Genomic DNA, 72089 nt, shown 5'->3' with positions numbered 1-72089 from the left:
TGGCTTCAATAGTAAAGAGACAACTTATTTACTATTTGTATTTGAGCAAGCTTATTTACCCTACTTGTAAAACTCCTTGATGAAGTCTACTATTGTCAGACGAAATGCGTGGGAGATAACTACAAGTTTTCACTTTCTCAGTTCGTGCAGTGAGTTCAACAGAAAAATTAAGCTCACCCTGTCATAATCAATGATTTGATTCCGTAAGTACCAATTTAGGTACATCATTGGGCTTTGATCACAATAATGAAAAAAATGTGCGTTTCCCCACGCTTGCCACATTTATTCTTTGGAAAATTATTTTACTGGAGGGCGATGTCACTTAGCTTGGTGCGTCTTGACTCTAGCCGACGAAAATTATCGAGGTGAACCCCATGAAATTCTTGTCAAATGTTTTATAAACTTTGTCTACCCTTGATTTGCACGCAATAAAAGGCAAATTCCGAACGATATTTCAAAAAAATTTATTCAATGGTCAATTTATGACCTGTTTTATAATATTTCATTTTTCCCATTAAATCTAAGAGAGGGTCAATTTTTTGTGGCAGCCAAAGATGGACATCTCTGAAAAGTCTCTGAAACTCTTAAAGAATTTACACTGCCGGTAATATTTTCCTCCTTCTCGCAACAGCGCAACAGACATTGTCAATCCTTTGTAGTGTAGGTGTATCAGTTGTATTACGTCTTCATAGTGATGCCGTATAAGAAATCGAGTGTCTAAAAAGCTCTCAATTCTCGCGCTGGCCAGGGACGGCAGCAGCTCACAACTCTAAACTCGTGGATGTACAGCGTAAAAAAAAAAATAAATAAAAAATATAAAAGACGTCAATGTGTCCCAAACATGCGTTTCGTCCGAGGAGAACCTTTTTCTAGCGCGTATTGGCTTATTTGGAGATTAGGAAAGCCGCGATTTCACGATATGCCTCAAATATCATGCACAACTTGGTATGAGATTCATGCCAGTATCCTCGTCATAAAAATCGGACACGTACAGTTGAGAGAGAGGTGAATCTGAAGATGGCAGAAGAAATCAAAGCTGGTGGCGAGTCTTCCTTGTGGCAAGGTGACTGTTAACCTAATAGAACGCGTACTGTAACCGCTATCTTAGAGTCAGCAATGAATAAGGAAGAAGGGCAAGAAGAGCGCTTATCTGAAAATCAGTTTTCCTAACTAATGATTTGTGACTGAAATGAACTTTATATCATATGATTGCTAGGGATACGCAGGTACTGTAGAGACGCTCACATAAATAGAGGTGGGCGACCCTCCCTCTGACTTTAGAATTGCGACAAGTTTATAGCGCAGACCAACTGGCACAGTTTGGAGCACCTCAGAGTCTCACTAGGCTCATCGCATAAGAAACCTTCAGCAAACTAATCGTAGAAGTGGGTGGTTATCAGCAACGTGCACGGATCCCTGAACGCGGGCCATCGCGAGAACTATATCCAATCCGTCACGGACGGAACAAGAAAGCGAGATGTTCTTGCTAAGAGGAAGGATGTATCAAGAAATTTTAGTCATTGGCTGCCATCCAAAAGCACCCTAACAAAGGCAAACACAGTGAAGCTGACAAAAAAATCCGCCTATGATAAGATCAAGAGAAAATGGACGAAGACCGGCTTGCCATTTTAAAGGGGGTGGTTACGTTCAAGGTCGAACCTCAGGTAAACTTCTGACGAAACATCCCTAACTAGCTAAATGGACTTTGCATGGGCTCTTTGGAAAACACAAAAACCAGCCACCTTTTCTCAGAAAGCAAAGAATTATTTCATTGACATGAGCTGGACAGGGGAGGAAACTAGTATGGCAACCGCCTCTAACAAGGCAAAAGATAAGGAGTGACCTTGAAAATTTAGACGAAGACTGCAGGAGAGGGTACAGCTGCTATTAAGCTAAAAAAAAAATAATAAAGATCTTTGCATCTCACTTTTCAAAGTTGTCAAATATTTGGATGAATCCAAAAGTCTAAAAACTCAGTCGTTTATTTGCCTCTGTTGACTGACAAGCCGTCGATCGAATTGACTGATACTTGTGGTGGACATTAACTAAGGGTCAAGAAAAACCGGGGGGTAGTCTATATCCCCCTGGAAAAAAAACAAAACAGAAACCAGTTTGTCTTTTTTAGTTTTGGAGTAGATCCTTTAACCTGGCAAAGTTTCGTTGAAATCGGCGAGATTGAATGTAGCACGACTGCCCGGTGCTACATGCCATTTTTCTCGGATTTCTTTGACAATTTTTACCAACAGAATTCCAACCTACAGTTGATTTGAAAATGTATCTAAAACATACTGTTTTACAGTGACAGTGGTAGAAATCTACAAAAGCGACCGAGCAAAACACCAAGGTTCATGCACAATTAAGCGAGTATTTTCATGCGACAACTACATGTTTCGAATATTTTAGGTATGCGAAGATTTTATTTAGCTCACGCTCACGTATTTACAACAACATTTATAGTTACATGTAATTTACTCTAATTTTATGCCAGTGGGATAGATTGTTAATTAAAGAACAATATATGCGACGGGCCAATTTCAGCTAAAAACACGTCGACAGAGCTGGTATCTTTGTAAGCAGCGATTTGTTTATTTAGCACTCCAGAAAAGTCAACTCAAAAACTTTACCTAAAACGGTGGTTTGTTCACTTAACAATAAAGGAAGGTTAATTTTTAAGTTAAAATCGATATATTTATTCTTCTACAAAGCATGTAGAATTCTGATTATGTTACATTTTTTGACAATGAAATTTTTTACTGCACACTTCTCTGGAATTTTCCCCTTACACTGACCACTATTTTATTACTCTATTGATCATGACATAAATTCTTAGTTGATGATCAGAAGATATTTATTATTTTATTACTAGCTCTGCATGTGGGTAAGATGAAGTGAAATCTGTGTTTGAATTGATTCACTTCACAAGCAAAACCAGTCTATCTTTCCTGTTTTGAATTGGCAACTGAATTTACATGACTGTATTGACTTCCCTCAATAAGATAAACTCTTGGTTTGTTAAGCTGGCTTTCTTGTTCATAATGTAGACATTCTTTTTCCCATTTCATAGACATAGAATTTCACCTTGCCCGTGACACACTGGCACACCCACACAATGTGGCTTATATCAAGCCATCTTGACTTGTGATGACAAGTGAAAAGGGTTTGTGATGGAATCATACCTGAATAGGAAAAAACTTTTCCTGGAAAGCTCAAAAACTTTACCTAAAACGGTGGTTTGTTCACTTAACAATAAAGGAAGGTTAATTTTTAAGTTAAAATCGATATATTTAAATGAATCAAAACTGAAGTAGAGACCAAACACGTCGAGTTTTCTGGATTTTTTAGAGCAGGGTTTATCGAATATGCTTTGAAAAATTCATATCCTAGATTACTCCATTGAGGAAGCTGATCTTCAGGTTGAATAGTCCCGTGTTTCCTCCTTTAACTCGTTTTGCTCGACTTAGTGAAGCCTATTACAGTTGGCTTCACCTTCGGACGGTATTTTGAAGTACAGGCACGATTGCAAACTTTATTCAATAAATTAATGTTATGTAAAAGTCTGGCTCATGCCTAGCACGCTTCGACCTGTTAATTCGCAGGTAGTTACTAACAACTGAATGGTTTGAATAACACCGAACCTTTTTTAATGTTTTGATCGATCAAAACGGATGCAAGTAGGAATATTTATCTAATTGTTCGCAGAGCCGTAAGGATGTTTCAGGCGAGCGCTTCTTTGTTTTTTTTTCTCTTTATCATCCGGAATTTAATGAGAAAAAAACGTGCTAACATACTCTCGTTCAAGACTACGTTAGCCAGGAGAGTTAACTCTTTGTTAGCTCTTTTAGAACGCTTTTAACATAATAAGATTTCAGACTAACAATTTTCCATCTCCTTTGCAGTAGATGTTTTTGTAATCGCTTTATCCTTCTTTTCTTTTTAGAAACAAGGAAGAATAACCTCTATTTAGTTATTAAGTCCTGATGATCAAAAACCATCAGTGGAGTATAACAGTTCGAGTGTGAAGTATAAGGGAGTGACCCATGCATCGCACTGCTAACAATGAACCCAAACGATTGGGCCGTTTTTTCGTGATATTTATTTTCTTTACGGGAGCCCGCTAAAATCACTTTAATTGTTATTCCTAAGTATTGCTCTTCGCATCCTATACTGTGCCTAAAAAAACACACATAAAAATCTAGAAGTGGGGAGAAACACGAGACTATGTCTCGTGTTTCTTCCTAGAATTCCTTCTTGTTCTAGCTGCTTCCTGCGTGCTTTACAACGGAATAAAGCACAGTCAATGCTTTTCTATTTGTTTCATATGAAAGATTGTCCGCTATTGCTAACTCTATATTTTTTCGAACATCTTACAACTCTAGCAATTTACAAACCAGCAGGAGAACTAGTACTTTCAAAGAACAATGATTGATCTCCATAAAAGGTCAACTGTGTGTTAACTTGTGAAGGTACTTGTTTTAACTTGTACTTGTACGTCGAGACTGACAGAGTGATATTGGAAATCAAATTATAATTAGTTTTGTGGACAGCAGGTTCTGAATGAGTTTCTTCTTTCTGAGATAATGCATGAAGAGAGAATCAGTTAAATCACACGTTAAGTACGAAAAAGTCAACGATTTCATAGAAAACTTCAGTTCATGCAAATTCTTGAATGTTTATCAAAAGGCTTTTGAACACATGACGTGTCACTTGACAACGTTTCGTTGGCCTATTTCCACTCTTATTTAATATTACATTTGACAATTGGCTAAAATTATGTCTAATAAACCACGTGTTTTGTTCGTTAGACATAAGAGTATCCTTAAATTTCGCCCATATTTTTTAGCAACTCTCTAAAGCCAAGTTATTTTTTGTGACTGATATTGGCAATTCTTGTAAAGAACCAAAAATAAAGCTTTTTAAATTCAAATTAATGTTTCTATAACAATATCAAGAAATTTAGGTGTCAACGTTTTGTATTTTTTTGCAATTTCTAGAAACTATTCAAATTAGCAACTTTCCAGCAGTTTAGGATCCCAATCGGGACAGGCCTAGTGTTAAGGATATCGAACAAAAGAACAGTTTTTTTTTTTGATTAGATCAATTATGAATTACTTTGTATGCCTAGTTACGATCGTAGTTACAATGTTTATCTTTTCCCTATTGGTTTGGAATCGGAACTTTTAGCATCACCACGCGCATATAAAAGCTAAGTTAGCGCTTTTAAGCCAGAGTTTCGCAAGATTTCGCCTTGAACAGCAGTACCTTCGTTCTTTCGTTCCAAACCTTTGGCACAAGCGGGACCGATATGTAAGTGATTTTTTTAGTTTTATTTCAATATGTTTAAGTTTAGTTTTTAACCTTTGGCGATAGCGCACATATGTACTGTGTTGTACAATAGTACAACTAATTATCTTGAAATCAAAGGAGTATTTGAAATAAGTAGACGCTCACACAGCAACGCCCACATTTTAGTCTTTGGGCTGTTAATCAGCCGCAAATGGTCATCGTGTAGCCGATCTTTGAATCTCGAGTAGTTTTAATTTAGCCTTTTATGATTTGTTTATGTTAATTCACGTTAATTGTTGTTATTTTAATCGCGTTATCGACATAGGCACGTAAAGCGTTTCTTTCATGCCTTTCGCACCAATTCAAGTAGATTCATGCATTCGTTATAATATTATTGTAATTTCAGTTTACGATCGTGATCGTGATCGTAATCGTGATCTAAATAAACACTGTTAATCGTCATCTTGGTTTTCGTGGTTTCATTACGACCGGTAAAATAGTCCCCACATCAGCGACACTTAGAAAACACGCCTAGCGACACCCCTCGAAGTTTCGTCTTTCATCGCAAGCGTCACACCTAGTCTCGATGGGGTGATCGCTTTTACGGGCAATTAACGGTTAAAAATGTTATCATTTTACGGCTAATGGTTAATTTCTCTCTGTCATTTTGATTATTTTGGTTGTGTTACGATTAACTGCTCTCCCCACTAAGCTCTATGATATTTTTAAGACCCCCCCGCCCTTCATTGGCCTTCAATTTTCTATAGTCCCCTCTACACTTTGTTGGAGACGACTGACCCCTCTGTTCCCAGCTAAATCCTTGAAACTCCCCCCCCCCAAAAAAAAACCCAACAGTATCCCTACCCCTCTGACGACTAGCCCCTAAAGGGCATAGAAAGAATAAAATTTAAGTATATTCAGGTGATACTGGATTACGGCCAGAAGACATAACGAACCACTGACTCAGCTTGGCCATTATAGCTCGTTGGAAACATTTTTTTATCAATTTTTTTCCATTAATCAGGTTGATTTGTTTGTTTAGGTAGGAGTATGTAAACAATGTTGGAAAATTTTATTTCCTGGACTTTTTAGGTATAATTTGATCGGGGGAGAGGGGTGGGAAACTCGTCAAAATTCATGTAAATTGCGTCACGGGTTTGTTAGCCATCTTTGTATTAAGATAAGGCTATGTAAGGGACGGACTATTATTTTTCTAGAGGAGGGGTATGAGAAATATTGAAAAAATTGTTTGCAGGGTCTGAAAAGACAAAATTAATTGTTTACAAACGTGATAAGGTGAAACAAATGTTTGCAGAGAAGTCAGGTAAGATATTAAAAGATATTTTTACCAAAACTGAAATTAAAAAATAAAGTAACAAATCGAAGCATTAGTATTAAAATTAACAAAATTTGGCCACTTAAAAGGTGGTCACTGTATTACGCAAATAACAAATCTGAAAGTAGCTGAATATTTCTTGAAAAAACTGGGAATTAATTGTGGCAATTAAATCTCAACGTTACTTGTCAACATGTTGTCCTTCTACAAAACTTAGTATATCAGGTATTTTTTTCAAAACTATATGAAACAGATAATATTCTTTAATCCTGGCTATATTTATCATTGGTACTTAATAATTATTTCATAGTTTAATAAGCGAATTGTAATATTGCGCACAAATAAAAAAGAATACTAAAACCACGAAGATGATGTTGGAAAAAGAATGTTTGCGGAGTTGTATATGTTTGTAAAAATGTTTCCAGGAGAAAATTTGTCATAGCCCTCTTCCAGAAAAATAATGATCCGTCACTAAATACGGGAAAAGGCCTCTACTGCTAAAAGTTTCGATGAAACACGTGCCCTGACTAATTGAAACAGTGTACTTTATAGTAGTACGGATACACGGAGAGAAAGCTCATTAGTGTGTCTGATTTCAGTTCCAATATTTCTTCGGGTTTATCCAAAATTGAAATGTTGAATCGTATGTCTTAGAAAAAAAAAACAAAAAACAACGAGCTGCCTGTCTGCAATAAAGAAAACTCGCCACGTTTAGATTGAAACAACGACAAGAAATAAACTGACATCAATAGCGTAGTTTTTAGATTTCCCATCTGGCAAGATATTCGAGCTTCATCGGTATTTGTCACAAACGCATCTTGAAAAACCGTAAGGGTAGTCTGAAACAGGTGGCTTATAACAAAAGCATTGTTATTAGCTATCAGCTATTGAACCGTCAGTTGAGGAGGAAACAGCTAATTGAAAAATTGTTGTGAACTCAGTATTCTGTGCGTGTTTTATTAAACGAAACAAATTATTATTGTTGTAAATAGGTTGCAGTTATTATTTGAGATGAACGCGTATACGATGTGAATCGAACGTGTATGCTGCAAGCCTTCTTTAGGTGATAAGGTCAACTGGATACGCCTGCAGCTGTGTTCTTTGATCGTTGGAACTATGCGATCAGATGCGATCGATCGAGACGTTGCGATCCAAAGTGAGACCATCGTAGAAAAAACTATTTGAATTCTATAAAAATTCATAACTTTTTCCATTTTCTGCAAAACTTTGATCCACTTAGTCTCACATAGAGGATTCTCTAGTGTTAATCAAAAATTTAACATTTAATATGCATTGAAGACAATACCTGTTGTGTTTCTTTTACTTTACTAAAAATTCTTACTGCGACTTAATTTTGGCGGAGAGAACCGAAGTCAATAATTTGCATGACAGGGTTATTTCAGTAGTGTAATCAACTGAGTTGATAAGGTAAATTGTACATTGGAGCGATTGGAATCACTCTGACGAAGGGTTGACGAAGCTCTTGACAAAAGGGCAAACACATTTAAACTCTTTCCGGTGGCCAATTTACGTTATCAATTCAGTTGATAAACTAAATTTCCCTGTTATACTCTTCCACCGACGCAGCACCACAGTTTCTTTAGAAATTTGCCTCCACTATTAATTTGCATGACAGTCAACTTCCCACGTCATATACCAGAGGTAGACGGCTGGTCGTGCCTAAAAACAACACTAGGTGACTGGGCTTAGATATCTTTCTGAAAAGAGAATTCTCTCAAGCCTTGTAGTTTTATTCCAGTTATACGGATATTTTGGACTTGTCTATCGCTGCTAAAAATTAGCCAGAAGTTTGCGTTTGATTCAGCTGACAGACACTCGACTCACACAAAGGAAAAAATGATAATGACCGGAAGTTGCCAGTTACGAGGAACACTCTTACGTGCGTACCAGAGTTCTTTCTAAAAGATTAATTTTATTTGATATGTATCACAAGCACACTACGAGAAGTCGAGCCTACACAGGACGAAATCACATGTTTCCGTATTTCTGAAACGTGGCGGAAACATGCAACTCCATGTTTCCGTTATGTTTAACATGCACAAAAAGTGGTCCGGTTCCGTTGTATACGCAGCAACGGAAACGCGAGAAAACGTCACGAAACCGGTAACGGAAACACAGGTTATCCGTCGTGTTTCCAGAACGGTTTAATATCATTTCTGCCACGTTTCCGTTTACGGATTCTTACGATTTCGTCCTGTGCTATGTCTTCATCTTGGATGGTTTTAAATTAGTTTCTCCTTTGTTATGCAGCTGACCGCACAGGATTTCTTCAGGAAGCCAAGTCAAATTATTTCGAGGGATATACTTCAAGAAGTCAGTTTAGCAATGTATTACTGAGCTACAGACTTCAAGCCTGATTTAAGTCACGGCTCTGTCATAAAAAAAGTGAAGCTCTGATGCCCGATTTTTCTTTCAAAACATGATTCGCTAATGTCAGAACCTCCTTTTGTTAAATTATTCATACGCTTTTGAGAGAAGTTTTGATTGTAAGGTTATCAGTCGTTTCTTACCTTCGGTGGTTTCGTATCCAGCAAGGACGTTTAGTACCCAATTAGTTGAAACGTCTCGTATCCAAAGAATTAATTCTTTTCGTACCCATCTCAGTTTTTTTGTACCCAGCTCGGTCGTTTCGAGCTGTAAAACTCTCATCAAACAACTAGTTTAAGTTCGCCTTTTCCCCTATTTATACAATATCTTTCTTATCTTATTATCATTATTATCATAATTATTATCATTATTATTATTATTATCATTATTATTATTATTATTATTATTATTTTAATCTCTTCCATCACAATCTTTGCTGGTGTTCTTTTTGTGAATCAGCCGGGCGCAAACCATGCACCCAGGGCATCAGTACTCAAGTCAATTATTCTGCACCTTTCTGAGGATTTGCGCAGATCCCAGCATGCATATCTTTTGAATGTCTGTCACAGTAGCTGCTGCTGATACTTTCTTTATGTTTTCTTCCATCCACTTCAACAGCAGGTTTTGAATGAGTTTCCTCTTTGTGAAATAGCGCATGAAAAGAGAATCAGTTAAATCAAATGTTGAGTAAGAAAAAGTCCACGATTTCATAGGAAACTTCAATTTATGGGAATTTCTTGAATGTTTATCAAAAGGCTTTTGAAGACATGACGTGTCCCTTGACAACGTTTCATTGGCGTATTTCCATCCTTATCAAATATTTCATTTGATCTTTAGACATAAGAGTATCCTGAAATTTCGCTCATATTTGCAGCAACTCTCTAAAGCTAAGTTTCAAGCAATTTTTTGTGACTGATGCTAGCTATTCTTGTTAAGAACGAAAAATAAAGCTTTTTAAATTCAAATTAATGTTTTATATAACAATATCAAGAAATTTGGGTAGCAACGTTTTGTATTTTTCGCAATTTTTAGCGACTATTCAAATTAGCAACTTTCTAGCATTTTAGGAGCCCAATCGGGACAGGCCTAGTCTCAATGGGGTGATGGCTTTAACTGCTAATTAATCGTTAAAATTTTCATCATTTTACGGCAAACGGTTAATTTCTTTCTGTCATTTTGACTTTTTTGATTGTGTCACGATAAACTGATCTCCCCACTAAGGCTCTGTGATATTCTTATGACCACCCCCCCCACTCTTTATTGGCAGTCAATCTTTTATAGTCCCCTCGATACGCTTTGTTGGAGACGACTGACCCCCCCTCCTGATTACGATCAGAAGACGTAATGAGCCACTATCTCAGATTGGCCGTTATCGGTCGTTGAAAACATTTTTTTCATCATTCTTTTTTTTTTTTTGGTCATTCTTCAGTTCGACTGATTTGTTTAGGTAAGAGTATGTAAACACTGTTGGAACGTTGTATTTCCTTGACTTTTCAGGCAGAATTTAATCGGGGAAGGGGTGGGAGACTCTTCAAAATTTATGTGAATTGCATCACGGGTTTGTAAGCCGTCTTTGTATTCATATGATGCTATGTAAATACGGAAAAAGACCTCTATTGCTAAAAGTTTCGATAAAACATGTGCTCTGACTGGTTGAAACAGGGTACTTTATCATAGTACGGATACACGAAAAGATAGCTCAGCAGTGTGCCTCATTTCAGTTCCAAAATTTGTTCTGGTTCATTCCAAAATTCAAATTTTGAATCGTATGTCTCAGAAAAAACGCAAAAACAACGAGCTACTTGTCTGCAATAAAGAACACTCGCTACGTTTACATTTAAACATCGACAAGAAATAAACATCGATGGTTTAGTTTTAAGATTTTCTTTCTGGCAAGTTTTTCGAACTTCATCGATATTTGTCACGATTTATTTGCTTTCGTTTAATCTAGAATATTCCCAACACACCTTGAAAAACCATAGGGGTGGTCGGAAGCAGGTGTTTGATGACAAAAACAATGTTGATAGCTATCAGCTCTTTAACCGTCAGTTTAGGAGGAAATAGCTAATCGGAAAATTATTGTGAACTATTATGCGGGTGTTTAAACGTATCAATATATTACAGTTGTAAATAGGTTATAGTTATTAATTGTGATGAACACAGTTGTATACGACGTGAATCGAACGTGCATGCTGCAACCCTTTTCAGGTGATAAGGTCGACTGGATACGCCTGCAACAGTGTTCTTTGGTCGTTGGAACCATGCGGTCAGCTGCGATCGATCGAAACGTCGCGATCCAAAGTGAATCCATCGTGGAAAAAACAATTTTAATTCCATATCGATTCATGACTTTTTCCACTTTCCACAAAAATTTGATCCTCTAAGTCTCACATAGAGGATTCTCTGGTGTTAATCAAAAAGTAAATATTTAATATGCATTGCGGACAATACCTGTTATGTTTCTTTTACTTCTTAAAAAATTCCTATTGTAACTTAATTTTGGCGGAGAGACCTGACATCAGTAATTTGCATGACAAGGTAATGTAGTGTGATCAAGTGAGTTGATAACGTAAATTGGCCACCGTAAGGAGTTTAAAGGCTTGAAAGGCTGATGTTTCGAGCGTTAGCCCTTCGTTAAAGCTTCGTTAGCAATTCGTCAGAGCGATTGAAATCGCTTGAAACGGCTGGACGTGCCTCAAAACATAACCAGGTGACTGGGCTTAGATATCTTTCTGAGAAGAGAATTCTCACAAACCTTGCGGTTCTTTTGCAGTTATACGGATATTTTGGACTTTTTTGTCGTCACTGAAAATTAGCCAGAAGATTGCGTTTGATTCAACTTACAGAAACTCGACTCACACAACGGGAAAAATGATGATGACCGGAAGTTGCCAGTTATGAAGAACACTCTTGAGTGAGTTCCAAAGTCCTTTCGAAAAATTCATTTTATTGAATATGTATCACAAGCATATTACGAGAAGTGGAGCTTATGGCTTCATCTTGGATGGTTTTAAATTAGTTTGCTCTTTGTTATGCAGCTGACCACAGAGGCTTTCTTCAGGAAGCCAAGTCAAATTATTTCGAGGGATATACTTCAAGAAGCCAGTTTAGCAATGTATTACTGAGCTACAGACAATAAGCCTGATTTAACTCACAGCTCTGTCATGAAAAAGTGAAGCTTTTGTGTCCAATTTTTCTTTCAAAGCATGATTCGCTGATTTCAGAACCTCCTTGTGTTAAATTATTCATACGCTTTTGAGAGAAGTTTTGCATCCGCTAGCTTGTTAATGTTGGACAATACACTAGCCCACACTTGACTTTACTCTTGAGCACGCTGCGTTTTGGCACAAGCCATGGTTTTTAGGTTCCATCAGTGATTGCACTGAGAGTAAGAAAAGGAAAAAAACAAAAGGTTTACGGCAAAACTCTCAAGAAATGTGATTGAAAAAAAACTGCGCGTGCCTATTGTCAAAGTGAAAATCGAATCCAAGTTTTCAGAGTACACTCTGTCTCACATTTTGATATGGAAATAAATATTGACTCGTCAATAAAAATTACCGATTCATTGATTACTCGCATAATTATTAACACATCGGACTATGATCTTCATCGGTTTCTGCAGGTCTGAAAGTTACAAAATTTAATGCAGTTGTAATGAATAAAGAGAAAGAACTGCATTCACGTCGTAAAATATTTATCGGACTTAATTTTTGGCTGAATCAGGTCGAGCTGAATGTGAAAGTATTTGGCTTTTTATTATGCCTTGTCTCTATATCTTCCTTTACGGTCAAAAAGAAAATTTTCATAGCTGTGTTATAGTGAAAGATGAAAAGAAACAAGTATTGAAAGTCCGACTTTTTCCGAGATATTTCCTCGGAATATAAAACTAAGAGTTTCGCTGCCGTTTATTTACATTATAACGACGATATCATGTTTTGACTTTCGGCCAAAATAGGTCTTAGAAAGTCTGCTGATGGCTGAAATTAAGAGATCCTCGCAGCTAAGAAACACTACTGAAACGAGTAGTTGTTAATAGGACCTGAAAAAAATTTTCAGGCCCGTACGGGATTTGAACCCATGACCTCTGCGATACCGGTGCAGCGCTCTACCAATTGAGCTAACAAGCCAACTGGGAGCTGGTCAATGAATTGGGTACAAATAGACATCCAAGGAATGAAGATTTTAGCTGATGGCATTAAAACTTTTGAGATAAAGTATCCAGTTACATAGTGACACCACTTGCACACGTTCTGGCCTGTATAAAATTCCAATTTCAACGCAGGCTTAGTTTCAGAGTTATTTCTGTCCCAACGATCAGTTTTTCGATCTTGAAAAGAAAAGGAAGACTGCGATACTCACTCAGGCAAGTTCATACCATAGGAGAAGTACCTCATGGTTCTGTTATCATCATGATAGGACAGAGCTAAACCAAATTGGATATCATTTTGGGAAATTTTCATACGCGTTGTCAGGGGCGGCGAACTGTGCGCTATTTTAAAAGAATAGCGTGAATGTTTGGATCAGAAGAAAGAGCTGCTAATAAGTTAGGGAACGAGGATTAAAGAATTCAGTTAATTTATTATTTAGGTGTCTATAGATAGCAATAAGAGAGATGGTAAGTTTTGAACTTGGTAAAGAAATACAGAAAGATGTTCTTCGTCTTGTCATGAGCGTGGGACAAAGAAAAAATTCTGAGTCCCGATGAAGAATCGAACCTCAGACCTTCGGATTTTGCGCTTCGATGCTCTGCCACCGAGCCACAGAGACTCCACGGTGAGCGAGGTCTATTACGAAGTTCATATGAAACGCGTCCTGCATGCTGCTAGGATCAGTATGTCGATAGCGTAATGTTTGTAGATAGAAATAAGAGAGATGGTAAGTTTTAAGCTCGGTAAGGAAATAAAGAAAGACAAGACGAAAAAAAACTTTTTTTAGATGTCTGTCTCCAGTTTGCATGCATTGGGACGACGTTTGCACTAAGTAAAAACTGTTTCTGCTTTTGAGGAATTGCATTTAGGAAGCTTTGACTCTTGTGTGAGATATATGTGATACTGCTTGAAAAAAAAGCCAAACAATAAGTGGCTCTGCAATTATCGTATTCTCTGTTTTTCTGTAGACGGCCACATATTTGTATCACTGTGCTCTCAAAATTTGAACTCTAATTAGAATGCTGTAATAAGCTTCACCGGCATCCGCTGGTCTGATAATGTTGGACTGTAATGATGAAACCTTAAACTTAACTTATCTCTTAAATTCAGCAGTGACTGCACTGAAGAGCAAGAAAAAAATCTAAACGATAAAGACAGAACTCTCAACAAAAGTGATTGAACTGTGTGCTATTTTAAAAGAATAGCATGAGTTTTTGGATCAGGAGAAAGAGGTGCTAATACGTTAGGGAATGGGTCTTAAAGGAGTCTGTTACTTTATATTTAGATGTTTTTTTATTGCATGCATCGGGAGTACGACCGTTCGCTGTACTTAGTAAAAACTGTTTCTGCCATTGAGGAATTGCATTCAAAAAGCTTTGATAACTTCTTATTGGAAGAAAATAAATAAAACTTTTGATTAAGCCATAGACGAATGCGGAATGGGACTGTTTTAGTATCCGTGTCTTATCGACTCGTGCCATATCTCAAGCTTGTTTTTCCGAATAAAGCTTTAAATTTGTCGTATGCATGACATACTGCTCGTCATGTGTCGGCGATATGTCATACTACTTGCAAAACAACCAAACAATGAGTATCTCTGCAGTTACCGTATTCCTGTTTTTCAATGCACGATCACATATTTTTATGACTGTGCTCTCAAACTTAATGATTTCATTTCAGGTGAGATTATATAACCGCAATGGGAATCCAAGAGTTCTTTCATTTACCACTTTTCCTCTCCATGTTGGTATCGTTTGACTCAGTTGTTACTCAGTACCACCGTGATACACGCGAAGTCTCCTTCCTTGGTAAGATGCTTCAAAAGCACATTTTAAAAACAATCACTGGAGCAGCATTCGGTGATGTGTGTTTTTAGGTACTGTGAATTTTAGGTACTGTGAATTTTTTTAGGTACTGTGAATCTTAAAAACCAATGGAAGAGGAGGACGGTTTGGAACTATACAGACGTTCACTGTTCCACGGACCACCCGCTATCTCATCAAAGCCTGGGGCGCTCGTGGAGGAACACATTCATACGATTATGGAGACAATCCAGGAACATATTATGGTGGAAAGGGAGCGTTTATAGAAGGCAAGTTCAGACTGAATAAAGGAACAGTGTTAAATATTGTGGTGGGACAAAGGGGAGGAGATTCAGTGGAGGTTCAAGGCGGACAAAGCACTAACAAAAGAGCAGCTCAACTAGGAGTGTCTGTAGAAGACAATGCTGGCACTGGAGGAGGGGGAGGAAGTTTTGTTTATACTACAGCTGATGTTCTGTTGCTGGCTGCTGGAGGAGGAGGGGGTGCGTCAGGTGGATATAATGGTGTGGATGGTCAGGCAGAATCAAATGGCACCAGTAGTGTAGGGCAGGTTTTGTCACAAGTTCGAAATGGAGGCACAGGTGGGCAGCCAGGTGAATGCAACAGTGAGGGCGGTAACTACCACGGAGGAGTGGGAGCGGGTTGGTTTGGTCAAGGTTGTGCCCGGCTAGGCTCCTCCCATGGTGAAAGAGGTGGACCACGTGCGCAAGCGTGGATTGGAGGTCAAGCCGGAGGTATGAATAGCGGTAATAACGGGGGCCCTGCACCAGGAGCAGTTGGTGGGTTTGGTGGTGGGGGAGGTGGATCAGAGGATAATGGTGCATCAGGTGGAGGTGGTGGCTACTCTGGGGGAGGCAGTGGTACCCAATGGAAACAAGCCGGAGGCGGAGGGGGCTCGTACTGTAATGGGGAAGATTGTTCCGGTTTGGCTGGTGGGAACTCGAATGATGACGGCCTCGTGCAAATTATAGAATTGTTCGGCTGATTCCAAAACATTTCTTGGGTATTACAGTAATTTTTTCAAATATGGATTTTCTGTATTATTAGAAAAAGTAGTTGTGGTGGTAATTGCAGATGTTTTATGTACATTCAAATCCCTTGTTCTTTTTCAACAAGGGAGATGATAAGAATCCTCTTCCTCTGGCTACGTATAAAAAATGGCACCGTTTAGGATTATAATGTTCAACACGCTTAAGCTTAACATGCTAAGATTTGATAAAATGTTTTAAAAGTTTACTTGCAAGAGTGAGGTCAAAAACATTATAAAAGTTAATAATTTGAAGGGAGCTTGTTAACTACTCGGTTCTGCAAAAGCTTTTTATTCATACACACACTAATTAAAGTAAAAATCCTGTCTAGAGCTAAACTCACGAGTTTATATATTTGGTAGCATTTCTGCTTATATTACGGTTGGGACAATATACACTTATTAACAAGTATTTATATTGCAACAAAACGTGACAAGACATGAATGGCGGAATGAATAGGATTAATGATAGCTCAAATGAATTGCTGAGTATGCAACAGAACTGTTTAATGATTTCCAGCTGTTAACTATCCTATTATGGAAAGTGTTATAAATGTTAAACTCTTCAGAACTGGTCCCGAGTAAAACAAAAAGAACGCTTCACAATAGGCACAGTCGTCTAGTAATTTGTTGTATAGCATGATGAATAAAGTAGAGGACGCCATGCAGAAACAAATGGAACATTTCGACGACCTCCTTTAAAGTGTGTAAGAGAGCAAAATGCCACAAAACCAAAATGTCATGCAGGTTTAACGTTACGCTCAGTCAAGCCATGTTCACGTGTAACGGTGGTTGTCTATTAACACGAGCGGGAAACATTCCATTGCTACCTTCTGATGTCAAAGATTTTGCAATGTTGTCCACTCAGATCAGAAACTTTACACAGGCAACAGTTTTATTGTTTGATGTCATGCTACCCCAAAGCGGTTACCAGTCGTTTCGTACCTTCGGTCGTTTCGTACCCAGCTAGAACGTTTCGTACCCAAACAGTTGAGTCGTCTCGTACCAAAACAATTAAGTCGTTTCGTACCCAGCTCGGTCGTTTCGAGCTGTAAAACTTTCATCAAGCTAGTAGTTAAAGTTCGCCTCTTCCCATGTTTACACAATTTTAAAAGCTGAGCCTCCGAATGAATCAAATCAGCTTCCATGTGTTTTGCCCCATTTTCTCCATGTTAAAAATTCGTTTCGGGCATAAGAGACTAATGGACGTCAATTGACTCACTAATATCTTTCTTTTATTATCATTATTATTATTATTATTATTATTATTATTACTATTATTATTATTATTATTACCTCTTCTATCACAGTCTTTGCTGGTGTTCTTTTTGCTCATCTGCCGTGCGCAAACCATGCACCTAGGGCATCAGTCACTCAAGTCAATCATTCTGTTCATACGCTAAGCACCTTTCTGAGGAGATGTCCTGCAACATTACTGTGCCTGAAGATGTACTCTGATTTAGCTAATACCTCACATCTAGATACAATATGGTCCACTGTCTCTTCATATTGCGAACACATTCTGCATTTGCTCTCCACTTGCTAACCCCTTATTACTTTCTGGTAGTTTCTGGTCTTTATAGCCTGGTCTTGAGCTGCGACAAGTAGTCCCTATGTTTCTCCTTTCAGATTACTTGACAACCATTTGTTGGTGGTAATTGTATCTACGTGAGGCACCACCAACAAATGGTGGTCAAATAAAAACGTGAAACTATAATGAACACATATCAATTTTGATTTTAGATGTGGCTCTAGGGAAGAGCTGGTGATTTACTCCTTCGTGCAGAATGCGTCGGCACATCCAGGTACTTTTTAAGTCCATCGACGGTAAATTTGAATGGCCCTCCAAGAAAAGAGACCAAACAATAAGGAATATGGCTAGAAATCGCCTGCTTGCGCCTGCTATTTTTTTTTTAACATAAACTATTTTCATGCTGTAGCTATTTTCCAGCATGTGGATTTTTTTAGAGGAGGGTTTAATTACCAAATATATAATAAGACCATGATAATCGAATATGCTTTGAAGAATTGATTTTCTATATTCTATTTTTTTTTAACACAAAACAGTTTCATGCAGTAGCCATTTACCAGCATGTGGATTTTTTAGAGGTGGGTTTAATTACCAAATATATAATAAGACCATGATTATCGACTATGCTTTGAAAAATTGATATTCTAGATGTCTCCAGTAAGGAAGCTGATCTTCGGGTTAAAAAATCCCAAAAGATATTCCGCTTCTCCTCCTTTAACTCGTTTTGCTCGACTTAGTGAAGCCTATTACAGTTGGCTTTACCCTTCGGACGTGTATTTTGAATTACAGGCACAATCGCAAACTTGATTGAATAAATGAAAGTTATGTAAAAGGCTCATGCCTAGCACGCTTCGACATGTTAATTTGCAAGTAGTTACGAACAACTTAACGGTTTGAATAACATCGAACCTTTTCTGATCGATCAAAACGGATTCAAGCAGGAATATTTATCTAATTGTTCACTCAGTCGTAGGGATGTTTCAGGCGAGCGCTTGTTTGTTTTTCTCTTTATCGTCCGAACTTCAATGAGAAAAAAGAATGCGATAATATACTCTCGCTCAAGACTGCGTTAACCAGGAGAGTTAACTCTCTGTTAGCTCTTTGAGAACGCTTTTAACATAAGAAGATCTCAGACTAACAATTTACCATCTCCTTTGCAGTAGATGTTTTTGTAATCGCTTAATTCTTCTGCTCTTCTTGGAAACTAGGAATAATAACCTCCACTTAAATATTAAGTCATGATCATGAAAAACCGTCAGTGGAGTATAACAGTGCGAGTGTGAGGTATAAGGGAGTGACTCATGCATCGCACTGCTAACAATGAACCAGAACGATTGGGCCGTTTTTTCGTGATGTTTATTTTCTTTACGGGGGCCCGCTAAAATCACTTTAATTGTTATTCCTAAGTATTGCTCTACGCATCCTGTACTGCGCATAAAAACACGCGTAAAAATCAAGAAGTGGGGAGAAACACGAGACGTAGTCTCGTGGTCCTTTCTAGCTGCTTCCTGTGTGCTTTACAACAGAATAGAGCACAGTCAAGGCTTCTCAATTTATTACATATGAAACATTGTGCGCTATTGCTAATTCTATATTTTTCGAACATCTTACAACTCTAGCACTTTACAAACCAGCAGGAGAGCTAGTACTTTAAAAGAACAAGGATTGATTTCCATAAAAGGTTAACTGATACCTGTGAAGGTACTTGATTTAACTTGTACTTGTACGTCGAGACTGACATAGTGATATTGGAAACCAAACTTAATAGTTTTATGGACAGCAGGTTTTGAATGAGTTTGCTCTTTCTGAAATAACGCTTGAAAAGAGAATCAGCTACTCACATATTAAGTACGAAAAAGTCAACGATTTCATAGAAAACTTCAATTTATGCGAAATCCTTGAATGTTTATCTAAAGGCTCTTGAATACATGACGTGTCACTTGACAACGTCTCGTTGACCTATTTCCATTCTTATTTAATACTACATTTGATGAATGATGTCTAACGAACCATGTGTTTTGTTCGTTAGACATAAGAGTATCCTTAAATTTCGCCCATATTTTCTAGCAACTCTCTAAAGCTAAGTTTCAAGCAATTTTTTGTGACTGATGATGGCATTTCTTGTAAAGAACAAAAAATAAAGCTTCTTAAAGTCAAATTAATGTTTCTATAACGATATCATGAAATTTAGGTAGCAACTTTTTGTATGTTTTTGAAATTTTTAGAAACTATTCAAATCAGCAACTTTCTGCTTTTTAGGATCCCAATCGGGACAGGCCTAGTCTTAATGGGGTGATCGCTTTTACGGGCCATTAACGGTTAAATTTTTTATCATTTTACGGCTAATGGTTAATTTCTCTCTGTCATTTTGATTATTTTGGTTGGTGATACTGGATTACGACTAGAAGACGTAATGAACCACTGACTCAGCTTGGCCATTATCGCTCGTTGAAAACATTTTTGATCAGTTTTTTTTCCATTAATCAGGTTGATTGGTTGTTTAGGTAGGAGTATGTAAACCCTGTTGGAAGATTTCATTTCCTGGACTTTTTAGGTATAGTTGATCGGGGGAGAGGGGTAGGAAACTCCTCAAAACTCATAAAAATTGCGTCACGAGTTTGTTAGCCGTCTTCGTATTAAGATAACGTCATGTGAGGGACGGACCATTATTTTTCTGGAGGAGGGGTATGAGAAATATTGGAAAAATTGTTTACAGGGTCTGAAAAGACAAAACTAATTGTTTACAATGTGATAAGGTAAAAGAAATGTTTGCAGAGAAGTCAGGTAACATATTAAAAAATACTTTTACCTAAACTGAAATAAAAAATAAAGAAACAATTTGGAACATTGGTATGGAATTTAACAAAATTTGGGCAATAAAACGTGGTCACTCTGTAATACGCAAATAACAAATCTGAAAGTGGCTGAATATTTCTTGAAAAAACTGGGAATTTATTGTGGCAATTAAATCTCAACGTTACTTGTCAACATTTTGTTCTTCTACAAAACCTAATATATCAGGTATTTTCCTCACAACTATATGAAACAAATAATATTCTTCAATGTTGGCTATATTTATCATTGTTACTTAATACTTATTTCATAGTTAAATGAGGCAATAGTGATATTGAGCACACATAAAAAGAACACTAAAAAAATAGGAAAAATTGTTTGTAACATGTTTATAAAAATGTTCCCTGAAGAAAATTTCTTATAATCCCCTCTAGAAAAATAATGTTCCGTCCCTAAATATGGAAAAAGAACTCTACTGCTAAAAGTTTCAACGAAACACGTGCTCTGACTAGTTGAAACAATGTACTTTATAGTAGTACGGATACACGGAGAGAAAGCTCACCAGTGTGTCTGATTTCAGTTCCAATATTTCTTCGGGTTTTTCCAAAATTCAAATTTTGATTCGTATGCTGAAAAAAAAGCAAAAAACGAGCTACCTGTCTGCAATAAAAAAACTCACCGAGTTTAGATTGAAACAACGACAAGAAATAAACTGATATCGATGGCGTAGTTTTTAGATTTCCCTTCTGGCAAGATATTCGAACTTCATCGATATTTGTCACAATTTATTTGCTTTCCTTCAGTCTATAATATTTCCTAAACACATCTTGAAAAACCCTAGGAGTAGTCTGAAAAAGGTGGCTTATAACAAAAACATTGTTATTAGCTATCAGCTATTGAACCGTCAGTTCAGGAGGAAACAGGTAGTTGGAAAATTGTTTTGAACTCAGTATTATGCGCGTGTTTAATTAAACGAAACAAATTATTGTTTTAAATAGGTTGCAGTTATTATTGAAGATGAACACGATTGTATACTATGTGAATCGAATCTGTATGCTGCAAGCCTTCTTAGGGTGAAAAGGTCGACTGGATACACCTGCAGCTGTGTTCTTTGATCGTTGGAACCATGCGGTCAGATGCGATCGATCGAGACGTCGCGATCCAAAGTGACACCATCGTAGAAAAAAATTTTTTTATTATATACAATTTCATAGCTTTTTTCATTTTCTGCAAAACTTTGATCCACTTAGTCTCACATAGTGGATTCTCTGGTGTTAATCAAAAAGTAAATACTTAATATGCATTGAGGACAATACCTGTTGTGTTTCTTTTGCTTTATTAAAAATTCTTACTGCGACTTAATTTTGGTGGAGAGACCCGACGTCAATAATTTGCATGACAGGGTTATTTCAATAGTTTAATCAACTGAGTTGATAAGGTAAATTGTAAATTGGAGCGATTGGAATCGCTCTGACGAAGGGGTAACGAAGCTGTTGACGAAGGGCTTACGCTCGAAACGTCAGCCTTTAGAGACTTTAAACTCTTTACGGTGGGCAATTTACGTTATCACTTTAGTTGATAAACTAAATTACCCTGTTATACTCTCCCACCGATGCAACACCACAGTTTCTTTAGAAACTTACCCCCACTATTAATTTGCATGACAGCCCACTTCCCACATCACATACCAGAGGTAGACGGCTGGTCGTGCCCCAAAACAAGGCCAAGGTGACAGGGCTTAGATATCTTTCTGAGAAGAGAACTCTCGCAAGCCTTGTAGTTTTTTGCAGGTATACGGATATTTTGGATTTTTCTATCGCTACTGAAAATCAGCCAGAAGTTTGCGTTTGATTCAGCCGACAGAAACTCGACTCACACTACGGAAAAAAATGATGATGACCGGAAGTTGCCAGTAATGGGGAACAGTCTTGAGTGAGTACCAAAGTCCTTTCTAAAAGATTAATTTTATTTAATATGTATCACAAGCAGACTAAGAGAAGTGGAGCCTATGGCTTCACCTTGGATGGTTTTAAGTTAGTTTGTCCTATAATTTGTTATGCAGCTGACCACAGAGGCTTTCCTCAGGAAGCCAAGTCATTATTTCAAGGGACGTACTTCAAGAAGCCAGTTTAGCAATGTATTAATGAACTAAATACCTTAAGCCTGATTTAACTCACATCTCTGTCATGAAAAAGTGAAGCTCTCATGCTCGATTTTCCTTTTAAAACACGATTCACTGATGTCAGAACCTCCTTTTGTTAAATTATTCATACGCTTTTGAGATTTTGGCTGAAAATTTTTGATTTACCATAGACGAGCTCGCTATGAAATTGTTATCAGTATCCGTGTCTGATCGACCCGTGTCATATCTCATGCACGCCTTTCACATCAAGCTTTAAATTTGTTGTTTGCATGTCACATCGCTCGTCATGTGTACGATATGTCATACCGCTTGAAACAAAGCAAAACAATAAGTGGCTCAGCAGTTATCGAATTCCCTGTTTTTCTGTAGACGGCCACATATTTCTTTCACTGTGCTCTAAAAATTTCAACTCTTATTGGGATGCTAATAAGCTTCACCAGCACCTGCTGGTATGATAATGTTGGACTATGGTGAGGAAGAAGAAGAAGAAGATGCTTTTATTTGGTTAGGGTAACTCCTACAGTTACAAAAACTGATATCCTTAGAGGCCCTAATATATATACAAATGTTAAAAGTACATAAAACTATTCCAACTTAGCTAATAGAAAGATATCCTAAAACAACATTAAAATTATTACAACTATTAATAAAAACTATAAATAACGATTAAAAACTTCACATCCATGATAATAGAAAGCTTTTTTCGTACATTGTCGTTTGATGGAGGGAAAACGGAGATGATTACTTTGCCTCGTTTTTCTCTGTACAATATCTCTATTAAAAGAAAAGTAATCCATTAAAAATTGCGGGCAGCGCTTATTCAAACATTTCTTCACAAGGTTTAGCGCATGAGTCTCCCGTCTAAGCCCCAGCGTATCATATCTAAGGTGAGATAGCGCTTCATCACTGCTGTTGGTTTGCATGATAATCCTTGCTGCACGTCTCTGTAGTTTTTCTATATTATCAGCATTTATACGTCCGTAACAATTCCAAACGGTATCACAATAATCAAGAAAAGGAAGAATAAATGATCCATAAATTATACCAGCAGTATGCATACTAATGCTCCCCCTAGTGCGGCCAAGAATTCCTAATCTTTTACTGACTTTGCTGATTAAATAATTCACGTGTGCGTTCCATGAAAGCGACTCATCCAAAATTACTCCAAGGTATTTACACTCAGCAACCCGTGTTAGCTCCTTACCATCGATATTCACAACCCAATTAACCCCTCTAAGGTCTTCACAAAACTTTGCAGGGTCGTATTTAGCATAATTCCTGAAAATCTTTGTTTTTGGGGCAGCTTTCATCCAATTTAACTTTCTTATGCAAAAAACCATATCATGATCGCTCAAACTCAAACTCAAAACCCCGCATTCTCTAATGTTGTGGGGATAGTTCGTGATAATAATATCCAGGAGTGTTTGGAGTATTGAGTGATGCGAGTGGGCTGATTTATGAGTTGAGTAAGGTTTCCTTGTCTCAGTAGCGCCTTGAGTTGTTTATAGTCCGACTCTGTAGTCCGTTTTGGCAAAAATCACAATTTAAATCGCCAGTAATGATCACCTCCTTATTTATAGCCATAGCACGCTTAAGACAGCTATCAAACATAGGCATGGAGTCTTTGACCGCATGATTTAAAGACGTTGGCGGCTTCTTAAATTTTCCAATTAGAAAGCTACGTGACTTTGGTGGGCAAACTTTGACCCAAAGACCCTCCATAGTCGGTTCCTCAAGGTCGGGCCTACGCATAACTTTCACATCATTTTTTACGTACACTGCAAGGCCACCCCCTTTAACTCCTCTGTCTCAAGCTCAGAGTCTGAAATTTCTCTATGTGCCCAAGTTTCAGAGAAACTCATAAACTGTAGACTCGAGCGCAGTTCGGAAGCGATGAGACGCAATTTATCAATCCTACCAGTTAGACTCCTAATATTTTGGCGGACAATCTTAAAGCCTTTGATCGCTAAGATGTCACTTAACTTCTGTGATAGAAATAGGCCATTATCGTCCAAGTTGTTCTCGATTTCATTAGCAGAATGATTCTGACAGGGGCACAAACTACAGGATTTGTTAAAAATTTAAGTCAGGCGCAAAGCATGTAAGATGGATCGACTTTAAACAAACCGAGCAGTCCGCAAAAGATTGGTTTTTCTTGATAATCTTTCTACATATGCCACAGACATTCCTCGCTGCAGGCCCAGGATTAAGTTCAAGGTCGCCAGCTAAGTAGATGAGGCAAAGAGCAACACCAGACTGCTTGCAAAGCTCGAGTATCTTTGGAATAGAACATGGCCGTCGATGGGATGGGCGAACGAACACGTAGAAAAGTGTTCTTCCACCCTCTACCAAAGGAGTTGCGGACAGTCTAGAGCAGTGTTGATGTAGATTCCACGGAGTGCTGTTTAAATCGGCTAAACAACACTAAAAGAAATAAAAAGCCGCTTAGCCTACGGAGCGACCGACACGCCTGACCGACCGCCATGATGACCGCCAGTATTCTCTGTTCTATTAATGTTTGGCGTGATGAAAACTTAAACTTAACTTGTCTCTTAAACTTGCTCCTTTCTGAGATCAACCATGGTTTTTAGGCACCAGCAGTGACTGCACTGAAAAAAAATGTAAATTGTACACGGCAGAACTCTCACCAAAAGTGATAGGAAAGAAGTGTCTCTTGTCAAATTGAAAAAACAGATCCAGAGGCAGAAAAATTATCTGAGGTCTCACATTTTGATATAAAAATGAATAAAGGAGGTCAATAGCGCATAAATAGGTGTGAGAAATAAGGAGAAAGAGCAGCAATAATATTATAAAATGCTTTTTAAGTCTGGTTGGACCGGAAATTATTTAGGTGTCGTTCACAGTTCTGCCCTATTCCTAACAAGAACAATGTTAAAGCTGTGTCAAACAAATGATAATTAGAAACGAGTTTTCAAAAGTCAAATAATTCTGATAAAAGTTTTTATTAGATAAAACGAAGAGTTTCGTTGCCATTTACTTGCATTATAACAACGACTTCGTATTTTGAATTTCCAAGAAAACGGAAATTCTGCGTGAATCTCAGCAGAAATTTTTTCAAAGGAAGTCTGCAGGTGGTATTGAAAGAAGTTTTAAAAGAGCATCGTATTTCATACTTTTATCATTTAAACATGTTGTGGTCTGTAAAGTTCCTCTTCTGATACATGTAAAGGTCCATTTAAAGTCAATTTGTTTCCAAAGACCTCTTTGTCGATTTTTAAAAGTGAAGAGAAACTGCAATACTCACTAAGGCAAGTTCATAGCATAGGAGAAGTACCCTATGGTTCTGTTATCATCATGATAGGATAGAGCTAAACCAAATATATCATTTTGGGAAATTTTAATAAGCGTTGTAAGGGGCAGCGAACCGTGTGCTATTTTATAAGTATAGCGTGAATGTTTGGATCAGAAGAAAGAGCTGCTAGTACGTCAGCGAATGGGTCTTAAAGGAGTCTGTTACTTTATATTTAGATGTCTTTTTTTGCATGCAATGAGGCGACGACCGTTCGCTGTACTTAGTAAAAACTGTCTTTGCCATTGAGCTTTGACAACTTCTTATTAGAAAAAATAAGTCAAACTTTTCATTAAGCCATAGACGAACGCTCAATGGGACTATTTTAGTTTCCGTGTCTTATCGACTTGTGCCATATCTCACGCTTGCTTTTTCACATCAAGCTTTAAATATGTCGTATGCATGACATATTGCTCATGCATGTGCGCAATATGTCATACTGCTTGAAAAACAGCCAAACAATTAGTGGCTCTGCAGTTGTCGTATTCCCTGTTTTTCAGGGAGTCTACATATTTGTATCACTGTGTTCTCAAACTTTATGATTTCACTTCAGGTGAGATTAACAACAATGGGAGTCCAAGAGTTCTTTTATTTACCAGTTCTCCTCTTCATGTTGGTATTGTTTCACTCAGTTGTTACTCAGTACCACTGTGATACACGTGAAGTCTCCATCTTTGGTAAGATGCTTCAAAAACACATTTTTAAAACAATCACTGGAGCGGCATTCGGTGTAGTGTGTTTGCGGGAGTGTTATCGTGACGTCAGATGCCAAAGCTTTAACTATGTGTTCACCCAAGACAAGTGTGAGCTGAATAACCGTACAAAGGAAGCCAGGCCTGAAGATTTTGTACCCAACTCTGAGAGATATTACTTCAGACGAGACATGAAGAGAGGTGAGCGTTGAGGCAAAATGATTTGGCTTATTGTCTTGGAGGGGAAGATTTCGCATTTTTTCTTCCCTTTCTCGTTTTCTTATTTTCTAGCTATCCTCGGAGCCATTCCCGAGCTGTCTGCAGACTCGTGCAAGGAAATCAAGGCAAGCGAAGGTGGACAAGCGGTCAGCGGAAAATACTGGCTGAATTTCATCAAACCTGGCACTCCTCTGTTGGCTCATTGTGACATGAAAAGCGAAGGTAGTGTAAAGCAGTTAAACAGAATGGATTTACAATAACACTTATTGTCCTAGCATAAAAGCTAACTGTCAGTTTTTCTGTCAGGTGCAATACTTTTTTTGTTGCTGAACGTAAGTCTGATCGTTTGGTGGTGGAATCACCTGGAAAAGATTGCTACTATGTCAAAGAAAAGCTAGAATTGTTCTAGAATGTTTAAGATTTGTTCCTTGGAAACTATTTATGAAGCAGCTAATGTTGTGACAGCCCTTACAGAGCAGATGGTCGGCTGTTAATCTAACAGCAGGAAACTAAAATCAACCTAAGTCGCGTCACCCACGAATAAGCGCCACATGGCAGATTTTTTTCAATCCCATCTTTTATCCTATCTATATATTTCATACCTTAATCCATGTACGATGATAGATGACAGCAATAATTGCATATTCATAAGAATCTAGGTTTTTCAAAGTAGGATTTGATAACTCTTGACTGGTGTGCATCCTACTAAGCAAGATGTACTCATTGTTTATGCCATCCTTTAATTCCCAACATCAAACGTTATATGTTATTAGAATGATATACCTGCTAAGGTGGAAAGAAACTTTATCAGAAAACATACAGTTCTCATAAAGCAATTGTGTCGTTGCAGGGAGTTATTTCTCTGAGCTTTATTCGATTATTGCTTTATTAGAACTGAAATTGTTTCGCGTCAAATATTTATTCTTTATTTAAATTTAAAAGTTCGATGCAAATGTTCTGGAATCTTTGCACTGTTTTCTTTCGATTTGATATTCTTTAACTTTATATTTAATTTTATCTTACTGCAAAGAGTTTATTTTGCGTGTCAGCGATACGGCGGAACTTCCATGATAAATCCTAGACATCTTCCAATATAATTTCCTGGTGTTGACCCTATCCTCAGTAGTGTTTGTCAAGTGTGTAGCTCTCTTGGTTCGTTGTTCTATTGAAGGTGATAATATACAGGGGGAAAAAAACAACTAAGTCAAGATAAAGGCCACTCGTACTGCAGTGGTGAAGACTGTTCAGGTTTGTCTGGTGGGAACATAAACGATGACGGTGCTGTGCAAATTAATGAATGGCTGGGCTGAGTTCAAAACTAGTTGACTATTGTATTTGGTTTTCTTAAACACACTCTTTGTATAGCAGAAAACAGAAGTCATAGTAGTAATTTGAGCAGTTCATCTAAATTCCAGTCTAGTTCCTGTTTTCATTTTTGTTTCAGACTTCAAATCTAATCATCTCAAATCATTTTATACAGGAAAAAAGAAGTAAAAAGTAAAATCACTTCCCAATTTCACACCTTTAGGCCCCTCAGGTAGCTTTTCAAAGAACTTTTTGATTGACTGATTTATACTAACTATATGTAAAACCTGGCAGATTTTCTGTTAAAGTTTAAATCAATTAAAAAAGGAAGAATAACCTTGCAGAGCGTATACGTGTTGTTTACTAAAACACACTGTAACATATTTTAAGATATTTGCGTGCCGTTTTAGCGACGCATTATCTCTATAACGACGAGAATGCCAAATTCTATCGGCTAATTTTGAACTTCTCCACTATGTGTTTGGTTTTTAACCTGATACGATGAAAGTTATCGAAGAGGCGCTTGTTCATGACCGCCTACTTGGTAAGTCATGCAAACGTTACGAGTGATAAAGTTTATGCGACGATTCAGGACAACCGAGGATCTTTTCGCTTCCAGTTGTTTTTAAACTTAAAACCCTTTATGTAGGAGGTAAATGAAAGAAGTTAAAACGGTCAAAAAAATATCTTCGTTGATTTTCAGAATTTTGGAAATGAACTCTGACAATAGCGCATCGGAGGAAACGCATTTATTTGCATTGTTTTCAAGATGTTGGTAGATGAAAGCTAGTGGCTATCAGTGACCAATTGGTGTAGAAACTTTCCACTGATATGCTTTTCCAGCCCGATTTACGACTACATATTAAGAATTCTTTCGTACACATTGTTGGATTTTTGGTATGCAAATTATATTTGAAACTCTGATCACGCTGGTATGGATAAGATTTCATGTAAAGTTTCCATATTTTATTTATACTCTGACTGAAAAAATCCTGCAACTGAAGCCAGAGAGAATTCCGTGAGCTATATTAGTGCAGTCTCAGGGGTTTAGCCAAAAAAATCAATTTTAGCTTATAACGACCCAAAACAAAAGAGAATTCGAGAGCAACTAAACTATTTTAGAGACATATGGCTTAAACTGTTTTTTATGTCCAAAAAAGTAAAGGGAAACTTTTTCCCGGCGGGAATTCGAGAGGCACTCTCTTAGCGAGAGCGGCACTGAACCACAGAGTTCCCTTCAGTGAAGCCATGTTTTCTAAAAATGTGCCTTAAAGTCTCCTTGAAAACTTGGTCAGAATACCACAGAGTTAGAAACTTGAAATCTTGAGAAAACAGATTTGTAGGCTTTTTTTTTCGTGCGCTTGCATTTTTACTGAGTTTGACTGCTATTTTCTTTTTCTTTTGATGCTGCCTATAATTATTGAAACGTATACAAAAAGGATCACTTAGAATAGCGAGTGAAAGATGGAAATAACTGCGTGAGGAGAAAACTAACAAAGTTATCTATATTAGTACACATCATTTAATCTAATAGCGTCTCTGTGGTGGGCTGTTAGCCATCTTTCATATATCAGAATGTGATTGGCTATCATATTTCAAGGAAGTTTAGCGTTAAACTGCTGGTACATCGCAGTCAAAAAACTGCTGTTAAGCTTCTCGATTTTCTCGACAGCTACAAAATATCGAAAGGATTTCTTTCCCGCTGGATTTTGAGAACATGGGAGTTTTTATCCACTTGCTCTTCACCTCTGTGGTCCTCTCCCACGGACAAGTTTTATCCTGCCTAGATGGTAGGTTTCAAATCTTTCATTTGTGGATAAGAAACTTTTATATTTCTCCTTTAAAATTTTCAGCCATACAATTTACTAGATTAAAAAAAGGGAACGCGAATTCTCAAGGACTGAAATACTTAAATTCTCGCTAATACATGTAGGGGCCTAAAGTAACAAATCAAATCAATGCGTTTTTGTCTTTCATTCGCTCAAAAATATTCTCGATTCTTTTTCACTACATGTGAATGTATTTTGGCGGCAAAGTATTTTAAGTTATGAGTGAACAATCCTCTCACTCAATTTCGTAACTAATCATATTTTTCGCTGCTTATAGTCTTGTATTCTTTTGAAACATTCATATAAAAATAAACTAAAGTTCTAAGGTCATCTAAAATTAATGACAAGATTTTTGCTATAAGGATCCCATCGTTATGAAAAGCCGTGCACTCAAGGAAAGAAAAATTGATGTATTAACTGTTTGGAAATGAAATGTTTTTTATTCCCTTATTTCTACATTCTCTTGTGGAATAAGAATCTTTCTTTGAGTACATAACTATTCGCTGGTTTCATATTTAGTTGACACACACACACATATATATATATATATATATTTTTTAATTTTTTTTATTTAAGACAACTTTTGTAGAGAAATGTTTTCCACCTTGAAAATATAACCCAGACATGTGTTAAAAATAGACCAAAACGTTTTTCTTGTAGCATTTTAGAACTCTGAATTCGATACTCATTTTCCTCGTTATAGCACTCCTCCTCTGTTTTGTATTGTGCGATATTTGAAGCCTGATGAGTAAGTTATATCATTGAAATGCAGGGAAAGCAGTTATGTTTTCAATAATGCAAACGGAGTACCGACTGCGAATAAGCGGGCATATTAAAACTTCTCACTCGACGGGTGGCTAATTGATATGAATGATGGAAAGACGAAACAGAACAAAACAAAATAAAGATCGCAATGTAAAATTAAGCATGGTTTGTGCTTAGCGCGTGAAAATGGAATGAAATGGATGCACGAACGAAGTTTGCAGAGCATGAAAGAAATGATTTGCTTGAGGTAAAGCCAATAGCAATTTTAGCTCCTCGAGTGTTCTCTAAACTTCCTTTGTGGATCCATAACACGATATTTACTCGCTAAGAGCACGAACCAATTATTTTATAACATAGCGGATACAACTTGTGCACGAAGATAAATTGTTAGTATAATTGAGTCGGGTATTCACGGTAATCGCTTAATACCAGAAAACTATCGCTAAAAGGCAAGGCGAAAACGATCAATAAATATTTAGAGACCAAAGCTTAATTCAAAGAAGTGCTGAATTTTCTGCTTAGAAGCGGAAAACGAACGAATTCCCTGCATTTACGACACCCGCGTGATTGATTCAGCATGCTGGAATGGTTTTTTTTTTTTACTAGAATTCATAACCACAATGTGTGGCTTTGTGTTTAAAATTTGAAATTCTGAAAACTGTTTGATTTCTGTAATTCAAAAACAGTTTTGGTACTTGTCAACTTAAACAATACTTAATGTGTTAAAGAAGAGTTTCAAAAGTCTCAAAGCCTCACTTGAAGTCAGAAAGCTCAGTTTCCTTCTTGATAGCAATAATTCTAACAGTGTTTTGGAATGAAAAAAGCCGTTGACTCCAAAGGTATTTTCGTGGATTGACAGAGCTCAAGGTTTTGTTTCTTTTTTAGCAAGTATTATATAGCATATTTACTATTCATCTTGAGCTTCAAAAATTGTGTCTCAATCGGAATGGAACTAAAAATGAATCTTGAGAGTTTTGAAACCACTCGGATATGGTACACGGGTACCTCGTGTTATGTATGCTCGGCCATGCCTATGTCAAGAAAACATGATCGCTCGTTAGGATTTAGTAGGACTTTCAACGCGCGCTTTGTTATAATAACTTTGATAAAAAATTATGATTCGAAATAATGTACAAAAGTTGGAAGTTCGTGATTGAAATGTCTTACCTATATCATAACATTAAACATTAATGGCAGTTTTCTGAGGACGAATTTTTCATCGGAGTCTGAGCTCATCAATGTCACACTTCGCAACTTTTTGAGGTCATAATCCTCTTCTACCGATCTTCTGGTCTCCAAAAACCCTAATCCGATGCTACTGTTAATACAGTTTGATTTCCGGTAACTCAATGAATATGTCACAATTATCGACATACGTACCACATACATCGAACAGCGAGATTAACAACATCTTTCACCCTCAAAATTGATGACCTATTTTGCTTTTTAACTCTAAATGGTTTGAATTTTAGATCAATGCCTTATATTGGCATTTCCATCCTGTTTATTCTTCGTAGGAGAACGTCTTGTTAACCACACTATAGCAAACATCAGTATGATTGACAGGGACGTGTGAATATCGTTGCTACTTGGACCACAACTGTGTCAGCGTTAACTTTTATTTTGGAGAAAACGGAGCAGAAGTACACAACTGTGAACTGAATAACTCAACGGGTAAAGATTATGATAACGATCTGGTGAAAGCAGCGAACTATGTATACCAAGGAACTAAGATACCAGTTGATAAATGTCAATTGCACTACCCTCTTTTATAAATTCGGGAGTGCTACAGGGGTACTCTTTTTATTCATGTCTGGAAAACGCCAGATTATTTATTTGTTTCTGTTGAAGACTTTTTGCGCTCAAGCTTCATTCCAGAACAACGGCACCTGCCAGTCGGGGTTTACAAGAAAACGATATCGATGTTTATGTGCGTCTGGATTCACCGGCCACGATTGTGAAAAAGGTAACACTTGCGTAATAGAAATGAATTTTTGATTTTATCCCAGTGGTCTATTTCTTCAGAAGATTCAAGATTCAGAATCAGTCGTACTTATGACACATACTGAATATGACCCATAGTGGGTGAAAAGAAGGATGGGAGCACAAGTCCAATTTTCATGCTCTTTTTCTCAACTATGGTTAGGCGTCTTGTTTACGATGAACAGCAAAGCATTCAAGCCACCTTCCTTAAGTTTTGGATGCCTCTTTCTTTATTTCAAAGACTATCCCGTCTCTTTGAAGTTGCAGACTCACCCCAGGCTAGGCATTCAGTGCCGGAAAAAGTGGGCGAAAATTTTTCCTCTCTGCAGCCCCTCATTTTATTGCTCACTTGCTTCTTCACTCGCCAATGCTGACAAATAGCATAACACATCATATCTCCTTCCTCACCTTTCCGCAACCTCTGTTTTTCAGTATCTTGACCAGAGGTCTATTGATTATATTTTAGACATCAACGAGTGTGAAACAAATACCCACAAGTGCAGCAGTGAAAACGTCATATGCTGAAATACCAAAGGATCATTCAAGTGCATTTGTAAACATGGATTCAGCGGTGATATACATAATTGCAAAGGTAATAAACATTACTTAGAGCGGAATGCCTCGTCCTAATTGACATCGATGGGTGTGCTCTAAATTCCCACAATTGTAACGAGAATGCCGATGCCTTTTAATTGTTGTAATTTACCACTATAATTGATATGGACAGCTTATTTAATTTCGGAAATTGACGAATGTTCTCAAAATAGCCGCCTCTGCAGCCATCTAACTGCCACTTGTAAAAAAAACACAAGGGGATCATTCAGGTGTATTGTAAACCAGAATTTAGCGGTGATGGACACAATTTCACAGGTACTGAACAGATTTCAGTGCATGATTCCCTGTCGTGTAAGCGCCAAAAGTTTTCAAAACTAGCCAAAACAGAGTCAATGTGTATGGTAACCTGGATTTCTCTTTCCCCCCTTTTTTCCATCAGCTTTACTATTCGTGATCATGTCCACAAGTATGCTCTGTCGATTGCATTTCAGACATTGATGAATGTGCTGACGATATACACAACTGTAGCAAGAACAATACAAATTGTACAAACATCGTGGGATCATACAACTGTTCTTGTAATACTAGATTTACTGGAGATGGATACATCTGCCATGGTGAGATCTTCCACAGCTTTTCTCATTTAACAAATGAAGTTCCTCATTATCGTTATCTGCTCCCTTAAGGCGCCCCAGCAGCAGACGAATGTTGCAAGACGATTGAATGATGTCATTGAAGGTTTAGAAATATGCTTACTGAATTAGTTTATGGCACGATGGTTTAGCATATCGGGAGAAACCAACAAAGGCAGGGTATCTGAAATTCTCATTATTCTAGGTAGCAGGCCCCAGATTCCTGATTTTAATTTTCCTATACCATCAAAAATGGATGAGCTCGCAATGTTGTATTTTTTTATAACATCTATGAAAGCCTTTCTCCCTCGAATCGCCCTCTCTTTCTTTCCTCGAATATGCTGGAAATGTCCATAAATAAAACAAGGACAACGCCATTCGAAGAAATGGAGAGATATCTTTAACTTATCTTTATTCATTGTCATTCTGTAATTCAGACATCGAAGAATACGCCAACATTACCTGTAACTGTAGCAATAATAATGCTAATTGTGAAAGTTCAGAGGGATCTTTCAAGTACGTTTGTAAACCTGGATTCAGTGGGGATGGACAAAATTGCACAGGTAATGGAATTTTTTCGGGCCACTATATATGTTTCCCCATCTCAAAAGCGAGTCAAACAAAGGCCTGGTGTTCTTGTTGTTACGGTAATAAACCAGCCCAAAGGATTTCGTAGTTTTTGATAGAATTCAAAATTGCCTTTTAACATGAAGATCGTACATATACTATAAATGAACTGTATCATCAGGTCCTACTGTCATTTCGAATTTTTTCATTCAACCCCCCCCCCCCCACCGCCCCACCAATATAAACAAAGACGATCACGACGTCATGGTGTGTTGATCTCATTTCAGACATTGATAAGTATTTTGAAAATACTCGCAACTGTAAAACCACACAGCTACCTGCACCAAAGGCGATTTTTTTTTGAACAGACCTTCCAGTTCTTACAGTATCAGACGTGGCGTATTTATTTGATTTCGCTCTCCGTGATGGACACATGCTATTGGCAGTTCCAATTTTAATTTTACTTGTATCATTTTCTTTAGCTGACAATGGATCACCATGTCATTACCGTCTTTTCTGTGTTCTTTTTTGGGTGAAAACTCTCAGCTCTCAATTCTTACTGTTATTTCAAAGTTTTATATTGTCTTATATTATATCGATTATGACGGTACGGTATATGTTGATCTCATTTCAGACATTAATGAGTGCCCTGAGAATACTCACACTGCAGCAAGGGGAAAGCCACTTGTGCAAACACCGCAATGCCGAAAAATGCATAACGAGATCTAAGAGTAACGTTATTTGACAGGTTTTTCTGGGGATCAGGGGTCCACTTGGCAATCTCAATCAGCAACAATGATTTTTCCCTTGTCATGTAAAACACTATTACTCTGCAGCTTCCCTTACAATTTTTTCTCGGATGAGTGGCATCTCTTCATTCATTCATTCCTATGACTGTTGTCCTTTTCGCCCTGTGTTCAATTTTTCTCTGTCGCGTCAGCTAAGAATCAGTGGCTTGATTGATATCAATAAATGATGACGAAATATTTTATTCTCTACGCAAACTCTTAATCAAAATTATCTCATAAGCCAAAACTGTGCAACTCCTACAATTACAACGAGTTTGCCATACAGAGGGGTTTGTCTGAAACCATCCCGCACCTTGAGTCTTACAGCCAATACCGTCACAGCTAAACTGACAAATAGGTTTACAATGATTTACCGCTTTCGTCTTATAACGCTCGACTGAAAATTACTCCTCAGTTATTTTTGATGATCTCTTCCGCTCATGTGTTTGCAAAGTCAGTCACCACGGCCGACAACAGTCGTCCTGATATTGTGTTTGTTCTTTTGTCTCACAACAAAATTCACTTGATATGGAACACAACGTTTCGACTGCTTACTGCAAGTCTTCTTCAGGCGATGGGGTCGACTGGTTGTGGCACGGCATTATGTATCATGGTGGTCTGTTGTAATTCCGGTATTTCAGTTCCATTGTCTCTGTTTATTTCGTTTGGGTTGAGTCTTATGTTAATTCCCTCTTTCACTTTCCTTGTGTACCAATGGCTTTCTTAGTCAATAAATTTGGTTTCGTTCCAAAGCGGCATGCCGTTGGCATGTTCTGAGACCGCAGAATTCTGAGTGCGTGCGAGTCGTATATCCCTGTCTGCTCGTTCATTTCTCCTGCATGGGTCTCCATGATGTAGACTTTGCCGCATGTGCATGGTATCTTGAAAACTACGCCATCTTGCTTGTTTGGGTCTGCGGGATCTTTTGGTCTGACCAGCCGGGATCTTAGTGTGGTGTCGGATTTAAAGACGGTGCATATTCCTTGTTGCTGTAGGTGGCGGCGGAGGGGTTCTGAGACTCTTTTAATGTATGGCAGCACTACAGTAGACTTGAATTCTGCTGTCTCCCTTTCGGGCGTTGAGTTCCTGGTTTTGGTCACTTTCTGTAAGAAGGACGGAGGGTAGCCGTTGGCGACGAGAACTGTGGATGGATGTTTTTTCTCCTTGGTTGTCCCGGATGGCTTGTTGATGATCCGTTTGGCTCGATCATGTAGACACTTGACAATGCCGCTTGACAGATTGTGGGTGGTACGAATCATAGGCGAGGTACTGGTCGGTGTGTGTGGGTTTTCTACACGACATAACAGTCGCCCTCATGACCACACTAAAAAGCGGATAGGTCAGACAACATGATTATAATTAAAGCAACAATTAATAGATCATTACTGAAGCAGTCAGCGTTATAAGATATATTAGGCTGACCCCCATAAAATCTATTGTGCACCCTCTGCATTATATTCGCGATTCCGGGCGCTTCCTTGTCAATTGTTGGTCTGCAAACAATAAAATTAGCATGAATTCCCTTTTAAAGGAAGAAATTGCAACATCTTTTTTTTTTCATCTTTGTGCATGATAATCTATGTATATCACCTACAGGTGATAATGGTGTTCTTGAAATAATGTTAACGTCGATGTGAACAATATTTGCATAGTATAAAACACATTGCATTTAGTCATTTCGAATCGGGGTGTGAATTCTTGCAGTACTTGGAGGATATTAGTAAAACCAACAACGGTTTGTGCCATTTTCGTGTCAAAAAGAAAGTTGTTTGTGCATATTAAAATTAAACTAATGCAGAATGCTGTCCAGTCGAGCTACAGAAGAACTATTTGTGTTACGTGTCTGAAGAAATTAGTAATGACGCATTTTATTTGCGTGCTTTGCCCAAACCGAGAGGAGAGATGTGGTATTACAATAGACCAGTGGGAAGAGAAACGTTAGGAAATTTAATAAAGAAAATCACAAGAAAGGCAGGATTTGAGGGGCATTTGACAAACCACTCTCTAAGGCGAAGTTCTGCCACATGGTTGCACTAAAACTGTGGTACCCGAACAAGATAATTTTCTCGCCAACAAAAAGGACCACCTCCATTTTCCTTGGAAACTCGGACCGTACTCGAGACCTAATTACCCTCTTAGACTGAAATCGCCAACATAATGCAGAGGGAGCACCATAGGATTTTGCGGGGTCAGTAATTATTACTGAGATAAACTTGGTGTGAAAGACTGCAGTGTGGCAAATTGCTACCGTTGCTGGAAAGGTAAGGGACGAGTACTCCATAATAAATTTTTTCCCATTCCTTTTGTTTCTCTAAGGTGATAGAAAGTCGGCTAGAAAACGTTTTCCTTTGAAAGTTACAGAATTTTTCATAAAAGGAGGCAAAATAAAATTCACCTTCCTTTGAGGAAGTGAGCCCTTATTGATAATTCTTAGACAGTCTTGGAAAAAAGCGGTACCTGACATCTTCCTTTTTTTACAGATATTAACCAGTGCACCGCTTCTCCATCTTTGTGTGATACCAACGCCGTTTGTGATAACACCCAAGGTTCTTATCACTGTGCCTGCAAAACTGAAACTTTAGGAAATGGACAAACTTGTGAACGTAAGAATGTTTGGATTGTGAGGGAGGGCACATCTGTCTCAAAAAAAAAACAGAAAAACAGGCAAATAGACAGGAGGAATCACTGCTTGACTGACTCAATTTTTTTTTTTTTAACATTTTTATGTAATTTACATTTTCATTGGTTTTTGTACCTCTTTAGTAGCATACCTAATTTCTTTTTACTTCTTTATCCAGCTGGATTTGGAATCGGTGGAAGAAGAGGACGCTTTGGTAAGATACAGACGTTTACTGTTCCGCAGAACACCCGCTACCTCATCAAAGCCTGGGGAGCTCGGGGAGGAACACATTCATACCATTATGGATACCTTCCAGGAACATATTATGGTGTGAAAGGAGCATTTAAAGAAGGTCTACACTGAATAGAGGAACAGTGTTAAATATTGTGGTGGGAAAAAAAGGAGGAGATTCAATGGAGGTCAAAGGTGGACAAAGCACCAAGCAGACTGCAGCTCAACTTGGAAAATCTGTGAAGGAAAATGCTGGCACTGGAGGAAGTGGAGGAGGAAGCTTTGTTTATACTACAGCTGATGTTCTGTTATTGGCTGCCGGAGGAGGAGGGGGTGCGTCGGGTGGGTATAATGGTGTGGATGGTCAGGCGGATTCAAGTGGCACCAGAAGTGTGGGAAAAGAATCGTCACGAGTTCGAAATGGAGGTACAAATGGGCAGCCAGGTGAATGCAACAGAGAGGGCGGTCATTATCATGGAGGAGGAGTGGGTGCGGGTTGGTTTGGCCGAGGTTGTACCCGACTAGCCTTCTCCCATGGGGAAAGGGGAGGTTCACGTGCGGAAGGCTGGATCGGAGGTAAAGTTGGAGGTCTGAATAGTGGTATTAACGGGGGGCCTGTACAGGAGCAGCTGGGGGAAGGGGTGGTGTTACAGGAGTTAATGGGGCATCAGGTGGAGGTGGTGGGTACTCTGGGGGAAGCAGTGGTACTCATAAACACTAAGCCGGAGGCGGAGGAGGCTCGTATTGCAGTGGGGAAGACTGTTCAGGTTTGACTGGTGGTAACTCAAATGATGATGGCGCTGTGAAAATTGATGAATGGCTGAGAGGAGTTTCAAATGATAATTGACTGTATTATTTAGTTTTATTTAACACATTCTCTGTAAAACAGCAAACAGTAGTTATAATAGTAATTGGAATAGCTGATCTACCTTCCAGGATAGTTCCTGTTTTCGTTTTATTTCAGACTTCAAATCTAATTACCTCAAATCCTGTTATACAGAAAAAGGAACTGTTTGATCGACTGCTTTATATCAATTATTAATAAAACCTGGGAGGTTTCCTGTTAAAGTTAAAAATTTGTCCTAATCTAATATTATCAGTTAATGGGTATTGTTTGAATGAGTTGTAAGGTAAGCTAAAATAAGGTATTTCCGAAGTTTTGTTCAGAATTGCAACAGAGATGCAAGCTGTCCAGTCGTTTAGTTCCCTGTGGATTCTTATCAAAATTCAGACCATTCGTATCCAGTGAACGCTAATATGTAAATAAATCTCATTTAAAGCTTGTAACATTGCTATTTAACAGAAACAGATATTTCTTCAAACGTACTCTTAAAAAAAGTGTTTTTTAGTATGGGTAAACGGGTTTTATTAGCATGGGTACGTTATAACTCAGCTGACTGGGCGCGAATGGTTCTAACTGGCTGCGAATCCACCGTGAGAAAGAAAGGACTGGTAACCAGAGATTCTGAAGGCAATGTGCTCATAAGAAGTTTTTGAGGAATCAACCTAATCATTTTTCGTTTTTGATATATGTGCATTTCTCCTAGAACACTCTTCGGAAAAAGAAAAAAAAAAGGATTCTAACAATCTTAGTGGTTGCAAAAGAAAACTGACCAAAAAATATTCTTCTTTTTAAATCAAAGAGCGCGGATTGTATGTATTCTCCTGGCACTTTTTTAGTTCAGCTCGGCGATCAACACTTAAATAACTTGTAGTTTTTCTTCCATGACAAAGTAACAACAGGTGACGCTTGTGAACAGATCTTTTAAAAACCTGATAAAGTTGAGAAGCAAAATTCCAACTATTGCAGTGTAAGATATCTTTTTCAATATGTAAAGCTTTTTGTCTCTATTGCAAAGCCCGTTCGACCGAAAACATGCGGAAAAGTATAATTTTTTTTTTCTTAAACAAAAACGAAGGTGTCTGTAAAGATGTCTCTTTCCTGAAAGCTGTGATTTGTTTGAAACCGATTCCGAAAATCATTGCGCGGATTTTCTGTTTAAACAATTTTCTTCTTATAGAAGAGCGAGTGCGTTATGATTAGTATGACACTTTTCAATTGTACGATTGTCACTTTTAGAAATGTTATTTCTATTCCGAAACCATCATGAATCATGATTCTACCTGATACAATATGCTTTTTTTTTGTAACGGTAAGATTACCAGCCATTTCGTGCCCGGGTATATGTTTTGCCCTCAGATGTTCTGTACCCAGCTGAGACCATTCATACCCAATCAGTTTAGTCGGCTAGTACTCATATACAGAAAAAAAGTATGATTTTCCTCTTGAATATGTTAAATGTGGAGTCGGTTTCACCTTAGTTTTAAAAAAAATTAAAAAAATTAAAAAAGACAAAAAGAAAAAGGCTACAGCTACCCTGCACGAGGCACGAATTAGCTAAGATATACATTTAGCCAAGTCTAAAAGCGGACCTCTAGTTAGTTCATTTTCCAACCCTTCGTTGGCACTAGCCTTAGAAGAGTTTCTTGAAGGTAATTTAGGGGCCAGTCCGGGGGGTGGGAAAAATTGAGTGCCTTCGTTGATGTTCTCGATGATTTGAGCAAATTTTCAAAGATAGGGAATGTTTTCTCCTTCAAATGAAGTATCAGCATCAGTTGAACTTATATTCTATTTAGCGTGAATGATAATTTCGATTTGGGAAAATGAGCCAAAATCGAAAGAAACGACGGCAAACTACTTCGCGTTTAAAGACATCAGCGGTCGATTGAAAGGTGCAAACGTGAGAACAGCGAGTTAGTAAACAATACACCAGAAGCGTATGGGCTTGACTATACTTTTATAGCCACTACCAATCCTAACACATAATAAAATATTAGAAAGATCAGGGGAAAAATAATGTGCCATACATCTGCAAGATTTCATTAAATTATTTTAAGTACATGAATAATAACAGATGCAAAGAGATCTAGGAATTTTCAAAAGAATATAAAATTTGGTTGAAAAATTAGAATTCAGTATAAGCCAGATAAACAAGATTCTAAGAAGAAGAAATGTGTGCTGATGAAAAAATTAAGAAAATTGTTTTAAAATACCTGCCCGTACCTGGATGGCAAGTTATAAAGTCATTCGAAGTACTCATAATCTCAGTTTTATATGTTAAAAACACACACGCATGCAGATTTCCTATAAACCTGTAGTTTAAGCCTGCCATGAATTAAATTTTAAGATTCTATTTTTTCAGTTTAGGTTGACCAAGTATAATTGAGTCAAACATTCATACAATGACAAATCCAAGAAATCTCAGAACTAATTTCTAAGGTTAGCTTACCTGAAACAATAACCTCCATGTATAAAATAGACCAGGTATGTACTGATAATACACAAAAGAACTCTCCGTGGTTAGAGGGTAGGCTTTTCATTCTTCGTTTGAAAAATTCTGACATTGTCATCTTTCCACAAGCTAAGAGGATACTGAAAGTGTATGAAAGTGCTAGTGACTATGTTATTTGTTGTTGTGAGTAGATATCCAGAGGAGGATAAAAAGTAAGATATGGTCGGCATAACTCTCTTATTTTAATTTTTTAACCTAGAAGCTAAGACATTTACATTTTTCCTTTGTGCACTATGTGGATGCCAATTAATTTAAATCTCATGCATCAAAATACAAAAAATGTTCTCTTCATCTATGTGCCCTAAACATTAAAGGGGAGGACGCAGGTCAAAGTTAAAACAATAATTAAAAAGGGAGGGCCCACACTAATTTCAGTCCTAATTATAGGAGGATCCTTGCTTATCCAGATTCCCACCCACTCGCAATCTGGTGACCAATTCCTTATATCAATGTTTAGTTTGAGTATGTGCAAATGAGTGAAAAACACCATGCATTAATGAAGGCTTCATTAAGAGTATTTAATGCAGTCTAAATAATAATATTGCATATTACATTGTGGTAACTTACACAGCAAAATTGTATAATCACACGATTCCAAACAAAGGAATTCGGGTTATTGACTCACCTGCTTCAACTTTAGAGGGTTTAAGGTACTGAGAAATAGATATGGTAAACAGTCACAATTAATACAAAGTTGAAAGTTTGAAAGCTAAAAAAACATACATTACAATCATCAAACCCTATGCATCTTAGCAAAAAAAGAGTCAATTACCACCATAACTTCTCCCAAACATTCATACCGAAAGGAAATCAGTAATTTTTGTCACTAGGTGGTACTGTACTTACAATAGTTCTACCGACACAAATGCATTTTTCTAAAGTTATCTCATAGCATATGACTGTAAAGGTCATTTGTAAGGTTCCTGCATGGGGACTGACATTTCAATTACCTCAACAAACTATAATTATCAGCAATGCCAGTTAACTGAAGGTGTATTTACCAAGTACTCAAGTTTCCAAATTAGTCACCTAATTGTTACGGTCGAGTTTACTGCTTTTTGAGGCTGACGTCAGCTTGATCATCCTGTTACATGTGAAAACATCAAAGGTTACTCACATATTCAGATAATTACCTGAATCAAAAGTTATAATTTTTTTAAGAACCTGTTTCCTTTGATTGTACTCCAGATATAATAAATAGAAGAAAGTTCTTAAAACATTCTATGTTAAATGAAACTTTGCTATAAATGGTTAAATATGGTACTTCCCGAAATTATGGTGCCGATACGAATTTATCTTTCATAATCACATATTAAATTCCGAGATAAAATCCGAGATATGTAACTCAATGAATTAAACAGGAAATATCCAGGTAGGTTACGAACACGGACCCTAGAAAACTGCACTTGAATTCAAAAACTGTAATCAACAATTATATACGCTAGCCGTGTGCTTACCAGCGATTTCGTAAACTCAAATTACCAGGAACCCGTTTAATTACACGATCACTGACCTCGGACGCTTCCTTCAAAATGTGATGACTATCAATTTTAGTTCCTTTCTAGGCAAAACAAAATCCGTTAGAGATATATATTTTTCTCTTAACACCACGACTGTATTAAACATTCCAAACAATAAGACAAGAAATAACTTGAAGAATAGGAAAACTTTGAAATATTATTCTAGCGATGAACCGGCGCGAGGTTTTACAGCGATGAATGCCAAAGTCACTGTTTTACCGAAACGTGATTTGAATCATATATATATATATATATATATATATATATACTGAAGCTAGTATTAATCGACGATTGGTAAAAAAAGGCTGGAATTTTTCTGGTCCTTAGCGTAAGAGAAAACCCAGAGAAGACACGACTTACCTCCTCTTCTTTGTCGGATCCTTTGTAGTTCGCTTCTCTATATTGATGACCTCTTTTCAGTCTGTTTTCTGGAGCGTCTTTGTATTTCCTTCTCGCATTTTCTCCTCGCTAGATATTCGCCTTATTACTTATGCCTTTTCTTGTTCTCTTTCGCGTTCGTCTCACCGTATTCTGCTTATTTTGGCGTTCTTTCCAACTTTCTTGCGCGTTTTACTCGACTCGCTTCACGCCTTTTACTTCTTGCTTTATTTGGTCGCTTTGTCTCTTTCTTTCCAGGCTATTTTCACTCAAAACCCTCTCTCCACGAACTTGAATTATTACAATTTCCTCCAGTTGACAAAGCTTTAGTTCTGCTGGTATTCTTGTTTTGCAAGTTGATTAGAAATTGCAAAATACTGAGAATTACTGTTCAACTACAATCTCACCAGTTTGATTTCGCGCTCAAAACGTGGGTTGTATATTATTTGCTTACGCGGCCTCACATCAACTAACCAACGTGAAGCCCTCGTGTAATGCTTATCCGTGTGCCCTCGGTACACTGCCCTTAAGCTCGGCACTTAAGTATGCGCACTTCATTGTCATCTGCCGGTGTCTATTGGCGCACACTAATAGGGTATCCAAGTTACGCGCGCAATCGCGCTTGCGCATTACCTCCTCCCTCGCCCATCCATTATTTAATGGCTAAGATAGTGCCCGTAATGCAGCTGGCCGCGCATGCTAAAAGTAGCACTTTGTACGGTGGGTCGTACGGTCTCAAGTCCAAATTTTTCGGCTCGATGGGTTACTATTATTTCGTATAATAATGGAGCAACGCTGCGCGAGCTGCGAGCTCCGCCATAATTATGGGGCTACACTGCGCACGCTACGAGCTCTGCTATGATTTAAGACAACATTGCGCTGAACGAAGTTCAAGTACCATTGTAGTGCCACTGTTTTTTGTTAAATTAAGCAATGAGGTTAAAATGATGTCAGTCGTAAAACACCGAGGACTTAAACACTGTTAGACAGAAATACTTGTTTGATGACCTATTTGCACTAGTTTGCAGTATAGTCGATTGTAAATAAGGTTCTCACGTTAGCATAATACAAGGTATCTTAGCACGATGGAAGTTGTAAGTAAATCATGTTTGTCAACTACGCTTTGTTGTATATTTATTTTCGTCCTTATTTACCATGTTCTTTTCGACATCCTTCAAGATCCAGTACTCAAGAGACATAAATCGACAACTTGAGAATTGTTTTTTCCTGATGATTCCAAATTTTTCCTACCTTTTAATCAAAGTTCATGCTATTTTGCCGATGTCTTAGGTAGTAATGTGTATAGTTTCTCTTGGTTTATGGAGGTTTCGCCTGATTGCACCACTTAAGCCCCTTCCCCCAACCCTTACCAACCCTAATTTCACCCACACCTTAACAGGTTCGCTAGCATACTATTTCGACTCGTTTCCAAAGCGCAAAATATTATTTTAAATTATTTCGTGCCTCAGCTAAAACACTTGACTTTGCGAGCATGCCAACTCGCTTGAAAACTTTGGCTCTGAGTAATATTTAGAGCACCTCGAAGACTCGAAGAGGATTTTTGATCATCGTGAACGCTACTGTGCTTTAACCTTTTACACCTTAACATAAGTATGCAACTTATCCATACTGTTCTCTATATATTTCCTGTGATACTTGAAAGGAGAATTCGTCCAACAGTCAAGACCTCGTTGATTTTGTGAACCTTTCCTTTATTATTATAACCTTAGTGTTTGATTCAGGCGTGATAATACCGGGAGAAATTAGATGATCACCACTGTTGAGGGTTCAAAGATTAACACATAACAAGGGACTAAAATTAAGATCTTTTCACTTAACGGGTAACTGACGCCAAATTTTTACCGTTTTTTTTTGGCCCGAAACATTCCCCTCAGGTTGAAGAATCTTTCATGCGTAAATCAACGATATATTGTGAAAAACCATATTTTCTAAAAATTCTTTTTGACGCTTAATCGACAGTCATTTTCAAAACGGTCCGATCCAGATCACGAGATGGAATACGTCACACGTATGTAAGGCAACGAAAAGCGTCATGTCAAGGCCTGAAAGTAACAACCTCGCCCTCACTGTCCAACTGCTGCCGAAATTTACGAGCGGAAAAAAATAAGATTCCATTTAAGAGTCTTTATAGAGACTATGAAATACTAAGTGAGAAATAAAATAACGAAGGTTAAATAATCGAAACACGACGGATCGCATGTCTGTATTCAGAGCCACAGGTACTTTACACGCCATTCCAAATAGCTGTTAAAAAACATATACTCTCATAATTTTTTCTTCTTAGCCATTATCGAGTCCTATACTTAAAGAAATATTTTTTAGTCCATGCCGAAAAGTCTTTGACTTAAGATTATGTCTGTTGCGGAATTGTTAGAACCCCGTTCGCTGGTTCAAACAAATCAAGAGAACTTTATCTTTCGATGAAACAACACGATTAAATCCAAACCAACAATCTATTGGATATACAATTCTCACATCAACGGTCGTAACACAACGATCATCGATCAAAGATCAACGATCAACTAACATTCTAAGTATACAGAGATTTTTCTACTATCCTTGCGTAAGGCAGTATTTTTACATTAATCACCTGTACAGGAAAAGTACCCATCGTAGTGTATCTAATCTAAGCGACTATTACAAAATCGCACGTTCTTTCACTTTATTTAGCCTAAGAAATGCATGCAGTTATATCATTTTATATCGTAAATATACTCGGACTTCGTCTACATTATTGTGAAATCTAATGTCACGAAATCTAACTTCATTGCGCTACAAATGTCAATTTCTAATTAATATTTGATCACAGAATAATCAAGTTAAGTATCACCTATTTCTTTCCCGACAGTCCGGTGTATATCATTGTGACCTCAGGCCCATCGGTTCTAGAGTGACCGTGAATACGCGCGAAGTATTGTTGCGTATTATGAGAGTTCGTCATCTAGTTTCGTGAATGAAACTCTTCTTTCACGTTCCGGAAATGTAAAAGATTTATCCATCTTTTATTTCTTTTTAACGGAGACTAGTGAGCATCACAGAGGAAGACTTCTTGCTGTTGTAACTTTTTGTTTATTTCTTTCAACGTGTTTCGTCTCTAGTTGAGAGTTCTCCAGGTTGATGAATACAACTAACATTGATCTGCATATATAGCACATTCGTGTGCCTAAATTTAATTAACTTCCAATGGAAGTGACTAATAACAGAAACACGATTTTGAATAGAAGAAATAGAGAGCACAACTTGTATGATTGGTTTCACTTAGAGGAACAGTTATCAGCTCTGTAACTATCACAAACTCAAGGTCATAAACAAGGTGCAAAGACCACAAGTAAACAATAAGTTATGTTCAATTCTACATGTGCGAATGCTATTCTTTTGCTGCATCTTGTTTTTAAGTAAAAGCCGACAAATCTTTAATCGTTCGCCAAATTCAGCACAGGAAAATTTAAAACCGGTTCAATCCAGTGGAAACGTGTACAATCCATTTAATTCACCTCCAAAAGCGTGTATGTTTATATTTTCAGTCAGTGAAACCTTGGCTTCGGGAGGTGCGTGCGTGTAGCATAAAAACACTTCGTTCCCATGGTATTCAAGAGTCTGCACATTTGGTTTTCTTTATTTGATCGCTCCTAAATTTAATAACCGACTGATTTTCAGATACTTTTGTAACAAGCGCAAATGCACTCGCCATTCTCGCTTTCTTAAATGAGACGGCCGCGACTCCTCTTCTGACTCTAGCGCTCTATTTTAGGTTCTCCCTGGCGGTTCAATTTGTCAGGGCCTGACTTCACCAACAGGTTCATAAACCCTTTCATTATGTTCACCTTCCATCTAGGCATCAAAATCCAAATAATCAGACCCCGGAATAGCACTGCTCTCACTCGAACTACTATCCGCCCTATTTGCTTTGCTTAATATTCACACGTGTGAGCTATAAGGTCACATAATCAAAATCGAAGCTTTTACGGCGGATGACTCACCAAGCTGCATTTAGGACAGTTTCCCGACGAATAAAGGCACAAAGAGATATTCGAAGCACCTTGTATCTATTCAATGTGTTACTTGAGGCATTTAGACGGTATTCCGAAAAAGTGACCTTTTAGCCGTCAGTTACCCTTTAAGGCAGGACAGATTAGTGAATTTAAGAACAATTGGTTAATGGTTTATTCTTTTCACGAAATAATAAGCTGTTAAAACTACTTAACGCACTCTTACTCTAGACCCCGCTTCCCTAACTTGCATGATGTCACCGTTTTATTTTCCCGCCTTTTTCTATTGACAACTAGGAACTCTAAATTTGCGAGCACTCCAGTTCCTTCCAAAATTTTTCGTGGGAAAAGGATGGTACTCGCATTTTGTTAAGAGTATGATTAAAATCATGATAAGTATAAATAAACAAACTACATGGAAGGTGTAAACAGAATAAAAAAGATGGTTAATTTGAATGAATATCTCAATATTTTAACTCATCTCCAAGTCACGAAAGTGGAAAGCTGTATCGTTGCAAACATCTCGGTAACTTGGTCGACTTGCATATCGATGATCGAGATGGACTGATATTATTTAATTCTCCCACCTCAGCGTTTGAAATCTGCTAGTTGGACATGGATCTGTGTCAGTGGCATATTAATCATTTAGATGAAACGTTATTTGGGTAAACAATACTGTCTTGTAGATGTAATTATCAAAGGCTCCAACTTATTGCTGACCCGCTGTGCTTTGTGAGGTATTTTAATGAATTGAACTTGACCTGAAAGCTGTAAATATTCTTCAAAGTAAGAGGGATTCTGTATATCAAGTATGTTGAGAAGGGGCTCTTAAAGCTTTATTTTCCTACATTGATCAACAGAATATGGATCTATATTGCCCAGAGAATCTGACTAAAGAATCTGTTTGGGACTTGCTGATTAACCATTCTTTCTCCCACAATTCCACCTATTTTGTGATGCTAACCGTTTTCTGTGTTCAAAACCTCGACAATGGCACAGCTTTAAAATGAAATTGAAGATAACTCCAAAACGTAAAGTGAAAACTATTCAAATACAGGAGAAATTAGAATTGAATAATTAAACAAGACGTTGTGTTTCCCATTGAAATTTAGCACAAGTTAGAACACACTGAACAGTGTTATAAGTAATTGATTGTTGTAAATATAGGCTTCTAAAAGTCTCCAGACTGCTTAGTCATGCTGACATGCGTACCACAGAACTTTCTAGAATATTTAATCAAGTCACGCAGTTATTAGTATGCGTAATAATACTAATTCTTTTGTAAGCTTCTCAGTTTTGTAGTTGTTGTTTTCGGGAGTGGCCGACTTTTAAGAAAAACTATACCGTGTGAGAAAGCTGCATTGGAAGATCGTTGCCGAAAAGAAACGTTGAAGAAAACTGTGAGTTTCGCTCAGTGGTGTGTTAAGATATGAGATGGGCTGAAGTCAGTTTATCGAGCATAAGTACTGTACTGCCTTTAGGAGTCGAATACCACTCGTTATTTAATGAAGTAGTTGAGTTTGTAGGATTGTAGTGTTTTTCTGTCGGTTAGATTATACCAATATAATAATTATCTTGCTGTTGATTTCTCTCCTGGACAAAATTATTGAAAGTTTCTACTAAAGAGGGTATCACATTGCTTGGATAGGAAACGAGGTGGATACAAGATATGCAAAGTTAAAATTCACGCCTTTTGAATATTTAAGACAGTACAGCTAAATATTTTATTTATTTCATTATATTTTTTCTAGCTCTGTTCCAATGTCTATTATTCCCACTCTATATATATATATATATGTATATATATATATATATGTATATATATATATATATATATATATATATATATATCAGTTGAAAGAATTTCGAGTTTCCTTCATTTTTAGTCGTGACTTTGAGTACCATAACGGAAAGGAAAGGAGGAGGTTCCGTTGTTCCGTTGTTCCATTAGTTTTGCGGTTTCAGGAGGCGAGATAATTCCCAGGCGTGGTGCCAATTGTTTACGAACCTTTATGAGCTAAAATCTCGCATTTAATTTGGCGGGAATACAACCACTTTGAACGAATTTATAGAATATATTAGCTTTTGTTGCCGTATCTGATAACTAATAAATTTAACAGAAGAACCCTCAGTCGCTTAACACCTTACCGGCTCCTAACACTTCCTTCCACGCTGCAGTAATTAAGCTTTCTTCTAATTTGTAGTTTGCTGGATTTTACTGAAACTAGTGCGGGTACGAATTTTTTCGTCGGAAGTCGGAAGGACACCCGCAAAGGTGGGAAGTAACCTCAAACCGACTTTTTTTCAATCTAAACTACTGATCCTACTAACTCGTCAGAGGAAGAAAACGGCGACTTTCAAAAATTAACGATTTACCCTGAGATGAAGACTTTATTTTGTACATATAAATTTTTTTCGAAGAGATGTCATATAAATGAAACTGTACATTGTAATTCTTGCAAAAGACAAAGGTGTCTCAAGTTTGTTATTTTTCGATATCTTCGTTCTTCTCAAACGAGAAATTTTCAGTAAGATGGAAAAGACAAATTTAAATAGTTTACGGCTCCAACTTTGATTTAGTTCTTGTTTCCCGGCGACCACAGACTGATGCTGTTTCATTTACGGCTTGATAAGCGGCATGCTGTCCCAACATCAAAATAAGCCGTAGCCATCGATATTTGAGTCAGTTATCACAAGGATTTAATTTGGGACGATAATATCACCCATTAGAAGCACTAATGAACATGTCTTGTATTTCCTTCGCTATAACTTATTTCTATAAATCACTTTTGACTTAGAACTGCGAAAACTCTAAGTTTATCAAGTCAAGTCTTCTTAATCATTTCACTAATCTAACAGCTGCTTTTTGGTTGAGCGTGAATAGACATGAAGGTGCTTGAAGACTGTGCTTGCTGCTTAATGATTAAAGAGCTTTACACAACTCCTTTACAAGAGACAAAAAATATGTAAATAGAATTCTGAAGCATTTCAACTCTAAAATTGCTTGCAGAACTTATCTGATTTTCTAAGTTGCCATATTTAAATTTTTTTTGTTTAAGATTGTGAAAAAGTCCCAAAATTGTATCAGCGCGTCCTCCTAATGGATGAGACAGTCAAATTTTATTTTGTTTTCGATTTATTCTCTTTTACAGAATTGTGTAAGTTAATCATAAAAATTGATCTTGGATGAAACAATACTTCAACAAAAGACAACAGTATCCCGCTGAAATATGTTTTACGATTTTAAAAAATGTTTTTATCTGCGAAAACCAAATTATGTTTGACACCAGTTTGGGGTGGTGGAGTGTCTCCATGGGGTTGCTGGATAGCCGTTAGCCGTAAAACGGCCATATAATTAAACCGTTAGGCGTAAAACTTGACAAATTTTAACTTTTAATAGTAAAAAAAAGTTAAAAATAATCCCGTCACTTAAATCAAAGTTTCCAGATAGTCGCTCTCCTATAGCGTGCAGAAATACTTCTTAAAGGAAAGAAGTAATTCACTTCAAAAGTTATAATGAATGTTTCAAAAACGCAAAGAGCATGGATCGTACGATAAAAAAGTAAGTTCTTTAGGTTACCAGGATTTACAACGAACATAACTGTCGTCCAAACGGCAACTCAAGTGTCAATATCTATTCCCACTTTGATTGTTATATATTTCTTCCTTTTCTCTTAAATTTCTGGTGCATTTTCAACCATGATTGAAAACCTTTCGCATTATAGCTTGTTCTCCCACCCAAATCACCCAAATGTCAGTCTATGAAACTTCTCTTACAGAAAAGGACGAGCCAAAGCTAATGTCGATGCGATTCTGCATTGTTATTGTACTGTGCTACGTCTACGAGGTTTTCGCTCAACAATGCAAGGAGGGTGAGCATGCCATTTCCGGTATGATGCTTCGAGGACACACCTTCAGGACAGTGAGATCATTGATTGCATTTGAATGCCATCAAGCATGTTACAATGATTTCAGATGTCACAGCTTCAACTACGTCATTTCAGAGGAGCTATGTGAACTAAACAACCGGACTAAGGAGGCCAGACCAGAGAACTTTGTGCCAAATTCTGAAAGATTTTATGTTAGGAGTAATAAGGAAAGAGGTGAGTTTCAACGAGAAGCAGCCCTAGCACTGGCGGTTATAGAAGTAATTTGAACCTGATAAAACTATTCTCGGTCCTTAGTTCCTCTTGGCTCCATTCCTGAATTTCCAGCAGAAACATGTCGAGAGATAAAAGCAAGCGAAGAGGGGAAAGCGAACAGTGGCAATTACTGGCTTGATACCATTATAGAGGGGAAGACAGTTCTTGTTCCTTGCGATATGGAAACAGCGGGTAACAAAACTCAATTACTAGTATTTTTCGACATCAGTGTAAAAAAATCTTGATCAAGCACCAATCGTTTTGGTAAAGAAGATCCACGCCGAGTTGTAATATCCTACAATGTTTGGTTCCTTTCACAACCACCACAAATGGGAAAAATATCATTCACAATCTTTCATTCCTTGTTTCCGCTTGAATTTACTTATTACCCTCAATGACAAATTAGTCACTTTCTCTTTCGCTCATTTCACGAATTATTTATCCGCCTATTTATTTATTTATTTATATATTTCCTGGAAGTATTTGATATTTCATCATATAATATGCTGAATATCATAGAATAGCTATTATGCACGATGATGTTATTTACTGAAAAATATCGGTCCAAGCCTACTTGGCATTATATTTGTCGGGAACTTTAACTCCATCTGGTTGTTTTCATGTGGAAAACCTCTGATTTCAGTGGTGTCGCATTCAGAATCCTGAGTGTAGACCGTGAAAGCGAGGTTTGAAGGTATGAGTGGGTATTTTTACGTAAACATTCACAGGGCCCATTGTCAATTAATTTTTAATTTGTACAGTATATACAATCATTTTGTTAGATGCTGATGAATGCAAGGCCTCGTTACCTGTCTGTGACACGAATGCCATTTGCCAGAATACCCCTGACTCGTATATTTGTGCTTGTAAACCTGGAGTTATTGCAGATGGGAGAACTTGCACTGGTAAGAGGGTGTACAGTCTGTTTATTCTTTAAAATTTTATATTGATATAAATGTGGATTCCAGGCCTGGACGAATTTAGCCGAAAGGGCATTAAAGCTGATCATACACCGTACAGCACCATGCGAAACTTGACGCCAAATTTAATTTGTAGTAGACGTGATTTGAAAAAGTTAATATTTTTCCGGCACGTATTAAAGGATTGGAGGCGGGTGCGAGGTCCGAGGAAGGCTATAGGATCGTAGTTTGTAATTTGAGGTCGGTAGTAGGGCGAGGTATTTTACGGTCAGCTTTCGCCGTGTTAACCCTTAAACTCCCTAAATCTCTTTAGTTTTCACTGGTTTTCGTGTCCTTTTGGTGCATTTAATTTCCTTCAAAAGTAAATGTAATAAACTCTGGTAGGCATACTGGTGGTGAATAAACGGTATAGTGGCTTGGCTGGCCAGCGTGCCCAGTTATCAACAATTTGTGTCGAGTATTCAAGACAAAATAGGACTCGTCCTTGGTGCACAAGACAGTTTACGTAAAACAAAATAGAGAACGTGAAGACAAAAGAGCAAGGAAGACAATGAATCTCAGTTAGTAAGTGAATTTGGTTGGTACGTATGCCTTGGTCGATAAACTTAGCAGGCCGTAAATCACAGTAGATACCCTTAACTTGAACAAGTTAAGTTTCAAGAGATATTGAAATTTTCCCCCTCTATTTGGGCCAAAAGTTATAGGAATTATCTTACTTATCAGATAAACTACGGTGTTATAGAAGGATTTTCAACCCCAGGAGAAGTTGTAAAAACACACTTGAAAAGATGTCGTATTTTTTCACGTGTGTTTGATATCGCCAATCGGCTGCTGACACGTTACTCGCCCTTCGCGCGACTCGGTCAGGTTGAATGAACGAGGGCTAAAGCCTTCACCATTCTCAATCCAAGGTAGTTTGTCAGAATTCTTTTTGTTTTGGATCATGGCTGCTAAAACACTGAAAAATCCGTATCGCTTACAGATAGTAACTTTCAAACTTTCCTAGATACAGTGATTAATTGAAAAAAGTTATGTATTAAGTGGCTTTTGTTATTTCTCACGGCTCAGAACGAAAACTGACCACCGATAAATTTGCCACAGACCGATTTTGGCCGTGAACTTGAAAGATTTCTTCTGTCGGTAACAACCAAGTCAATCAATGAGGATTTTCTATGTATTGGAATGTTTGAAAGTATTTTTTTCATTTGTAGCCTTGACCCTAACGCAGTTTATTACTTTTACGTGGGGATTGTCGATCCTTTTATTTTAATTCATTAATTAAGTTGACTTTTCTTGACACTTAAGGGCCATCGTGTTTACATGATAAACAAAGTTATACATGGTTGCTTTTAGATATGTATTATTCTCTATTTATCGCGTTGTCTCATGGTGGTGTAGTACGGAACCTTGTTTTTTCTGCTCGGATTTATGACCCTCTTCGTGCTTGGACCATAAATACGAGCAGAAAAACAAAGTCCGTAGCTTGGTGTGTGTGGACCACTATCAGAGGTGAGAGGTATCTGCATTTGTTTGAAAAACCGATGTTACACTTAAAGTAGCAATTATTAGGAAACCGCAAAAGAAAATACCGTGGCGTACGAAGAATCTGTTAAAGATCTGATGACCAGTGCAAGGCACGTGTTGAGATAATATCAAAATGGTTACGAATTTACATTTCTTGCAGCTGTACTATCTTGCGAGGCTTTAGGAGTAGAAGATCCAAACATCATACCTGACATCCAAATCACTGCGAGTTCCAATTATCTCAGCTATTATCCACACAAAGGACGGCTCAATGGAGGCAGCGGTTGGTGTCAGCAGTCTTCTAGAATCACCGATGACTATATACAGGTTGATATTGGAGCAGGACGCACAGTATGCGGAGTCGCCACGCAAGGAAAGGCAAACGGATCGTTCATAAAAAGCTACAGGCTCTCCTTTTCTACTGATGGTACCAGTTGGACTGCATATAAAGAGCAAAACGTCGAAAAGGTATGAAACGTGACGGTCAGGTATTTTCCGTGTGCATGCGCAGGTTGAGGGAGGATTTACCGGTTGAGAATAGTTAAAATTGATGTAAGAATACTAAATAACCTTCAGGATAAAGGGTAATCTCGGTTTTCTCTAAAATTTTGAGTTTTTCCGTTTTCTCAAAGTGATAACAGATCTTGTCCTCTTCTCCGTCAAAAACATGTAGAAAGGTGGTCCGGTTCTGCTGTGTCCACAGCGACTGAAATATGTCTGTCTATGGAAACGCTTGTTAGCCGTTACGTTTCCGCAATGGAAACAAAGGTTTCGGCAACACTTACGTAACCAGAATTTTGGTTTTTTCGTCCAGTGACATCAGCTAAGGGATTCAATGAGATCTTAATACAGATTTAGAAAACAAACTGTATCAGGGAAGGAGGGAATCTCTTTGAAGCAGCTTAACTGAGAATAAAGTTCCCCTTATGATTAAGTGGTTTCTCCTTTTTTTTTTTTTTTTTTTCATTGCAGATCTTTGAAGCGAATTCAGACTTGAACACCATTATAAAACACACACTGAATAACCCTGTCCAAGCAAGATACATTCGATTTTATCCGGTCACCTTTTCTCAGTACCCTTGTATGAGGATCGAAGTGTTCGTGCAGTAAATGAGAAAATCAACAACAGGGCAATCCAGACATGGCCCAACTGTGGAAGTATTAAAAAGTTTTCGACCCCTTCCTGCGTAGTTTACGGGCCGTTTCTCGGTGGTTTCGGTAACCTAACGGGCGTGTAAAGCCGTTCTATGTTTATTCAAGATGTTAGTTGTGAAAGTTATACATGAGACATAGTAGGTAAAGAAACAAAATGGGCTGGTTAGAGTGCCAGAACATGCTGCACCAATCTTAAAATTCTGATTTTAAAATATTGTCTCGAGTCCGTTAAGTTAACGGAACTTTCGCGGAACAGGCCCCTTGACCCGATCCGAATGTGTGCATAAGATAGAAGTCGCGTGTACTTTGCATATTTTTTGTTGTATGTTAATCTTACGTAAACATGAGAATGCCCTTGTCAGCTCAAATAACATATTTTGTATTTGCTTTAAAATTTGTTCACCCAAGCCGGTGATTTCTTACGATTCTTTCGTAAAAATGTCTTCCCTGGTCGTTTCAAAAAAGGATCAACGAAAATATGTTGGTAAATAGACACAATTCTCAGTTTTCAGTGATTAGAACGAGTTAGAAACATAAACATGGTAGGTTTGGACCAATGAATGGTTCTAGTCATGTTCTATTATGTTTTATGCCCTTGAAAATAAATCTATTTTGACTCGCTGTAATGATTGATATTAATCTGTTAAGAAAGTCTCAAAGATGGACGGCAGTCAAGTGTGGACGAGAGACAGAACGTGTAAGTTTGTCTTACTGCATTGACAATAATCATCATCAAGGCTAACAACTTCTGTATTTTTTGCAAAACAACCCGCTCCTCATCAATTTTAATCATCTGCCGGCGCTATCACTCGCTGTCATGAACCTAAATTATACTGAATAGTTGGCGATCCCACCTGAAGGAGTTGGAAAAAATATTTTTAAGCGTAAGAGACAATTCAGCTCTTTGAAATGGGGTGAAAACTAAGGAAAAAGAAAACATGGGATATACAAAAACCCAGAGGACATAGTTGTTCAGAAAGCGATTAACACTGATCTAGGATTGAAAGTTACACTTGACTGTGATCTCCCTTGTTTAACGTGTATATTATGCTAACATTTTCAGAGTTTGCATCTTAGTTGCAACAAAAGTACTTACTTTATTAAGAAGATCAAAAACGCACGCTGTTGCACAATTTCCTAAGAGGCCATTTCTTTGAAGTCTTGGAAGTCTTTAGTAAACCATGAGATAAAAGATAAATATCCTATGTTACATAAGCAAGAAACTGTGTAATGATAGCTACAATAATATAGTATGGCCAAAATTAAATAATGTAATTTTAACAGGTTGTGTTCAAAAATTAGTCTATTCACAAATGTGTTCATGAAACGTTCTGTGTTAAACTTTGGGCGGAGGCAGACCTTGCGCGTAAATTATATTTCTGGGGTTTAGGCTTCGGCAGAGTTTTATTTAACGAATGATGGCTTAAGGGCCTTAGCTCCACTAATTTCTTATCCTGCATATGCGTGATATCCTTGACATTCAATGGAACTGAAATATAACGCCGCTTGTAACATGTTTAAAAAGTTCTGTACTGTGTTTAGATCGCTTTTATACGCAACTCTGTAGGCGAATTGGCCTCTGCTCAGGTGATCCTCCATGATGAGTCTGACATGTTTGTTGTATACAGCCCTTTCAAGAGCTCTAGCAATCACCAGTGTTACATTGATTCCCAGGAAACCACCATTCTCCTTACGTACGTCAACCTTATGTAATGGCCTGATGTTCGCTCTTTTCCAAGATTCAGGCCAGGAATGAGTTGACAGGGAAAGATTCCACACATAAGAGATAACTGAAGTTAGTAGTTCCGCGTGTTCTTTTAAAAAACCAAAAAGGAATTTCGTCTGGGCCGGTTGCCGTTTTCTTCAGATTAGACAGAGTGCTCCAGACAAGTCCCGCAGGGATTGTTGGAGCCTTGACATCTGGATCAATGTGAACATCAACTGGTTAAATGTAGTTATTGTCACTGCATAGATTTTGCCGAAGTACTCGTTTAACTGGTTAAGTGTCTCACGATCTAAGGTAATAAGGGCTGCATTCCTTCGCTGCGATACCAGATGAACGCCTTTCCACTATTGCCTCGAGCCGATCACACCCTGTCTATGTCGCTTTCTGTTCTCACTGATCACATCCAAAATCCTCTTATTCAACTCTTTCAGCCGAGCTTCATCGGACACCCTCGATTTCGACCTCAACATGGCTATAACAAAAGGGGTCATCCAGGCAGGGTCAGTGATGACATAGTGACTACCCTTACTGGCATACACCTATCCAAGTGACCCCGTATGGTTACCTCCACTTTGTTCACCGCCTCGTTACATTCTTGGTATCAAGTACCTCTGGCCAGTCCTCTTCAACCTAAGCCATGAACAAATCCTGTTTCCTATGTGGATGTCTGTCCCGGGTGTGAACTTTACGACACACAGGGCAAAGTTTAGATCTTGCTGGCAAAATCACACCTCGATGATCCGATTTTGTTGACACGTAAAGAGGATAACACCTTGCAAACAAATCAGGCCGCTGCGTTAAACAGTTATCCAAGTGTGAATCGCCAGGCGTCGGGAAATCAACCAGTGCATACCAGCCAGACAATTGTTGTAATCCATCCATGTCCAACTGATTGAAATCTCCGCCCAGAACAATGACGGTTTGTGGGTGGGCGTCAAGTACATTATCCGTGTAGTCAATAAGATAGTTCATTAGATCGTTCTCTGCATAATTATGTTTAGGCGGGTCATAAATTTCACATGAACATTTTCACATGATAATTCATAAAACGCACGAATCAGTTGAGTGAAATTTATTTTTGTACAAAAACGTGAGAGTGTAAAGTTAAGCTTTTTTTTTTATATTTTTAATTTTAACTAATTTTGCCCCCTGTTAATTTTTTAAGAGTCTTAACTACACAATCACAATCACAATCTTCATTTCTAACGTATTTTATCAATAACATTGTTTAGGAAGCAATGTTTTTTTGTGAGTGGCGAAAAGAAGACTAAACATCACATCCTGTATGTGACATCTCCATCGAAACATAAGAGGTAAATTAATTTAGTCTGCTCCTTGTCTTAGTGACGTAGGTTGAGATCCTGCGTGGAGGATAGTATTGAAAACCATTGTGACTTGCTTTAATTATTGCTTGTGATGTAATTTTAAGAGCAATACAGGATAAACATCATTTCACTCAAGCGAGAACTGCGATGGAGAGAGACTTATCGTTGAGAGAAGAACATGTCGTATGGGGTAAGTTGATGGAAAAAGTACTCGTAGATGTACTAGATATTATCAACCGGGCGCTTGGAAGGCTTCAAACCAAATTAACTTCCTTTATCGTTTACTTTCAAGTCATCAAATAAATCGTGTTTGCTTAGTGGCGCTCACATCTCGTCAAGACCTACACTAACTTCTTTTTTTTTTTTCTTTTTGAGTGGGTCTTTCTTTAAAATCAAAAACTTAACTGTCTCTTGATGCTTTAAAATCTTATGGCACGTTTTTAAGCGCCTTCAGTTTTGCAAATGCTAGCGATTATACAATCCCTTGTGTTAATAGTTAATCGTTAAGAGCAGCAGTTTTTACTGTTTCTTGGTTTCTAACGTTAAACATCGCTTGAATTCATTCTTCATTAATAAAGTGTAACATCATTTGGTGTCCAAATAAAGCAGAATTGCGATATGAACTTGGCACTGAAGAAAGTTTGACGTTGTTTTTTACTTATACAATACACAGAAAAAATTAATTTCCAGCGCATTCGTCTCTTTGAGACGAAAACGTGACGCCATAGAATATTGACGAAGAACCCAAAACATTCCCGACACCTGAAATATTCATAATGAGTGTCTGAGAACTTCAAGTCTTATATAACTAATTTTCTTTTTTCTTTTTGAAACCTACATTTTATATATACATATATATATAAATAAATCTTGATTGTAGTCTATCCTTGCGGTATAGTGCTCGATGCGTTCGCAGAGCGTGGCATAGCTGAAAGTTGGACAAATCAATAAGACATAACTTTCAGACATAAATATAAATATAAATATATACATAAATATATATATACATACATATATATATATATATATATATATATATATATATATATCAGAGCTCTTTTCTTCTTTGTCCAATGTGTGACAAAATTTCCTCATTAAGGTTAGCTTAAATTTGAAACCAAAACTTGAATTGCGTTTGTATTACAGCTCTTTCTTCTTTGTCCAATTTGTACCAAAATTTGCACATAACACCACGAGTTTGGCTTCACCCTTTTAAAAACTTTATCTTAAAAGCAAATTAAATAATTCTGTTGACCGTACAGCGTTTTCCTTTTCGTCGCATCAGTACCAAAATGTACTCATTACACCTTAAGTTTGATCTCATCCTTCTAAAAATCCTTATTTTGAAAGCAAAATTAGAGAATTCCGTTGACAGTACCGCTCTTTCCTCTATGTCGAATTTGTGAAAACAATTACACGTTACACCTAAAGGCTGTCTTCAACCTTTTCAATACTTCATTTTGAATCTACAACTAAAGAATTCTGTCTGCAGTAACTTTTTAAGTTCTTTGTGCTATTTGTGACAACATTTACACATTGCACATTGACTTTAAGCTTTTGAATTCTTTATTTTTAAACCAAAACCAAATAATTCTGTTGCAGTATAGCTCTTTCTTCTCTGTCCGATTTGTGACCAACTTTACACATTGCACATTGACTTTAAGCTTTTGAATTCTTTATTTTGAAACCAAAACCAAATAATTCTGAACAGCCAAATAGTTCTTTAGAACTCTGGCCATGCGATGCATGACAGATGAACTCAAAATAAATCTGTATTATAAAATTAGCAAACCAATTTTTAAAAAATTTCTGATCAGGAATACAATTCCTCAGAAGTAGCCCTGTCATCCAAACTTATGCAAATTGATGGATTCCTAACCTCAATAAACTCGCAGCTTTGGCAAAAGACATTAGTATTTTTGCTGTTAATCTATTTTTTGGAATAACTTCCAGGAAAATTCACCTCCAAATCACTCCAAGTTAGTCTCCTGTAGAGATTCAGAGAGAATAGAATAGAGAGTAAAGATTACATTCAGGACTCAACCTTGAAGGATTCACGTTTCAGAAATCGTCGCTATAATGCTTTTCAGTAAAAGGTGAATTTGAATCATCAATCCATAGAAAATTGAAAATTCTTTTAAGTTAATTTTGACCCGAGAAGTTTATAAATCATTCGCCTTTGGCTCGTGAGTCACAAACATTTCTGGTGTTCTCCAAAAACTCGGGTCATAACGACGGTAAACGGAGAGAAAGAGCGGTGTATTCTCAAAAGATACTTTAATTGCCGTTCAAGTTGTACTCCAATCGCGTAGAACCTCTCACCGTATTTGCATTTGTAGTTAGATTACTATGGTAACTTCTGGCAGGAGATCTGGTGAACTCACCAGGGAATAAATCAAACCACAAACAACGTTTTTATTCTCCTTATTTTATTTTTAGATAAGGCTCTTCTCGAAGACGGTAGAATTGACACCAACTGATTATTGAGCGACTAAATCCTGCCCTTAAACGGACAGCGAAATTTGAAGAGGGTAAGTTTCTAAAGAATGTTTCAATGTTATGTTGTATTGTAAGCAATACTATAGTACTGTATTTTTTACTGTTAGTATACCTACAGTTGACACTGCAAGTATCATGAGTTTCCCGTTTTGTTATATTGACTTTTTCTTCTGTAAGCATCATGATTGTCTAGTTATGTAGACATTTTAAACAATGTTTAGGACTTATCAGAACAAGCATAAGAAAAAGCCAGAACTTATTGAATGCGATGCATACAATCTATTTTAGGGTGCAAATCGTTTGAGTCTGCCGTACCTGTTTTTTGTTTTGTTTTGTTTTGTTTTTTTGTTTTATTATCAAACTTTCCTCTTTGTCAAATTTATTTCATAATCAAAGCCTTCCTCAGTTAAACTTCTTTATAAATCAACTGTCGCTGTTCGCTGGAGAGTAATTTTTTTGTTTCCAGGTGACATATACCAAGATGCAGGTTTTCACAAAGTTGCAAACAGTGTTCGTGATCTTGTGGCTGGCCGATCAATTTTCTAGAATAACATCTCAGACGTGTAGCGGCGATAACTCTGTTTATGGCTATATGCTGCGTGGAAACATCTTCAAAACCCTACAGACGGCACTCCCGTTTGAGTGTTCCCAGGCTTGTGAGAGTGACGTCAGATGTCAAAGCTTTAATTACGTCATTTCAAAAAATACATGCGAGTTGAATGATCGTACGAAGAAAGCCAGACCTGCAGACTTTTTTCCGAGTTCTGAACGATACTATTATGAAAAAACAAAAAAATAGAGGTAATTTCAAACACTTTGGTGTCACGCAAGTACCATATTGTTGACTCCTGTGAGGCGCGACTAATACAGGTTATAAGGTAAAACCTCCCTTTCATAATAAACAATTATCCCACTCAAGCTTGTTGAATATGAGATCATAGATAGCGAGCGACGCTGTTAGAGCCGTACAGTCTGTAATTATTTCATATCCAACAAGCGTGAGTGGAATAACTGTTTCATTAGCTAAACATCCCAAGTATAGATAAATCTTCCCGGATTTATTTTGTGAAAATGAACACAATGTCACAATGTACAAATTATGGTATAAGGTTCATAACCCTTGATGGCTAAGCCAAAGAAAACGCATTTACCTCAATGATCCAGTTTTCAATAAAAAGTTATAACCTTAATAGAAAGTAATAACCCAGGACAATAACACACCCTGACGTAACCCTTGAACTTGATATGACGCTGGTGTTTGTCCCCCATATTGAAAAAAAGAGCAATGGAGAGCGAAGGAATATCAGCTGACGACCATGGACATCCAATGATAAAATAACCATGAGTATCAAAAAATGTGTCATCAGCGGAATAAATTCCTGCCTGACAGACCAATGAAAATTACTCCGGACAGCTAAAAATACACGATAAAAATGTAGTCTACTCGCTCGTCTTACGATGCAAGTTCCCTTATGGAAAGTAAAGTTTAAAAACCATCTCTCTTGGAATAGCTTCACCACATACTTTTTAGCAAAATTACTTCATTTCATTTTATTTCATCATTTCTACACAGCTGCTCTTGGCTCTAATCCTGAACTTCCTGCTAAAAACTGTAGGGAAATCAAGTTGAGTGAAGGAGAGGAAACAGTTAGCGGCAAATACTGGTATTATAATCCCTGGACGGACACGGCAACATTCGCCTACTGTGACATGAAAACGGAAGGTAACTTATAGTTTATATAAGCCTCTGATTTCAAATCTTTTTAAAACCTAGACTGGCTAAACTAAAGCTTAATTTATTCAAAATCTCCTATCTTCCACAACGAAATGAAAAACAATAATTTCGAGGAGGAAACTTTGTGGCCATCTGAACTTTTCGAGGGAAAAGGAGAAATTTATTCATCTAGAACTACGAGAATTTTGTGTGACTAAATTTGTCAAATTTCAGATAGTCTAATACTTGAACAGGCAAACTTTAGAGACTTGATAAGACATACCATATTTTAACTGTTTTCTGTTGTTTTTGTTATTTGTTTTTAAGATATATCTCATGTAGCACTAAGACTTCGCCCCCGGTGAAAACCGAGAGCATGGACTCGTCTTTGAATGCATGGAGTATGCGTGCATTTGAAAAAAGGGATAGAATTAGTGAATGGCGGGGTTTCCGCTTTCTACAGTAACATGACGTCACACTTCTCCATCCTTTTCGTACATTCGGTGTTACCTCGGCTATAAAACAAAAGCAACTAAGCGGGGAAAGATACCAATTCAAATACCTTTTAAATTAGCAATACTTACTGAGGAATACGGCCCGCGTCCTTGAATGATCATAGCGCAGATACTAACTGAGGTATCTGTACTGAGTATTATTGACATAACATGACTAGTACGTGCTTCGTCCAATACCATGGGATATGTATCTTATGATTATCTTCAATAATATCATCAAGAATTTTTTTTTTGCCTTATTTATAAACCAAAAAAAGTGACATTTGACGGTAACGGGACGTTACACTTTTTCCCTTTGATATCTTTGGTTTATCTCGGCTATACAATTAAGAGCAACTAAGAGCGATACGATATACGGGTACAACATGGTTGAAGAACAGGTACAAAAACAATACCTATTTTAATTATTTTCCGCGTTTTTAAAAAAAATTCACCTCTTTCTAGATGTTGATGAGTGTGAATACGACTTGTACTATTGTGAGGCCAATAGCTACTGCAGCAATACAGTGGGTTCATATATTTGCACAAGTGACCGTAAGTATCGCCTAGAACAGCAGTGAATTCAAGTGAACATGAACCATCGATTTCCCAATTGCTCTGGTACAAAATGATATATTAAGCAGCAACACAAAGACATGAACCCTCGATCTTCTTACCTTTTTTGTTAAAGCTTTCGTTCAATTTCTCACTTAGCCTTCCGCAAATTAGTTAAATCTCGTCTGATAGGTCAAATGAGAAAGATAGCAGCAAAGTTATTCATAGATTAGGGGAATGACCAACGAGATGCTTGGAGGGGTTTGAAGTTAATGTGTTCGTACAGAATGTTCGATATTTCATATTCGTCCCACTTAAGATCAAAATACGTCTATGGGGGCCGGTTATTTAAAAAAAGTCGTTGTTCAACAGAACCACATCCTAATCAATCCTAAACTTCGCTGAATCTTTTAACGTTTATACTTGGGAACAGTGTTGAAAGGGCCGAGAGCTAAGAGTGGAAGGACATTCATTTAATAGAATCAACCCTCTTATAGGGAAAGCCTTACGCCCACTGATTGCATAAAACCGTGGTTTGGGTTAGATCTCGTGTAAACGACCGGCCTTATAAGTCTTGGCTACTCAAATATGTACAGCTTAATTTAATTTCTAGGCGTTAAAAGATGCGGGAAAGGACTTTTGTCCACCCCTTATAACTACATTGCAGGGAGGATAATTTCTATTTAGATTTAGTGCCGTCAGATTATAACGTGGTTTTTTACCAACAGGTGGCCTCGCATCATCGAGCATTCTGAACAACTCACCAAAATACTACATTGGCACTCTTTCGTCTTACCTAGACTCAGTCCTGACTAACCTTTCCTCGAGTAGATTCGTTAGATGTTATCACGCCAAGACAGATGGCTGGGATTCAACAACATTTCATTCGAAATGTGATGGAAAGGGACCCACTGTTTCCATTATTCAAGTCGGTAACTACACATTTGGTGGATATACCGACGTGTCCTGGCAAAGTATGAATTTTTAGTCAGTTGTTAACTATTTACCAAATAGGAGGTGGCTAGATGAACAAAGTTCTCTATTTGGTGCGGAAATATGCACGGATATTTGACCGCCGACATTATCTGTTCTAAGATGCTCACATTTTCCTTAAAGCGAAACTCGAGAAAGCTGTTAGGTGGAGGGGGGGGGGGGGAGAGGGGGGTTAGAGTCTCCCGTTTCCCGTAACATGTTCTCGCCTCCCCTACTTTTGAGCTCCTTTGCCTCACGACTCCCACCCTTCATTGTGTTACTCCCGTCTTCAGGTGAATGAAGAGGATTAGAAACCCGGGTTAACTTTCAAACTGTACCAAAACTTAACATTCGTGTTCATTTTATGAATAGATATGAGATGGCATGACACATGTGTCAAGTGCTATGCTATCTCATGACCTCTGACGTAATCGAATTGAAGGGATTTCCAAATTCACCAGAAGTAATGCTGTTTTTCCAACCCGAGTCTTGCTCCCAAAATTTTCTTGTAAGCATTGGTGGATGTTAAATGGGAATTTTAAAACTTTGCTAGATAAGTGTTTTTAACTGAATGATGCCCAGTAATAAACAACAAACTATTGCCTTCTTTATTTCTGCTCTCGCCTCCCACCCTCATATAGATCCCCCGCTTCCCGCCCCTTGTTCTCCTGCTTCCCGTCCTCTCCCACCCCTTGTTCGCCTGGGTTCCCGCCTCCCTGTCCCTCTCCACTGTGAAAAAAACAGATAGTGTCCATGGACAGATATCCGTGCATATTTTCGCGCCAAAATAGATGCTTTTGTTTTTATTATCCTTCAAGTATTTTGCAACACGCGTAAAAAAAAATGTTTACGAACGGCTTACTGTTTGCTGCCAATAACGAAATAGGTGTTGTGAGAGGTATGTAGTTTTCCTCAGTTTATAGCACTAGTGGGACGGCCGGCATAGTCACGTAGTGTCGAATATTGATGGAATCAGAAATGTTTTTTTTTTTTGTAAAAAGAAAACTCATTTAATCAACCTAAATCCTTTAAAAAGCTGAAAATGGCGGATGGCACGGGATGGAGTCCGAAAACAAAAGGTCAAGACGAGGCCTGACAAGGAAAAGTAGAGTTTAGAAAATTAAAAATTTGAAGCATTCGGCAGCTTTGGTGGAAGCTAAAGTAATTGTCTCTCCGTTACAAAATCTTATGGCGAAGAGATTTCCCTATTCGATTTAAGCAACTACAAGAACTTAGATTGAAAATCTTTAAAGACCCAAAGCACTCCTTAATGGGCTGCTGCAAACAGAGGAAAATTATACACAGTTCAAAGTAAAAGAGTTGTACGACAATCTTTGAAAAATTAATCTCGAAGTCATGACGAGAAAAACCACGGTTATGAACGCTGGTCCATTTCAAGATAAAAACAAACTAGGTTGTTAGTTATCTACTGTTCAGAAAGATGTTATGACCAAGGTTAACACCCCTGGAAAAGACGGAGGGGGTTGGGGAGGAAGACTCTCGCTCTATGAGTAAACTGTAAAGACCCTCAGGAGACATTGTCTACCATCTCACTTCACTAAGCTTTCCTCTAACAAATTTCTCTGGCTGCAGGTTCTTGTGGGTACACATCGGCTGCCAAAGCCTTCATTTTCTCGCTTTACAACGTGCATGGTTATAAACCTGTTAAACTAGCTCAATACCGGTATCAAGGGTATGCAATCTACCGCTGCAGTAGTTATGGACCAACATTTGGGGGTTATCAAGGGCGACATGACATCCAACTACGAAACAACGCTGGCAACATTCAAAATTCCTTCACCACATGCGGCTCTACTTACGGCGTCCCTACTGGTTACATTTCGTTCACCAAGTGCGTATTCTTCTCAGGGAGTGAATTATTTACCCCGACTAATCTGGAGGTATTCTACGAGATAACATCTTAGTTGCAAGACTATTAATGGGATATGATTAGGAAAGAAGGTAAAGTGGGAGTGTTGATAAAAATCTGTAAATAGCCTTCATAAAACCCAATATAGTTGGAGCTGTTTAACAACGATTCTCGGTCTGAGCTTTAGAGAAGTGTTTCGTTACTATTCTTTGGGAATATTGACGAGAGATGTAGTTAAAGCCAAACCAAAAAGGCGGCGCTCGCGATGTATTAAATCACACGTCTTATCAATGAAATTACTACAGATTGCACATCTTAACGTTCGCTCGCTTAAATGCCGTGAGCATTTCGTTCTTGTAAAGGAAACGGTACTGGAAAATAAGTTTGACATATTTACCGTATCCGAAACATGGCTCAACAGTTCAGTTACGGATTTGGAAATAGAAATTCCTGGCTATGTTATCTACCGTATCGACCGACAAGCGAAGATTGGCGGTGGAGTATGTGCTTATGTCTCACGAAATTACAGGACGGAGTACTTGAGCGATATATCTCTTATCACGGCCTCTGGCTTTCACCAACTGTGGCTAAAAATCCACGTCAGGAACATGAAGTCTTTCATTGTCTGTACAACCTATAGACCACCGGACGCATCGTTATCTTGTTTCGATTCAGATCTCACAGAGAACTTTATTTATGCCTCGTCGTTCAATGTTCCAATTTATCTATTGGGAGATTTGAACTGCAGACTTGAGAATAGCAACGATCCTGGAGCTAATGTCCTTGTTAATTTCTGCCGTTCCTATAACTTGTCAATACTGATCAACACGCCAACACGAGTTACAGAGACTTCGAAATCAATTCTAGATGTTATCCTTGCATCGGACACAAGACAAGTTCAAACGGCTACGGTTATGGAAAGCTCGATTAGCGACCATGACTTGGTTTATGTCACCTTAAAATTGAAGAAAGCGCGCGCCAAACCCGTCTATATTACAACCAGAAGTTTTAAACACTACAGTCCTGTTGATTTTAGCAACGACGTATCACTGGCACCGTGGTCCATAGTTGATGTTTTCGACGATGTCGAGGACAAACTTTATGCACTTGATTCGCTATTTACTGAGATACTCGACCGCCATGCCCCAGTTAAAACCTTCAAAGCACGCTGTAAACCAAATCCATGCGTAACAGACAACATCCGGGGATTGATGAAGACCAGGGATGATTGGCGTAAGAAAGCCAAGAAAACAAATGATCCGCTATCTTGGACTGCCTATAGATATTTCAGACAGGAAGTAAAGAGGGAAATCAGAATTGCTGAACAGGAATTTGTGGCCCAACAAATCCAGAGGAATCCAAATAACACCAATAATATCTGGAAAGCAATTCGCCAGTGCATCCCCTGCAAATCTACATCTCAGCGAACATACAGTAAGAGCGACAAAGCTGTTGCAGACGAATTTAATCAGTTTTTCGTATCTGGTCAGAGCACTGTTGACAAAATTACGTCCCTGGCTAATGAATGCAACCTAACACTTAATCAGAATTATTTTGTACCGAGACAATACGCTCTCTCTGACCAGTTCACACTGAGTACCATTGATTATAAACAAATAGAACGTATAATAGCAGCGATGCCTTCAAACAAGGCCCCAGGGATAGACAAAATCCCGATTCGTGTTATCAAGGATTGTCTTAATCCAATTGTTCACCCAATAACGTCTATCGTTAATGCATCCTTTTAAAACTGTGTTTTTCCATCAAAATGGAAGACAGCTGTGGTTACACCAATCCCAAAAGAGGGCGACTAGGAACAGGCAAACAATAATAGACCCATCTCACTTACACCAGTCTTATCAAAGGTTTGCGAAAGGGTAGGACATAATCAGCTCACCTCGTATCTGCAATCGAATGACACCCTATCAAAGAGCCAAAGCGGTAACAAGAGATGGCATTCGTGTGAAACGTCTGTGATTGAAACAACTGACACAATTCTTAACGCGATTGACAAAAAGAAGTTAACGGCAGTTGTACTATTAGATATGAGCAAAGCTTTCGATAGCGTCAATCACGACACGTTAATTTTAAAATTGCAAGATGTCGGAATTTCCAGAGACGCTCTCCAATGGTTTCGTAGTTACCTAAGCAACAGGACACAAGTAGTACGAATCCATTCAACGCTATCTGAGCCTTTGTCCGTGACCAACGGCGTCCCTCAAGGAAGTATCTTAGGCCCACTACTATTTAGCATATATACGAACGATCTTCCATCGATCCCACAGAAATGCAGCACTCAGAGTTATGTAGATGATACGAAACTCATCACTTCCTTCGAACTTAAAGACAACCTGGATGCAATTGCTGATTTGGAAGACGACTTGTTTAAAATAGGAGAATGGTGTTCCAACAACCAATTGTTACTTAACCCTGGCAAAACCAAGCTGATGATATTTGGCAGCAGGCAGATGCGTGCAAAATTGCAATTTCGCTCCCTTTCCATTATGGGTGAGGACATCGTCCCCGCAGACACCGCCAAAGACCTTGGTGTGATTTTGGATTCTAATTTAACTTACGATGAACACATAATTAAGACCGCTTCCTCGTGCATGTCCCGCCTCGGCCAAATAAACCGTGTCAAGCATGTTTTCGACAAACGTACACTTTTGATGATTATTAATTCCTTAGTTTTCAGCAGGTTATTTTATTGTTCCAATGTTTGGTCAAATACCTCAAAATGTAATGTTGACAAGTTACAGGCGGTGCAGAACTTCGCATGCCGCATTGTTAGCGGTGCGCGTAAATTTGACCACGTTACACCAATTCGCAAGGAACTAAATTGGCTTTCAGTTCAAAGCCAGCTTTACTACCGGAACGCTACTATGGCCTTCAGATGCATGACTGGTCAGGCTCCAGATTACCTCTCATCAAAATTCATAAAGCGAGCCGAGGTTAGTCGACGTAGCACCAGAAATTCGCAGCTTTTGCAAATTCCATTCCTTAGAACAGCTAGCGGTCAGAGAACATTTTTCTATAGAACTGTAAACTTATGGAACTCTTTTGATAATTCCTTTAAACTGTGCAACTCCGTTAAGGTTTTTAAAAAACGTTTAAGGACCAAATTACTCAAAGAGTTGTAATTTTATATATTTGTATGCTTTTATTTTTCTTTTAGAACATTCAGATTTTAAAACATCTTTAATTGTAAATAGGATTTTTTAATTGTAATAGGATTATTTTTATAACATTGTCTTTGAAAAGCCCCCTTGGGGAAAGTCAATAAAGTATGTATGTATGTATGTATGTATGTATGTATGTACTAAGCCCCAGCGGAATGTTAGAATTAGCGATGTGCACATCCTGTAGCAGCTAGAAAAAACTTAATTCATTTCAGCATTTTATATCATTATCCTTGTATATGCTTTTGGCAAATTTAACCAATGATGCTAAATGATTTGGAATGTACTTTTATTCTTGTTTAATATGTATTGAATACATGATACCTACTTAGTTTTATATTTGTCATGAATATTCGTATTTTCGATCATCTGCCTCAAGATTATCCAGACTATTTAGGCCAGCCTTAACGAGTCCGGATAACCGAGGTTCGACTGTAGCACAAAGTTTTCACTTTTTTCGGATGGTCCTGGTGCATCTAATATATTAAAGAATCATACGTCGACGTTAACTATCTATCCTTTTATGATCTTTTTAAACTAGTTTTCAAAACAAGGAATAATCTTAGTACTTAAAAGACAAGACTTTACTCATCTTATAAGCACCCAAGACTTAACTACTCGCCAATGAACCAAAGAAAATGAAACAAATGTATTGCATAGCTCGTGGAAACGGTAATTTTATTCCAGAAAAAAAAAATCACTTGAGATGATTCTGTATTCACTGCGCAAACACCTCAACCCTCATACAAGGGAAATTATCAAAGGTGACGGGATAAAAACGAACGAACCTTGCGTGGACTGGGTTATTCAGTGTATGCTGTACCACGGTGTTCAAGTCTGAATTCGCTTGGAAAATCTGCAAGCTCCAAATTAAAATTCAGACATCACATGTCACGTGTAATGGCCTACACAAAACATTTGGCAGATTTGTCTTATTATCCTAGTTAATCATAATTTTTTATCTTGAAGGAAGTCAGTCATACATCACCCAGAATCAACCTACCCTCCCCCTCTACAGCGACTCCCTTAAATTACACCTCATGAAGCCACGGAAAGTGAGAGCGGATTCATTACGGAGTCAGTCGGTGACGATTTCATTGGTATAACTTTTCGTTGAGTTACTGAGTAATGTTTCCAGTTTGAGATATCTGAAAAAGTGGTTTCCCGTCGGTGGAGAAGATGCACGCCTTTAGATCAGTTTTACTTCCCGTTTTTTCCAGATTGTGTGCCGCACAAATGCTAGAATGAATACCCTTCATTATATCGTTGAGTTAATACGTGTGCTATCATTGGTCAAAACAGCGCACCCAATTGCACCAACTTTCCCGCTAAAAGTTTGTTGGAATTGATATCTCCCACCCTTCATTTGAATCGAGCGATGCGAAAAAAAAAAATCTCAGTTACCTCCTTTTATTGGTCTGTATCGTAACTAACGGAACTTTGTTTTTTCGCACGGTCTTATGACCCACCCAAGCGCGAAGCAAGGATGAAAAGACAATCTATTATATTTCAAGTTCAAATAGAGGGGAAGATTTTAATTCAAACAACTTTTAAATTTAGTAGGCCGCACTATTGAATGCGGCCCTCTTAACTAACTGGTCAAAGCGCAACATACTAACTGAGATGTATAACACTGAGTATTATTACCATGAAATGACTGACACGTGTCTCGTCCAATACTGTAGGATATTAAGTATTTTATAATCATCTTCGATAACATCAAAGAGCCTTTTTTTTTCCGCGATTTATACCCCAAAAGCTGACATGTGACTGTCGTAAATTAATCCTATTAGGACGATTAGCACACCTATTTGAAAAAAATTAATAAATAAAACAGGCAAGAAAAGATTAAAGTAGGATTATTTCAAACCTTGTCAATGTTTTGTTCCTGATATACACTCCAGCTGCTTTCATCAGAAGAGAAGGACAGCTTGTAGCTTTTGACGAATGACCCATTTTTCTTTCCTTGCGTTGCGATCGCGCAGACAGTGTGCAACGCTCCCATATCAACTTGTATGTAGTCATCGGTGATTGCAGTAGTTTTCTGACACCAACCTTTTACTCCATTAAGCCGTCCTATGTGCGCATAATAACTCAGAAAATAAGAACTTGTGGTAATGTGGGCGTCAGGTATTATATTTGGATCTTCTACTCCTACGGGGGCACAAACTGCTGAGAGATACAAAAAATGCGAAGTTTTGACGCGTCGAATCTCAGATGGAAACATAGCTGAAGTCTATAAATCTTGCTTATAAAAGCTCGCGACTTACTCTCCCAGGAGTCATAACAAATGGATTTATCCTCTCGATATCAGTATAATTTCAAGTCACGGCGACGAGAAGAAAGAAAATGATATCAATTTACGGAATATCATCTCAAAGTTTTGACGATATATGTCAACTGGGTAAAGATCACTGACAACATATTTAAAGGAAGAAATTGATAGCTCTTTGGTGACAAACCCCTTTCAGCTGTACAGATTTACAGCTTTTTTTTCGGTGATGAACCCTTTTCAGCAATTAAGACATATCTATTGTGTGACGTAACCTGAAGATACCTATGGTTATTGTACATCAGTCACCCTCACCTTTTAGGACTTAGAGCTATTGCACATCTATCACCCTCACCTTTTAGGGACCTAGAGCTATTCCGTGATGTATTGCCTCAAATATACAGCATAACACACTCATTGCCATTTGCATGGCCCTTTGCGTGACGCTGCGGTACCTTCTTAGGCATTTAAAGTAACTGCGTGCGCGAATTGGTTCAAGTACTGATATGTGCC

General features: G+C 37.8%; 4 protein-coding genes and 2 pseudogenes across 4 annotated transcripts; all 6 read left to right on the top strand.

Annotated features, from left to right (window-relative positions):
• Nucleotides 1-15081: 15081 nt before the first annotated feature.
• Nucleotides 15082-15963, top strand: LOC136280766 (uncharacterized; the record flags this gene model as incomplete). The annotated part of the gene is made up of 1 exon (XM_066166456.1): nt 15082-15963. A coding segment is annotated over one exon (882 nt), but the record flags the coding sequence as incomplete, so codon positions are not given.
• Nucleotides 15964-26350: 10387 nt separating this feature from the next.
• Nucleotides 26351-38815, top strand: LOC131772739 (uncharacterized; annotated as a pseudogene).
• On the top strand, nt 29716-33205 carry LOC136281090 (protein kinase C-binding protein NELL1-like; annotated as a pseudogene).
• Nucleotides 38816-50980: 12165 nt separating the features above from the next.
• Nucleotides 50981-54938, top strand: LOC131772738 (EGF-like repeat and discoidin I-like domain-containing protein 3). Its single transcript, XM_066166455.1, has 5 exons — nt 50981-51332; nt 51414-51563; nt 52154-52276; nt 53976-54283; nt 54788-54938. Exons 1-5 carry the CDS (start codon nt 50981-50983, stop codon nt 54923-54925), a joined length of 1071 nt encoding a protein of 356 aa, XP_066022552.1. The 3' UTR covers nt 54926-54938.
• A 7188-nt stretch (nt 54939-62126) lies between these two features.
• On the top strand, nt 62127-66180 carry LOC136281031 (uncharacterized). The gene is made up of 4 exons (XM_066167223.1): nt 62127-62243; nt 63194-63283; nt 64012-64257; nt 65849-66180. Exons 1-4 carry the CDS (start codon nt 62231-62233, stop codon nt 66178-66180), a joined length of 681 nt encoding a protein of 226 aa, XP_066023320.1. The 5' UTR covers nt 62127-62230.
• A 235-nt stretch (nt 66181-66415) lies between these two features.
• LOC136280765 (uncharacterized) lies at nt 66416-67873 on the top strand. Its single transcript, XM_066166454.1, has one exon. The coding sequence runs from the start codon at nt 66416-66418 to the stop codon at nt 67871-67873; it is 1458 nt and encodes a 485-aa protein (XP_066022551.1).
• Nucleotides 67874-72089: the final 4216 nt, after the last annotated feature.

Source organism: Pocillopora verrucosa, chromosome 5 (assembly GCF_036669915.1).
Source record: "Pocillopora verrucosa isolate sample1 chromosome 5, ASM3666991v2, whole genome shotgun sequence".
Classification (NCBI taxonomy): Eukaryota; Metazoa; Cnidaria; class Anthozoa; order Scleractinia; family Pocilloporidae; genus Pocillopora; species Pocillopora verrucosa.
This window is presented reverse-complemented; position numbering and strand designations above follow the sequence as displayed.

Coding starts and splice junctions, on each gene's coding strand:
- LOC136281031 (XM_066167223.1), top strand. Junction 63,284..64,011: donor ATATATTTGCACAAGTGACC/GTAAGTATCGCC, acceptor TTTTACCAACAG/GTGGCCTCGCATCATCGAGC. Junction 64,258..65,848: donor TACCGACGTGTCCTGGCAAA/GTATGAATTTTT, acceptor CTCTGGCTGCAG/GTTCTTGTGGGTACACATCG.
- LOC131772738 (XM_066166455.1), top strand. CDS start 50,981: ATGTCAGTCTATGAAACTTCTCTTACAGAAAAGGACGAGCCAAAGCTA. Junction 51,564..52,153: donor TTGCGATATGGAAACAGCGG/GTAACAAAACTC, acceptor TCATTTTGTTAG/ATGCTGATGAATGCAAGGCC. Junction 54,284..54,787: donor AAGAGCAAAACGTCGAAAAG/GTATGAAACGTG, acceptor TTTTCATTGCAG/ATCTTTGAAGCGAATTCAGA.
- LOC136280765 (XM_066166454.1), top strand. CDS start 66,416: ATGAAATTACTACAGATTGCACATCTTAACGTTCGCTCGCTTAAATGC.